Here is a 72,089-nt window from a genome sequence, read left to right on the forward strand (position 1 = left end):
CTGCAAGCTTATTTTCTGGAGATTTTTCTTTCTTTCTGAGATGCCTTCCTTGTCTCCTTGGTTGTTCATGGTGTTTAATCAACTATTTCTCTGCCTGGGCATTAATGGAAGTGTATTCTGCTTTCCCCTGCCCCCCGAAAGAAGGTTTACTATATAAAAGTCTCTCTTTAGTCTCCTGCAAAGAAGGTGCTTTTCTTTTGGCTTCTGGTAGGCGGTGTCTAAGCCTCTTGGATCCCTGTTTTACATAAAGCCTTAAAATGCCTTTTTAAAAATTTCTTTCACAGGTATTTAATCACACTCACTGCCCTCAGTTTCAGTCTCTGTTAGTGTCACCAACAGTTTTGGCACCATTTGCTAAGATTCCCCTGGGGCTCTGCGGTGATTGGTCTCGGAGAGAGTGGGTGGAGGGGCCCTCTGGGATGAGAGTTCAGGGCTGCAGCTCAGCTTTGGTTTCACAACCAGAGCCAGTAAAAATCTACTGTTGTTTCTCTGTGGTCCTGTCCCACTTCTCTGTCTTCTGCCCTGATGACTGGGCCTTTACACCTTGCATGGGTTGCTTACAGCAGTCCCAGGTAGGGCTGTTCAGGGAAGTTCCCACACCTTCACCTCTCCCCGTCCTCCTGCAAGGAGCTCCAGCAGCTGTGAGAGGCAGCTTCTTTATTACTCCCAGTTCACCCCCCCAAAAAAAACTCATGGTTCTGACCCATGGTAGCTTTTATGCGCAGATCCCACGCTCAGATGTGCTGGTATGCAGTTTGGGTGTTTTTTGTTGTGTTTTAGATGTTCAGCTCATTGTTGTTTCAAAGGGAGAGATCTGGGAACATCTCTCACTTCACCATGTTTCCACAAACTCTCAATAATTATTTTAAATGTAATCAAAAGATGACTGGATAAAGGAGTGATACATATATACAATGGGCTTTCACTCAGCCATAATAAAGGATGAAATTTTACCATTTGCTACAACATGGACAGGCCTTGAGGGCACTATGCTAAGTGAAATAAGTCAAGCAGAAAAAGACAATGACCATACAATCTTACTTACGTGTGAATAGACATTTTAAAAACCCACTGAATCGTACACTTTTAAATGGATGACTGTTATGATATGTGAATTATATCTCAACTTTTTTTTAAGCATGATGAAAAAAATCAATAGATACATAAATGCAGGGGGGAAAAAAGTGATAATATGGAGCATGGGTGTTATTTTGAGTGATTTACTTCCTCCCAGCAAACTAACATCTGTGGAGATAAACGAAGATTACTTAGATGGGAATACTACTTATAAGCAGTTTGTTAAATATAGCAAGAAAGTCATCCACTGCCATGCTCACATTTGGCAGAAAGGCAAAGGCATGTGGAGGGAAAGCTTTATGGTGGAAAAAGTGGAAGACCTGTCCTGATTGGATGTCATTGGCATGGGGAAGCTGGAGGCAGGCTGAAGAGGAAAGTTCCCCACCCCCGCCCCACCTGGGCTCCCGCCTCGTAGCTGACTGATGGGCAAGGACTGGAACAGGGTCACCCCAGGCAGCTGAAGGGGGTCTTGGGAATTCTTTTTCTGCTTGACCTTGGGGAGACATCTAATGAATAGGGGACCAACTGCCACTATGCCAGGCCAAGCTGGGCCAGTTCTAGCCCCAAGGTGGATCTGGAAATGTCACCAAAGGTGATCTGTAAGAGCACTCTTCACTGGTTAGAGAGCCTCTCTGATGGATTTAGGAATTTTTACACACCAAAACCCTTCCCTCCTTCATCATTTTCAACTGTGCACTCTTTGTGGAAAGATAAACTTTACTCAGGGTTTTTATTGCTGCTTCTGCTGTTACAACAATGAATAATCACAATAATAATAACAGCAATAATTACAATGATGATGAATAACAATGACAATAATTATAATTGTTTGCATTTGTTTACTTTTTATACATACAATTTATGGTATTCTATAAGTTGTATTTAACACTATGTAAATATTATGATGTATAAATATTATTATTATTATTATTATAATTATTGCATAAACCTTAGGACCCCACTCCACCCCACCCCACCTCATCCCATCCCACAAGACTAAGGAATCTCAGCTTTTGCTTCCCACTTGCCTGTTAATCCCATCACCTTGCACACAGTTTCCACCCCTCCACACCTGTTAATACACGTAGTTGACCTTTTGAGCAGATGTCAAAGTGATCTTCCTCCAAACATGCTAATAAGACAACCTGTCAACAGGGCATCCTGGCACCAAAGGTGAAGTCCACAACTCCTGACACAGACATCTGATGATGAGGCCTCTCAGAAACAGAGGCTATTATGTCCACTGCGATGCATCCCACTCAACAGAGAGCCCTAGCCTCAGGGAAGCCAAGGGGCAATGCATTCTCAAGTTCTACTGATTGACCACAACTACTTAGAAAAGAGGCCAAGACTGGCAGACTGCTGGTCCATCTGGACCTCAGAAGGAAGAGTGCAGTGTCTGGTCCCACCCTCCCCCACACAGTTGAGGGCCATGTATAAAAGGTGTGGGCCCCATACTGTCGACCCCTGGCACGCTGGGGAGAGGAGCCTGGGGCTGCCCCTACATGTGCTTCTCAGCTTCCCTCACCACTTTCCAACCCCATCTCACCCTGGAGCAAGTCTCCATCATGTGGGGAGGAGGCGGGGCATTGAGGTAAGATGCTGGAGGCCTGCCTTCCTCTCTCCTGCAGTGTGGCTCACTTTTCTGTCCAAAGTCCCAGGGGACAAGGCAGTCCATTTAGGAGTCCAGGAAACAGAAGTGAAAGGACACTAGACAGAAATTTTAAGCTGTATGAAGAAATAAAGATCTCGGTAAATACATGGACAATTATAAAAGCTAGCATTATTGTAACCGATTTATAACTCCACACTGTTTTTTACATATTTAAGAGACTAATACATTTAAAAAGCAATTATTAATTCAGAGAAGTGATGTAGAAAGGTGTAATTTTGTTACATCGGTAACCAAAAGGGGTGGAGACAGGGCTGTCAAGGAGAATAGTTCTAATATGTTATTGAAGTACTGATGGTCAATTCAAATTAGAGTCCTATAACTTTAGGATGTTAAATGTAGTCCCATGGTAACCACAAAGAAAATAGGTATATAATATACACAAAGGAAAATGAGAAGAGAATTAAAACATTTCGGTACAAAAAAAAATCAACTAAATACAAAAGCCAGGTGCTCCTGAGACACGTCCTAAAAACTGGCATGTCTTGAATGCTCCAAGTGGTTTCTGGAGGAAGGTGAAGTAAGAGGTGCCCTTGACTTCTGGGTCTGCAAACAGAGCACTGTGGTATTACATTGAGACTCCTGGAAGTCTCCATGTCATTACATGGTGTGGAATTGTCTCTGGGGTCCTGTGGCAGATGGGAATGGGGATTGGGTGGGTGAAAGTTAGGGTTATCCCATTTCAGGAATCCCTCTTGCCATAGATGGGAATCCCAGTGATAGCCCTTGGAGACTTTGGTAAGCATAGGTCTGCTTCTTCTGTCTTCTGGAGGAGAGTCATAGAAGGATTTGGCACATCTGAGGGGTCTGGAGCCCATGGGCATTTTCTTCAGGGCACAAAGTCCCCCTTCAGCATCAAGAATGAGTCCCCAGGGGAAAGGGCACTAGGTAGGAGTGTTACAATCATGTCCTGGTATGCCAGAGAATATGGCTGCCTGCAAATGGCCTAGCACTGTGTTCTTGGATGACACATACCCAAGAAGCCTGGCAAAGCCCCACCCACTTTCTGGGATTTTCTTAAGGAGTCTGAAAGTCTCAACCTCCTTGAGGGATCTTTTATCTTTGGGACTAATGAATGGAGCTCTCGATTGGCCCACAGCCAAGTGAGTTCTCGCGAAGTTCATAATCTCTCCCTGAAAGGCAACATTGCAAAAGGGATGCAATTCTCATACCTTTTCGCCTTACTTTGTACTGTTATAAATGTGAAAATAAGTGATATGTGTATGTGTGTGTGTTGTGTGTGACAGTAAAAGTTGTTCAAGAGGAAAGTGACATCTGCACAGAGGAGAAATGCGGATTTCACTTCCACAAGTGCTTTTGTTCTTTCCCTCCAGCTGTGGGCCTTCTCTGAAGCTCAGACTATGACTGGACTGTTGGGCCACAGTAGCCAAGGTAAAGATGATGCTGCAATCACATCAAAGAACATAGATATTATAGGTGGCCAGAACAATATTGGCCATTTTCACCTTTTAAATAAGAATCACCAGTGAACCATAAGAAGCCAGCATCACACAATGCAATACATATATATCTTACTGCTAAATTGTATACCTGAAACTTACTGGATTTCGTTAACCAATGTCACCATTAAAAAAAGAAAAAGTAGCAGCCAAGGTCACCCAGAGTTTTCTGCAGATTATTGCAAAAGGTCAGGAAGTGACTTATCAGTTTTAAGCAGTTGAGAAGGCCTTTGCCAGGAACCAAGGAAAGGGAAGTAGCAGGGTTAAGGTTGTTACATCATATTTGAGCTATGTGAGGAGCAATTAATAAAAACATTTCATAGAAGGTGAGGCAGCTGACTGAAAAATATTGAGTGTGAATAGAATTCAGGAAGGCTTCTACTGCCTAGGGTACAAAGATAGTTAAAGAAAACCCACAACAATCTCCTAAGTGTCCTTAACTAAAACAGCAGTGGCAATAATGGCTCTAAGGCAAGGAGAGTATCACCATGCCACAGGGTCTGGTTGCTGGCTATAATATTCTGGGGGTCAATGGTGGGGCCCATGTTTTAGTGTGTCTACCCCAAGGATGTCTCTTTTCATATACAGAAAGGAAAAAGGGAATCTGATAACTGGGATACCCCAGGTCAGTTCATTAAACTCTCCTTTAAGGCTTTAAAGGCTATGTTGTCCTGTTCCTCCCATAAAATTGGGTCAGCGTTGTTGTTTAGTAAACCACACAGAGGTTTGCCAAAAGAGAGAGATTTGGGATCCAATTTCGGTAATAATCAACTACCTGAGAAAAACTCACAGTTGACGCTTAGTTTTGAGTTTGGGGATACTTAGAATACCATGAAGCCTATTCGGATCTAGGCACATCTCTTGTTCTGATATCAAATGCCTTAATTATCAAGCCTGCACTTGGGCAAACTGCAACTTTTCTTTGGAGACTGACTGATTTGTTTGTTTATTGTGATTGACTGTTGTCTAGAGACATGGGATGGTCACTAACTGGCTGACTTTCAGAAGCTGGAGTCTGTCATTAACTTGCTAACTTTCAGAAGCATAGCTGCTGTTGCTGATTTTCGGAGCACGTGTACTGATCACCTCTAATGATACTTGCTTACAACTTCAGAATTTGGCAGAATTTGTCTTTTCCTCTCTTAACTATGGAAAACAAGTCTTTCAATTTGCAGTCCCCCTTTTTGGTCTTCCCTCAGCCCAAAACACAGGAAACTATAAATGATTGTTCAGATCTTTATTTGTGAAGGTAGGATTTTCATGTAGTGTTGTCATTTAAGTATTTAAAGTGCCAATTACTGAAGCAGAAAAATAGCTCTAACTGCTGAATTTTGGTTATTGGGGAAAACAATACAACTGATATTAAAGGTGGCCTGACAAAGTCAATACAGGGTGCAGGATAAAATCATTAAACACAGGACATGTCCTGTACATGCAGGATGCCTGGCAACCCTATTGAGTCAGTTTAGCTTTCTCACTCACCAACTTCAACTATTTGTTTGTGAGCTCCATGTCTCATTTATTCTAACACGTTATGACTCCTATTCTCCATGCACACTGTCCCTGCTTGACTTTTTTGGACTCTTATTTATCAATCACTGGAATTACTAGAACCCAGATTTCTAGGTGTTGGTCTGTACAGCTTCCCTCAACCCCTTAAATTCATCCACTGCACACTATTGCCAGAACAATTTCCTTTGCCTATAACCTTTGATTCCACTAGTTTCAGAAAAAATCCAAAAGTTTTAGTATAGCAAGTAGATCTTTTGTTATCTGGCCCTGCCTTCTGCTCAACTGTTAAAACCTGTTGTTCTCCTGCACTTTCTATACTTGTTTCCACGAGGTTGTCATATTACCCACCTATACCTTTACACATGCACTTTCCTCTTATTTGGAATGTTTATCTCACCCTCTGGAGAGTTCCTATTATTCCTTCGAAACCTCAATCAGGTATCACTGCCCCTGGACAGCATTCTTTGATGTCTCCAGGTTTCCTTGGTTAGGTTCAATCTCCTTTCTTCAGTGTACGAATCGCTATGTTCTTGCAACATACTGTCATAAATTAACCTATTTTCCTGTTAAAACAACCATATTTACATATTGTGACGTAATAATTTGCTTACTTGTCTGCTAGTCCCTCAATTCATGGCTTCTTGAAGGCCTGTGTTTTTCTTTTCCTAGTGTGCAGCATAGTACCTGACCCAAAGCTGGGATTGGGGAAAAAAAATTGTTTATAATTATTCCTTTTGTTTTCCTGAAGTTGTTTGACACCAGAGAATACCAAGTAAGAAAAACATACTTTTTATGTCATAAAATGATTGATGTACTTTGCAATATTTTGGCACAGGTGTCAAGATTCATCAAACTTCTTTTGACAGCTGCTTCCGTGGTGAATTTAAGTGTATATTTAATGGCTTTAAACTTGAAATAATTATTTATTTTTCCATTTAATATACCTAAGATGAAAGCTCACAGAACATAGCAGGTATACTTTTTAACAACTTCAGAGCAAAAAAAAAAAATTTTTTCCTGAAAAAATAATGAAGAATTGGGTAGAAAACTCCCAACTCACAGCAATTATTTGAAGAGCAAAGGAAGAGAACAGACTTTTATTTCTAGTTTAAATAAAATCCATGCACAAAGTTTGACATCAGGTCAGGAAAAGGACAAATCCCAGAAACCAAGAGGTAGTTTACAGTTCATTTTTATCTTTTATTTGGTCCTTTCCTTTAAAAATGTATAATTTCTTTGATCACGTCTTTTATATGTTATTAAAATGTTACTTAAAAACAGTATTACCAGCTTATAGGTTGGTTTTTGTTTTTGTTTTTGAGAAACCCAGTGCACACTCTGCTGGCCCAGATGTTTATGACAATCACATATCTGGTGTACACCACTAGAGAAAAGTAATTATTTTATTTTACAAATGCCCCAAGTCAATGTTTTCAATTGTGAATTCTTCATTTCAGATTATTTTAAAGTGTATGACAGATGTGAACACTTTCCACTTTCCTCATTATTTATTACATAGCCAAGATTTATCCTTGGAATTTAATGTCTGATGAGTAAATTATAGAAAAGTTTTCATATCCATTACATTTATTACATCACTCTCATGTATTCTGATAAGCTTTGGTTTAAGGCTTTCATACATGCAAATCTACTTTCTAGGGGTTCTCTTCTATATGAACTTTGTAATGATTAGTAAGAGATGATCTGTGATTAAAAAGTTTCCCACATGTATTACACTCATAAGGTTTCTCTCCAGTATGAATTCTCTGATGGGCAATACGTGATGAGCTTTGTCTAAACGTTTTCCCACATGTATTACATTTAAAGGGTTTCTCTCCTGTATGAATCCTCCGATGTTGAATAAGAGCTGAACTTTGGCCAAAAGATATCCCACACTCCTCACATCGATAAGGTTTCTCTCCTGTATGAATCCTCTGGTGATTACTAAGGGATGAGTTGCACCTGAAGGTCTTCCCACACTCACTGCATTTATAGGGTCTCTCTCCGGTGTGCATCCTCTGGTGCTGGATGAGAGCTGAACTCTGTCGGAAGGCTTTCCCACACACCTTACACTTACATGGTTTCTCTCCAGTGTGAATTCTCTCATGAATAATAAGTGTCGAGTGGGAGCTTAAGGCTTTACCACATTCATTACAATTATAAAACTTCTCTCCAGTATGAATTATTCGGTGTCTATTAAGTCGTGAAATAGAAGTGAAGCCTTTTCCACATTCATTACATCTATAGGGCTTTTCTCCAGTGTGAATTCTTTCATGTTGAATAAGAGAGGCGCTCTGACTGAAGGCTCTCCCACATTCCCCACATTTAAAAGGTTTCTCTCCTGTGTGAATTCTCTGATGATAACGAAGGGATGAGCTTGATTTAAAAGTGTTGCCACATTCATTACATAAATAGGACTTCTTTCTGAGATGAGTTCTCTGACATCCAGGAAGGGATGAGCTGCAACTAGATGCCTTCCTACCTGGATTATATTTATAGGGGTTTTCCTTTGCATGGATTTTTTGATGTATAAAAAGGCCTGACCTTCGACTGAAAGATTTACCACATTCTTTACATCTATAGGATTTCTCCACAGTATGGGTTCTTAGATGTTTATAAAGGGATGTACTAAGAGTAAAGGCTTTCCCACATTCTTTACATACATAGGGTTTCTCTCCAGTATGGGTTATTTGATGTTGAATAAGAGCTGAACTTTGGTTAAAGGCTTTTGAACATTCTTTACACTTAAATAATTTCTCTCCACTATGGTTTTTCTCATGTTTACGAAGGGATGAAGTGTTAATGAAAGTTTTCTCACACATACTACATTTATAGCGCTTCTCTGCTGTGTTAATTTTTGGTTGATTAAGTAAATTTAAATTCTGTTTGAAACCGTTTCCTTGCATTTCGCATTTTGGTGGTGTTTTTTCTCTGGGAACCACCTGTTGCCTAACAAGAACTGACTTTGGGCTGAAGTTTTGGCCAAATTCAGTATTTTTATATCTTCTTTCTACAGTAAGGATTTTTTTGTGGGTGACTGAAAGTATCTGAACACTTTCCTTTTTCTCCTGCTTTTTCTCTAATTCGTCTTCATATATGCAGGGTTTTTCTAATTTGAAGTCCCAGGGTCCATTTCTTTTGGAACGTGTCATTATCAGCTGCTGAAACGAAGAATCTTGTGTTTGCGTTGACTTTGTGGTTTTATGATTACTCTTCCATCCTGGCAGGGAAAAAAAAATGAAGATGTTGCATGTGACATAGTATTTGGCTACTGAGATAAAATGTATAGAATAAATAAATATTGGTGATATTTAAATAATGTTTTGGTATCTGACCCAAAAATAGTAAGAGGAAAATTTCAGGAGATCTAAGCAGTACAGAAAAATAATCGTTGAGAGTTGAAGTACTAGGGTGGAAAAAAGAATAAAGCAAAGAAAGTGAGCTTAAAGGTGACAGGAGAATTAGCTAATGAAGAAGGGGGAAAGGGGGAGCATGAACTGGGAAAGCAATCTGGGATCAGAGTCCGAAGTCCATGACAGATTCATGACATTTTTCTTCTTTGTGTAATTATTCCTAATCAAGAAAGTCCTCCTCCTTTTCCCTTATGACAAATTCCTTCGAAACTTTCATATTCAGATCAAAAATTAACTCTTTCTGAGTTCTTTCTTGAGTTTCCATAGTCCATTCCCCTCATTACAGCACTTACTATAGTGTTAAAACAATTCTATATTTTCTATATTTTCTTTTCTCCCATAAGTGTTCTTCACAAGCAGATTAACATGTCCTATTAACCTATAGTTCTCCCTGCTGGCATTCAAATTATATATGAAATGTTTTGTTGCTCTTTCTTAATTACTTATATATTCCTAATTTAAACAATGTCAAATATTCTCGATTACTTATATATTAATTTCATATACATACACACATGCACATGCACTATTCAAATACTTGTAAGAGAAGTTGCCTTACAGAGCGATATATTACATGGGTAATGGGAGGGTTTCAGAGCCAATTCAAACAGGAAGGTGTTACTGACTTAATCTACAGAGGAGTCAGAAAAAGGCATGAAGCCAAAAGTCACAAGCTAAGAAGGCAGCCTTGCTCATTCATCAAGCATGAGAGGCTATGCACGCAGGGTAGAAAAGATTCGAAAATCAACAGTAAGATAGGCATAAATATAAAAAGGTAAAAAAGGACTAACATGATGGAGTACTAAACAGAATTAAAGTGAATAACTATTAAAATTGGGTAAGAGTGTAATTCATTGAATATTAAATTTTGCCAGGGGAATGATGGTGCACATGGTTTGGCATTTTCTCCTGAGCTAGCGGTACCATTTAAAGGGCTCCTCTGCGTTTCACTGCATTTGAGATTCCTATCTGACATGCACTTTCTCACCTGTGTACATATTCCCTCTGCTGGGTGAACAAAATCTATTCTGCTTTTCTCTTTTCTTCTACTAGCATTCACTTCTCAGTTTCCTGCATGGACAACTTTCTCCTCTTTAAAACTGGTATTCCCTAGAGTTTAGAATTTTTTTTTCACTCTACACACCCTCCTATACGCACCCTAATTTTATATGCACTTATATCTTTACTATTTATTGTAAAGGAAAGAGGAGTTTTTTACTTTCTGCCCAACACCTTCCTAGCTCCTTCTCCATCTAAGGCTTAATAAATTAATGATCAAACTTTAATACATTATTTGGGCAAAAGTATGGGAGACATTCACAAAAATGGAGTATTTTCCCATGTATATCATCACTGGTTCTAAGTTCATTATATGTGCAGGCAAGAAAATAGTTAAGAGTCGGCATTTTGGATTCTAGCCTGTAATAAGGTAAAGTTAAAGACCCTGCTGAAGCCTGTATGTAAAGACTGCAGTTTTGTGACTTACACCTTTACTAGAGCCCTGTGTATTATACCTAGGATGTACTTTGTTTCTCACGTCTTACTGTTTCTACCATAGTCTAACTAGTTTCTCTGCCTCAAGTCCTGCTCTCTGACAATTCAGTCTCCACACTGCAGCCAGAGTTATCTTTCTAAAATCTACATCTTATCATGTTGTCAACTTCTTTAAGATCCCCAAATTATTGTCAATGATTCATATATAATGGCCAAAGTACTTAACATGGTGAGCAAGGTATTTCGTGATCTGACCTCTGTCCACCTCTGTCTGCATCTCCTTCCCCTGGTTTCTTGCCAGATCTGCCTAACTACATACAGTTTCTGAAGCATTCCATGTTATTTTCTTATTTCTTTATCTTTGCAAATGCTGTAGACATCCTTTCCATTAACATATACTTACTAAGTGCCTACTATGGGCCAACTAATATTGTGGAACACGTAGATAGTGTGATGACGGAGAGAGTTCTAACTTTTAAGGAGCTTATACTTTAGTATGTGTGTGTGAGTGCTGAGGGGAAGGGGAAAATAAAGCGATAAATAATAAGTAAATAAGTAAAAGCCATATGGATTATGTAAAGAAAGGGATTCCCAGGCAAAGGAAACAGCAAATAAATACAAAAGTGTGGTGACTTCAGAGGAACAGCAAAGAGGCTGTGTGGCTACAGTGCAGTGAGCAAGAAGAGGGAAGATGGTAAACAGGACTGGAACAATAGGTAGGGGCAAATTGCATAAGGCTCATACATCATAGTAAAGACTTTGGAATTTTACTCTAAGCCTGACAGGAAGCCTCGGGGAAACTGCATGCTCACTCAAGTTGGCTACTGTGCAGATCACAGACTGGCGGGACACAAGTGGAGGCAGGAAGAGGAGAAACCACCTAGGAGGCTGCTGTAGTTATGTAGGTGAGAAGGGGTGGAGGGAGCGATGACTGCATCAGGGTATACTATTAAGGAAGTACTCAAGGGACTGAATTTGCTGATGGACTGTGTGTAGGGTGCTGAGAAGGAATTAAAAAGTTAGGGATCACTCCTAGGTTTTTAGCCTGAAAATGATCATTGCTGGTACAAGTTACTGAGGAGGGGAAGACTAGGAAAAGGGCATATCTGAGGAGGGTATTCTATTTCAGATACGTTTGTTATGGCTGAGATGTCTTAATAGATACTAGAGGAGGATACCAAAATAGCCAGTTGTATATATTATTTTGGAGATCTAGGTCAGAGCTATGGTTAGGTAGGTGGGAGGCCTCTGTAGTTAAGTTTTATTTAAAGCCGAAGAACTAGGTACTACAACATTAAAGGTCAAGAAAAGGAAGAAAATTAGAAAAGTATGGTGTCCAGAAGACAAAGGAAACAAGTACTTCAGGGAGTGAGCAACCAACTTTGGCAAATAATTTGAGGACTAAAAACTTAATCCTAATTGTGCCAAGATGGAAACTGTCCAGGATTTAATAACTGTGCCTTTTGTGGAATAATAAAGAAGAAAGTCTAACTAGTCTCTCTGCCTCAAGTGTATTGTGGAATACACTGAAGAAGCAATGGGAGGTAAGAAAAATGGAAACATCAAGTGCAGAAATGCTTTTTGAAAATTTTCATTTAAAGAATAGAGAATTTGGACATGGGGGGGCGGTTATTTTGGATGGTAATGATTAGAGCCGCAAGGACCACACCAATACTGGGAAACTCATCTCAATTTTTCTTTAAAGTGCCAACACCTTGCTTCTAAATTTGTGTTTCCCACTGAAGCAGACCTGAGTCCTCCATTGTAGACATCCCAGTTGTCCCTTACGATCTGTTTAGGGTTTTCTGCAGGCCTACAGATCTGTCTCCTGACGTGAAGGTGAACTTCTGCTCCCTTCCAGAATCAAGCCCGGGCCTGAGGTTAAGACTTAGGTCAGAAGTTTAGAAGCCAAACTGATTTTGCTCATGACCACCTGACTAGTTCCTGTCATTAGGTCTACGTTCCCTTGGCTTTTGTGACACTCTGCGAATCTCTATTCAACCTTCTCTTCCTAGATGATCTCATCCACTCCCACACCTCCTATGTGAATAACTATCATGACTTTTCTCAAAAATAGAGATATTTCCAACTGCCTGCTAGACTTTCCATCTGAGTATCTTTCTTTTCAAATTCAACCTGTCCAAATCTGAACCCAGTGAATTCCTTTCAAACCTTTTTTCTGTTTCCCAGTTCAAAATTATAATCTTTTCAGGTACTTTGCCATATATTCTTAGTTTCATCTCAGAAATTTCTCTCCACTATATTCCAAGGCTAGCCAATCATCAAATTATTTATTTTTTATTTATTTTATTTATTTTCCTCTTCCCCGTCTCTACCCCCTGCCCTACCCAGTAACCACTATCATCAAATTCTTTTAAATCCCATCACTAAGATGTCTCTAACCACCACCATTAATACACCTATGTAATTTTCTTTAAACATAAATGGTGCCACATCATAATAACACTCCAGAACTTGCTTTAGTCCTTAATGGGCCTCGGAGTCAGCTCTGTCCATCAGTGTCCTCTTTCTGACCATCGTGCCCTGTGCCATAGTGGGGACATATCATAGCTTCTTCAGCTGTGGGTTTACTGAAGGACGCTTACCCTGTTTCTACTTCAGACCGATTTTTCTAAAATAGCAAGGATGATACAATTCTTCAGCTTAAAATCCTTTAACTATCTGCAATTCCCATCTCTAAGAACTGCATCAAAGCACTTTATAATGTGGCCCCTGACTAGTGGTCTAAAATCCTTTCCTTCCTCCCCTCCTTCTTCTCCCATGTACATACTCTGAGCTCCAGTAAAAATGAATTATCTGCAATTCCTTAAATACACCATGTTTGCTGAATGACTATATGAGAACGTAGCACTTCTCTGAAACAACAGAAAAAATAAGAGATCTTGAGAGACTCATTTGTGAAGTGATTACTAGAGAAAAAGAGGAAGCTCATGTCTAACGCTTTAGTGTCCCCTCCTCCACCATTTCTGGAGGATCGAGAACCCGGGAGAAATCTTCTCGACCAGCATCCCATGGCCGCGCCATCCACTCATTGACCAGATCTTTGCCTGTGGCGATTCCCGCACCTCAGTTCCCCACTCACCCAGCCAGGAGCCTCTGAGACATCCTTCCTCGACCTTCCAGGGCTCTTCGCCTTGCTGCAGCAGGGAGATCACTTTGGGTTTGGAAAGTGGGAGTCCTGCCCACAGAGGAAAGAAAAGAAAAAACAAGACTTGGTTTTGTTTGGACACAAACAGATCTGAAGGGAACACTTGGGGTGACACTAATAGCCCCTGCAGGGTACTCAAGTTGGGCCCCAGGATGTGAGGGTATCAGAGGAAAGGAAGGGATATGTAGGCTAATTAGTTGTATGTTAGGGAAATAAGACAAACACACAGCTTGATTAATAGGGCTTTCTACAGAGGATGGAACATGCAAGATGTACAGACTGAATTAAAATCTGTGAACAGGTATCTGTGGCAAGGATTCTGTTCCAAGTAGCCTGTTCAAAACAAGAACACACTATCTGACTCCCTTTCAAAGATGGACTGTGTGATGTCCACCTGGCTGGAAAGAGAACGGGGAAAGGCAAGTGGCAGGTCCACAGAGAGGGCTGAGGGGCGCTGCCCGCTGAGCGGTGAACAAGCAAATACAGAACAATTACAGAGGGAAATGATGCCTGAACTACAGGGGAGCTTCTAGTGTGCAACAGTGCAAACTGTCCCCCCCCCCATGGACGATTCCACGTCTATAAGGAGGAAAGGTTTTCATGTTTATTTATGCAGATCCAACTTGCACGATCATCAGGCAACACTCGACTCAAGTTTCTGAGGACCCAGGGCTTTTAGCCAGGGAAGCTGGTACTGAGTTATCCCCACTTCTGAATTCTGTACCTACGGGAAAGCTTCCTTACCCAGTGAGACCAGGTGACCATAGTTCTCCAGCATCACATCCTGGTACAAGCTCCTCTGAGAAGGACGCAGCTTTCTCCACTCGTCCCGCGTAAAGAGCACAGCCACATCCTCGAACGTCACTGACACCTGCAAAGACAAGCCATCCCAGCTCACCAGCACCAACCATCACAGAGCGAAGAAGGTGGCAGTGGGGAGGCAGACGGGCCACCATAAAATGCATCTTGAGAGGTTTTCACAATTCACTCCTCAGTTTGATTAATTTGCTAGAGTGGCAAATTGAACTCAGAAAAACATGTTACTTACTGGACTACCAATTTATTATAAAAAGATAGAACTCTGGAATGGCCAGATGAAGAGAGACACAGAGCAAGGCATGAGTAAGGGCTCAGGGCTTCTGAGTCCTCTCTGGATGAGCCATTCTCTTCGAATATCCACAGCTCATTTACCAACCCAGAAGATCTCAGCATCCTGCCGTTTTGTTTTTTATGGAGGCTTCGTTACAAAGGCATAATGGATTAAATCACCAGCCATTACACGGGCATGATTCATGAAATCATTGTGTAGGCATGGCTGGTTCAACCTCCAGACCCTCTAATCAGGGTTGGTTTCTCTGGCAACCGGCCCCTATTCTTAGGGGCTTTCAAAAAGTCACCTCATTAATATAAACTTGGATGTGATTGAAAGGGCTGGTTATGAATAACCGAACATACCTATTTCACCTTTATTGCTCTTAAGTTATTTCAGGTGAAAAAAAACCTAAATATTACTAAACACATGAGAAATTACAAGGATTTTTGAAGCAGTGTGCCAGGAACAGGGATGAAGACCAAATACATTTTTTATTATATTATATATCACAGTATCACAGCTGTTCAGTGTCAGAGATGGAATTCCAATTCAGGTGAATGTCCGAGGCTCCATTCTCAACCACTCTGCAAAACTGCCTGTCAATGCCTACTTCATAGGGTTAATAAATAAATGAGATCATCCATGTAATGGTGATAGACGGTGGTGATGTTTATACAACAACGTGAATGCTTAATGCCACAGAATTACACATTCAAAAAGGGTTAAAGTGGTAAATTTTATGCTATATATATTTCACCATGATAAAAGTTAAAATAGTAAAATATATAATACATACATGTGTATATTAATAAATGTGCATAAAAATGATTCTGTGGGATGCATACCAAAGGGGTGACTGACTATCTCCAGATGTTGGGGTAAGACTGATTATACTTTCTTCTTTATATATGTATTTTTCATTCTCTGAATTTTTAAGATGAGCAAAAAATACATGTATGATATGAAAGATAATTTATTGGCATATGGGGGAATACAAGAAATGATTTGCTTTCAAAAGAACTTACAATTCAACTAGTAGAGAAGAAAAATGCATAACAATTTGAATGATGAAAGAAAACGTGTAGCTGGACAGGACGGTACGCTGCCTCCTAGGTTGACCCTTATTTTAGAGATGAGGAACATAAGGTCCAGGGCACTCGAGACCCCAGGTCACATAATGTATTAGTGGCAGAAGCAAGACAATAATTAGAGTTTTCTTTTGACTCAGTCCTCAGTACATTCTCTCTCTGGTCACAAAGGTCCCGTCGGTGAGTTTTATACATGAGTCCCCGCAGCATTGATGGATGGGCAGCAAGCGAGGTGGGCAAGAACGCCTACAGGATCCACTCACACATGGGGACGGAGAATGTTCTCGACAAAAGAGCAACTCGGCTCGGCTCCTCGGCTCTGGCTCCATGGGAGTGGGATGGGCAAGCCTTAGACGAAAGCAGCCCAGGAATACCTGGGAGGGAGGCCCTGGCCACAGCCCCCTGAGATCAAACGCAGCACATCCCATGGGCCCAAAAGATGGCGGAAGAGCCCTGAGAACACCTGCTGGGTCTGCCTTGCATCCTGAAAGGTCAGAGAGCAACAGCAGGACAACTACAAGCTGAGCTTAGAGGCCACACACACTGGGGTTTGAATCCAGGTTACTTGACTTCTTTGAGCCTTAGTATCCTCACAGGTAAAATGGGGATAATAACTGCTGCACTGTCCCGAGAGTGAGAACAAAGGTAAAGCCCCTGGGACACTCCCCGGTAACACTATCTGTCACAGTTAGATAAAGATGAGACAAGCTCCCGGGTCCTAGGAACACTACCGCAGTTTCTCTCTATCCACTTTAACAGCATTATTACCAGAAAAACATCGTTCAGCTACCATGGCAACCACACATGGTGCCTGGCCCTGACCTAAACACCTTCCATGCACTAACTCACACAATTCTCTCACCTAACCTATGACGTAGTTGCTATTGTTATTCTCATTTTACGGATGAGGAAACTGATGCCCAGAGAGGTGGAGGGATTTGCCCAAGACCTATAAATGGCAATGGAGGATGTAGGTTCAAACCTGTCCATTTGGCTCCAAAGCCTCACTTCCTAAGCACTGTATACACCGCCTCTCCAGTACCGATGGCCCACGGAACCCTCCTTGCCACTTCCTGAGGAGTCTTGTCTCTGCCCTCGGAGTCAAGAGACTGTGTCCCCTCCAACATGGCTGCCCTTCGTTCACACATCAGCTCACCGGATAAGGTCCCTCCTCATTCTCACATATAAAGATGCACATGGCAGGTTAAGATCAGCTTTCAAGACAGTGGTAGAAGTAAGTAATGTGATCCACGGGGTTAAGAGGAAGAAGAAACTAAAAACTGTGGGTGGGAGAAGCCTGAAGAACGTTATCACAAGGATTCTCTGGGGCGGAGAGAAAAAAAAAAGCATTCTGGCTAAGAGTAGTGCAGGAGATGGGCTGAGCCAAGGAGGCAGGGCCGGAAAAGAACTCTGCCAAGAGTGATGTTTGTCTGTTCTGTCCTCAAATGATATGACACATGTGGCATTTCACCTGTCAAATTAGCAATCATGCAGTGAGTTGAGAGTAATGAATAAAAGAGTGTTAGGAAAATGAAGAGACACTTTGGACACCAGCTGCTGTGGTGGAGGCAGGCATGCATGACAGAGTCCACCACCCACTGGGGGGACGGTTCTTCAAAGGGAAAGGGACTTGGCTCCAAATCTTGGAGAAGACTGTCTTGGGAAGAGAACTTCAACTGGAGGAAAAACAACAAACAAACCATCTGTCCCTAAGGCCTGAGACACAATTAACTCACCTGAGACCTTGCTTCCCTCTGTTCAGTAGCCATGTCCTCTGGGCTCCTCTCCTTGAGGATGGTGCAATCACAGAAGGCAGATCTGAAAGAAAAGGGAGCCAGGAGAGAGCACCCCTTCTTCTTTCCACTCCTCAGAATCACCAGCTCCCAAATACTTCCATCAGCTGAGAATGACACTGTGCCCTCAGAGAGGGACATCAGGAGGAGCTATGAGCAGGCAGGACCAGAGAGAAGGGCTGGGCCACCCTGGTCCAGGCCCCAACTCTTCCCCTGGCACAGAGAAAAAGAACTTAGGCCTCCAGCAACAGCAGCAACAGCAGGGACTCACTGAGCCAGGCACTGCCCACACCGTTTAGTCCCACAGCACTGCTGGCATCGTCAGCACCCCCAGTCTATAGATCGGAAAACTGAGGGCAGAGTGGAAGCACCCACAACCAGTGAGGGTGGACCAGGTTCCCGCACGGTGCGCCCCAGTCATCCACTCTAACCCCACTGCGTGCACGCGACCACTTTTCTCCACCGCAAGCGTTTCTCACCATGTTCCTTCCCCTCCTGTCAAGGAATCAGATATTGGAGAAAATTGCTTCGGAAAGGCGAAACATCAACTCTCCTGTGGCGGGAAGGGGCTGCTGTCTGAGGGATGCCCGTCCTGGCTCTGCCATTGGAGAAGCCAGCAACTCCCTTCTTGAGGAAAACAGATCGTTACGCCTGCCACCTCGGAGGGCAGTGGCGACCGTAAGGGGAGGAAATACAATTCCTCACCTCCACTGACAGCCGGCAGGGGCCGGGCAGGTTGCGCGCTGGGAACGGTCGGGGGAAGCAGGAGGGTGGCTGGGGCCTGGGGCCATCGGGAACTAAATGCCCGACCTGCCTTGTTCGGCTGCACGTCTGCCGGACGGAGCGTGGGAGGCAGGCGGACAGAGCCGGAGGGCTGGGCTCTCGGCACGCCCGCGCCCACAAAGGCCCCGCTTGCGCCTCTCGGGCCTGTGTCCCGCATCCTCCCGAGGCCCGGGTCCTCCCTCCCGCATCCCGCCGAACATCCGACGCTCACCTCGCCCAGGCCTCGAGGGTTCTGGGGGCTGTGCCTCTGCCAACCGCGCTCCGCAGACGGAGGCTCCGGAACTGCCCGCGCCGGGCAGAAGCCTCGAGTCGGGGTTCCTCCTGGGTCAGACCTGGAAGCTGCTCACCCTGGCGGCAAATACCCCGCGCCCCACTCAGGTTCTGGGGTGGAGGTGGGGGTGCTAATACCTCTGGGAAATGTAGTCCGCGTGAGGACCCAAGGATTCTGGGAAGTGTAGTTCTCTGCGCTTGTGAGACGCGCGGCACTGGCGAGCCTGTCACGTGCCCAGAACCCAAATCTGGGTTCGGCGCCCCACTGTGTGAGCTACCAGGGCCCTGGTTTCTCGGTTCCTTGGGAAGGAAAGGGTAGTTCGCCGAGGGCTCTACATCTGCATAAATGATGATAAGGCAAGTAGACACCCGCCAGAACAAACCTATTTCCCCTGAAGTCATTCAACGAAAGTGTCTAGCAACCGCTATGTGCCAAGCTCTTGTAAACGGTTGGAAATATGTTTGTAAACAGAACAAAAATCGTTGATTGTTGCTCTCGAGAACTTTTTTGGGAGGTAGGGAGCAGACAATAGCAATGAATATAATTATATAACCTTTTAGAAGATAAGTGTTATGGAAAAACGCAAGAGAACAGGGTCTTAGGGATCTGAGACCCATTTGGGAGAGTCAGTAGAGTGGCCTCTGCAGTACTCACTGAGAAAATGAGAATAGGGTGCCAAGAGTCCGAGGCAGTGCGGGAGAAGGGCATTCCAGTCGCTGAGAAGCCAACGGATAATTTAAAGAAAAATACACTTGATGCTACCACACAGAAATAAGAGGTTAACATTTTGGTTAACGTCTTTTAACAGACCTTTGAACTCCATATTGATCTCTCGATCACTGCCGCTCTCGTTTTTAAAAAAGAATATTGCAAATAGCAATTGTAACCTATCTTCGTTTTTTCTCCCACGTAAGAATATGCCTTGAACATTTGAATTTGCCAGTAAATATCGTCCCTCAGCAGTGCTTTAATGGCTTCAGTGCATGTCATTGCATCCAATTAACTTTTTTGGGGTTAAATATATTTAAACTAAGCTTATTTATTTAAATGTATTTAACTAAATCCCTATTATTATATTATTTCCAGTTTTTCGTTCTATTAATATCCTTGTAGCTATATCTTTGAAGATTATTTTCTTAGTTTAAATTTCTTGAAGTTTAGAATTTCAAGTACATTGCCTAGTCACCTTCCTGGAAGATTTTACAATTTATATTTCCCTAAATAGTTTGTGACAATATGTGCCTAGCACTGATGCCCACTCTGGGTTTTATCTTTTTAATGCTTTTTAAAAAATGCTTTTGTTTTTTTAATAGAGCAATTTTTAATACCTAATTTTGAGTATTTGTGAAATTAAATATAATATCTTATATTTACTGAACCATTTAGATATTTTCTGTTAATTGCCTACGTAGGTACTTTGGCCATTTCCTATTCAAATTTTCAAAATTTTAGTATCATTTTGAAATACTACTTATGCATAATTTTTTAAAGAGAAAAGTGCTTTGTTGTTTACCCTCACTATGAAAATAAAGCATTCATTATTTTTTAAATTACACACAGTATATAGAATGAAGAAGCACAATAAATAAGTCCAGCAGAAACACTGGCTACATTTATTCATATGTGCTATTGCATATGCATACTCACATTTGTGTGTATGAAACAAAAAATAGAATCATATTTCTCATGCTTTTGAAAATGTGAAATGTACATACAGAAAACCAGTTAGAACATATATTTTCCAGTATAACACATGGATATGTTAACCTAAATTGTCAGCAGACAAAAATCAAGCAAAGAAAAAGAAAAGTGTTTATTTGGGATTAAAAAGAATTGCAATCTGTGCATACCGATTCAGGTAGTTCCTACTGGGGAACAAAACCAGAGGTTTTTAAAGACAAAAGGAGGTTTTTAAAGGCAAAATCATTCACAAAGAATTTTAATCGGTGCTGTTGGCAGAAAGCTAATCTCGGTTGAACATAATCTATTGGTAGGGCTATTGTTAAATAAAAGTATGTCTCTGTGATAAGTTGTAGTTGTTTTTGCAGAATTCTAGAGTATGTATGGTTTTGTCTAGTTCAAAAGTTTGTGTTCTGTCTGGTGAGGATGTGCATAAGATTCATTCCCTTGATAGCTTCCTGACTCCATTTTAAAACCCTTAACTTAAGTGACTCCATTTTATTTCACATTTCACAATAATAAAGAGAACATCCCAGTAAATGTAGATTAAGAAGTAGACCCCTGCAAACACTCGGTACCTCTTTCCTAAACACAGCTACTATCTTGACTTCTGAGAGAGACATTTTTCTGCTTTTCTTTATAGTTTTAACATATATTTACGCATCCTTATACAAAAATTTTATCTATTTTAAACTTTATGTAATATAATCATACAACTGTATTTTTTTGTGCTCTGTTCTCCAAACAGTTTGTCATATTCACACTGTTATTGCATGTAGTTTTAGCTACTATCCTGTAGATGGACATTTGCATTGTTGCTAAGTTTTAGCTGTTAAGAACCACGATAAAGCAAATTTAGTAACATTAATGATAGAATCTAGGTGATAGCATATGGGTGTTCGCTGTAAAATTCTTTCAACTTTGCTTTGTCTTTGAAAGTTTTCACAATAAAATTTTGGGGAAAACTCTGTATCTGGGGCTTGAGCCAAAACAGAGTGGCTCCATTTCCCCTGGACATAACACAACAAACAAGAATGGGAAGACCCTGAAATGTGGAAAAAAGAAAACTGTCCTAGAATTTCAGGGCTGAGGAATAGCATGGTGGTAAATTCTCTTGTTTTTCTTATTACCTCTCATATTTCTCAGCCAAGGTGTTACAAAAACTTCCAAGCCAAAATCACCAACAGACACAGACAAAAACAACAACAACAATAACAAACAAACAAACAAACAAGCAAACAAAAAATGCCCTAAGAGAACCTATTCCCTTAGTCAAAACCAGGAAAGGGGTAGCCTACCACAGAGAACTCTTACTCCAACCAAACATTAGTAACTAAGGGAAATACTCTAAACAAAGTAAATAATAACAGGAGTGGAACTGCAGAAAGAAAAAAAATTTTTTGAATTGGTAAAGATAGGGATAAATGAAATAGACTGTCCTAGTTATGAGTTTCTTAAATTATACACGATGGTCGAAGGAAAAATGATAACACCATTAGATATGGCACACAATGTGTATAGAAGAAATACCTGAGACCTGAGATAATTATATTTTAAAAATGGGAAGCCACTTTAAAACAAAGACTATAATAAGAGACAAAGAAGGACATTACATAATGATAATAGGATCAACCCAACAAGAAGGTACAACCCTACTAAACATCTGACTGATATAAGGGGAGAGGTTAACAGCAATACAACCATAGTAGGGAGTGTTAACACCCCATCAACACCAATGGACACATTATTCCAGACAGAAAAATCAACAAGGAAACAGCAGCCTTAAATGCACACTAGACAAGATGGATTTAATTGATATTTTTAGAGCATTTCACCACAAAGCAGCAGAATATACATTCTTTTCAAGTACATATAGAACATTTTCCAAGATAGACCCATGTTAGGCCACAACAAGTCTCAATAAATTTAAGAAGATGGAAATCACGTTGAACATCTCTGACCACCATGGCATGAAACTAGAAATCAATTACAAGGGGAAAAAAACTGAAAACATACAAATACATGGAGGCTAAATAGCATGCTACTAAACAATGAATGGGTTAAAATTAGATCAAGGAAGAAATCAAAAGATACCTTGAAACAAATGAAAATGAAACATCTATAGGACACAGCAAAAGCAGCCCTATGAGGAAAATTCATAACAATACAGGCCTATCTCAAGGAACAAGAAAAATCTCAAACAACAATCTATCTAACACTTAAAGGAGCTAGAAAAAGAATAGCAAGCGAAACCCGGAGTAGAAGGAAGGAAGTAATAAAGATTAGAGCAGAAATAAACAAAATAGAGTCTAAAAAACAATACAAAAGATTGATGAAACCAAAAGCTAGTTCTTTGAAAAAGTAAAAAAAAAATTGATAAACCTTTAATCAGACTCATCAAGAAAAAGAGAGGACCCAAATAAACAAAATCAGGAATGAAAAAGGAGAAGTGACAACTGACACCACAGAAATACAAAAGATTATACAAAAATATCACAAACAATTATATGCCAACAAATTGGACAATCTGGAAGAAATGGATAAATTCCTAGAAACACAACCATTCAAGATTGAATCGAGAAGAAACAAAATCTGAACCAACCAATTACCACTAATGAAATCAAATCAGTAATCAAAAAAAACTCCCAAAAAACAAAAGTTCTGGACCAGATGACATCGCAAATGAATTTTACCAAACATTCAAAGAATTAATACCTATCTTTCTCAAACTATTCCAAAAAATTCAAGAAGGCTCCCAAGATTATTTTATGAGGCCACCATTACCCTGATTCCAAAACCAGACAAAGACATTACAAAAAATTTATAGGCTCATTAATATCTTTAATGAACATAGATGCAAAAATCCTCAACAAAATATTAGCAAACCAAATTCAGCAATACAGTAAAAAGATTATACAACACGATCAAATGGGATGTATTCTTGGGATGCAAGATTGGTTCAATATCTGCAATTCAGTTAACATGATACACCATATGAATAAAATGAAGGATAAAAATCGCATAATCATATCAATAGACATAGAAAACATTTGATGAAATTCGACATGCATTTATGATAAAAACAAAACAAAACAAAAAAAACTCTCAGCAAAGTGGGAATGGAGGGACCATACGTCAACATAATAAAGGCCATAAGGACAAACCCACCACTAACATCATACTAATGGGGAAAAGCTAAAAGCATTTTCCTCAAGATCAGGAGCAAAGCAAGGAAGTCTATATTCGCTACTTTTATTCAACATAGTATCAAAAGTCCTAGCTACAGCAATCAGACAAGAAAAAGAAAGAAAAGGCATCTCAATTGCAAAGAAGTAAAATGGTTATTATTTGCAGATGCCATGATAGTAATTTAGAGAATCCTAAAGATTCCGTTAAAAAACTATGAGAACTGATAAATTAATTCAGAAAGGTAGCAGGATACAAAATTAATATTCAGAAATTAGTTGCATTTTTACACACCAATAATGAACTATATAATTTTCTGTTTACAGAAAATTATAAGACAGTGAAGAAAGAAATTGAAGAAAATACAAATAAATGGAAGCATATACCATGTTTATGTATGAAAGAATTAACATCATTCAAATGTCCATACTTCCCAAAGCAATCTATAGATACAGTGCAATCCCTATCAAAATATCAATGACATTTTTCAGAGAATCAGAACAAATAATCCTAAAATTTATATGGAACCACGAAAGACCCTGAATAACCGTGACAATCTCAAGAAAGAACACAGTTGGAAGTATCATTCTACCAGATAGCTAACTATACTACAAAGCTGTAGTAATCAAAACATCATGGTACTGACATAAAAACAGTCACATAGATCAAACAGAATAGAGATCCCAGAAATAAACCCAAAATTATACAGCCAATTAATGTATGACAAAAGAGGCAAGAATATACAACGGAGTAAAGATAATCTCTTTACCAAGTGTTGTGAGAACTGGACAGATACATGCGAAAAAATGAAACGATTTCTGTCTGATACCATACACAAGAATAAACTCAAAATGGATTAAAGACTTAAGTGTAAGACTCGAAACCATTATAACTCATAGAAGGAAATATAGGCAGTAAACTCTCTGACATTGCTTTTAGTAATTTTTTATAAAATTTCTTCTCAAGCAAGGAAAACAAACAAACAAAATAAACAAATGGGACTTCATCGAACTAAAAAGATTTTGCACAGCAAAAGAAACCATCAACAAACAAAAAGACAACCTACCGATTGGGAGAAGATATTTGCTAATTATACATCTGATAAAGGGTTAATTATTTAAATGTATAAAGAACTCCTAAAACTTAACACCAAAAAAACCCCAAAAAACAAAAAAAAACAAAACAAAAAACACAATCCAATTAAAAAATGGGTAGAAAACCTGAACAGACATTTCTTCAAAGAGGACATACAGATAGCCAGTAGAAAAATGACACTCGCTGTCACTAATCATCAGGGAAATGCAAATTAAAATCATAATGATATCACCTCATACCTGTCAGAATGGCTATCATCAATAAATCAACAAACAATGAGTGTTGGCAAGAATGTGGAGAAAAAAGAGCACTTGTTGTTGATGGGGTTGCAAATCGGTGTGGTCACTATGGAAAACAGTTTGGAGGTTCCTCAAAAAATTAAAAATAGAACTACCTCATGACCCAACAGTTCTACTCTGGGTATTTCTCTCAAGAAATCCAGAACACTAATTTGTAAAGCTATATGCACCCCTATGTTCATTGCAACATTATTTACAATAGTTAAGATATGGAAGGAACCTAAGTGCCCATCAATAGATGATTGGATAAAGAAGTGCTACATATATACGATGGAATATTACTTGGCCATAAAAAAGAATGAAATCATACCATTTGAGACAATGCAATGGCCCTAGAGGATATTATGCTAAATAATTAAGTCAGAGAAAGATATGCCATATGATCTCACCTATATGTGGAATCTAAAGAACAAAATGAACGAACAAAGAAAACAGAAACAAGTCACAAATACAGAGAACAAACTGATGGTTGCCAGGTGGGAGGGGGATCGGGGGACGGGGTGAAAAAGGTGAAGGGATTAAGAAGTACAGATTGGTAATTACAAAATAATCATGGGCTATAAAGTACAACATAGAGAATATAGACAATAATATTGTAATAACTATGTATGGTGCCAGATGAGTAGTAGACTTAATCGGGAGATCACTTCGTAAATTGTATAAATACTGTACACTTGAAACTAATATAAAATAATATCGAGTGTCAACTATAATCGAAAAATAAATAATAAAAATAATAAAGATAAAATATAATCATGATGAACCCGAACCAGTAGTTTTTGACTAGCAACATGACTGAAGTTTAGAACAAATAATAGATGGCCTATTTTGAAAATGGATTTGGCGATAGGCTGAGTACCTCTGTGTGGTTCACACATGAAAAGTTAGGCCTAATAAATAACTAGATTTATTAGGAGACTGTGTTCACTAAACCAGCTTCAATATTCATGTGACAAAAGGTCAATGCTCAGAACAAAGTCACCTGCTAAAGACCAATTGACATTGTGAGAGATCAAGTCCATATAAAGCTCTAAGCAAAGAGAGAGGACATATTACATGGAGAACAGTAACAATCTCTACAAGGACACAGTATGCAGAGAAGGGCAGGAAGGGGATCTTCAGCTCATGAGCTCTCCCAGAAGTCTCCCCAGCTGGTGTGGCCTTGGAGCAGATACTTGAAGTCCAAGTTTCGGGGAGATAGTCTATGAAACTTGAAAATACTTGCAAGGCCATATTATGGAGCAGTCCTTGCTCCCTCTGGGGAGAGTGTCTGGGGAAATGTGTTGGAAAGAGAGGTGAGCTTCTATTTCAACATTTTCTGAACTAAGTCAAACTTTTCTCCTTAAGTTATTTTAATTGGCTTGCAAAGAGCCGACCCCTAGTGGCTAATTAGTACTAGATGAAAGTTGCCTGTGGAGAAGAGTGGGCGGCATCTCCTGGGAGTCCCAGCTGCACAAAAGAGGCTCCTAACACAGGCTTGTTTTCTGCTAACATGGCCCGTGGAGAGTAAATCACCAGACATGACCCTGATTTCCTGGATGATTCCAGGGAGGACTCTGCCAGTCTGTCACTACACTTACTTCTAGGAGGAGAGAAGACTCGAGGCTCCACGTAATGCTGAGCTTTAACTAATGACCAGTTCACATTCTATGAGGCTTCACATGCAGGAAACCATGACAAAGGCTGATTCTACCTGAGTCCTAGGAGTAAACTCCTTTCCTTGTCTCTCCTCCAGCCCCATATGTAGCTGGCCCATGAGAAGTAGTGCAGGGAAACAGTGAAGATGTAGTAGGAGGTGGACCCCATAAGTAGGAGGGTTAAAGACACGAGGTTCCTATAGAATTAACCAGCACGTAAGCTCTCACACCACGGCCAATCCAAGCAAGACAGAAGTTTCTCCTCTTTCTGTTCACACCATTCTGCTGACCTTCTAGAGATTTCTTTTCTCCTTTGGGGGAGGACTTTCTGTATGGTGGATGATGACTTCTTTCCTGAGATGAATGGTGGGGACCATGTGGACAGAGAGTGATTTTTCCTTTGACTCTGCACTCTCTAGTATGTTCACTGACTTCCCTTTATCCTCATCCTCCTTCTCACACACAACTTTTGACTGAAACTTAAGGGAGAGAAGGACTGAGCAATAAATCTATGCCCCAAACCACATCTCTTTCCATTCAACCCTGCTGCCTCTTTGGGTCCTGGAATTCAGCGAGATCTTTCCATGTTCTGGAGTAACCTTGTCAGTCCTCCAGTTCTCTAATTTAAATTTTTACTGCTCCGATATTTTTGTCTAAGAATGTTCACTTCTTTGTTTCCCATTAGACTGGCCTACCACATCATCAATGATTTTTCAATATGTGACTGTTTGGGATGAACAAAAACTCTTAGGACCAATGTAGAGGATATGCCTATGCATTATCTATGGTTCTTTCTCAAAATGAGAAATGTAATAATGGAATGAGACATGTTTGTAGATATGTGTAATACAAGGAAGAATATGATGAGATCAAAATGAGTAACCTTAAACACCAACTTTAGTCCACATTATTTTATCTCAAACATTTGCACTAAACTACTTCTAAAATAAAATTCACAGTTTAGAAGGATACATTAAGTTTATCAAATGTAGTCAGGTTCCCACTGGCGCCAAAACGCATTTGGGAGTTCGTGTACTACAGTCCAAGGAGAGCTATGTTGTGTGCTTGATACATGTCTGTGGGATGTGATTAGTGAAGGAGTTAAGGGAAATGAACAATTATTAGAGTTGAAAAATCAGGGAAGTCATTCAGCGGAAAATGAGAGAAGGAAAGAGGATGAAATTTGGAGATAAGTCATGGAACAGATAAATGCGTGAGTCGATGACAAGTAAAGTTGTAAGTATAGCTTGAGGCCAAGTCAGGGTAGGCATTGTATTTAAAGGTAATACTTAGATTTATCCTGGCCTCTGCGTATAGGAAGAGGCTGGAGGCAGTCAGATCCAGCATGAGGCTGTGGTCAAGGTAACAACCTGTCAGTGTTGAGACCAAGTCAGAAAAAGACTCACCATGAGGACAATGAGTACTGGTTAGCCATGAGAGTAGAAGAGATTGAGAAGGAGAAGCAAGAGGCAAGAAAGTCAGTGAAGAGAGAGGAATTGAAGACTGACACTGGAGAATTAGGCGAGTGCTCTCTAGACACCAAGAAAGAGGAGATAGGGAATGGTCTTGTGGGCTCTTAGTCCACATGTGTAGAATACAAGAGGCGTGGACAGCTGCATGCTTGACCCCATAAAGTGGAACAAACTCTGGACTTGGAATCAGAAGTCCTGGGTTCCAATTCAAATCCTGTAATTAATTCATGTCTTTATGTCCCTAAGGTACTGTAGTAACTCTGGACACTTCAGCTTTAAGGGAACCTCTGCTTCTTCTAGCCCATCTAAGCTTGAAGGGATACCAAGAGTTCACTGAGGAACTCTAACGACTATATGAAGCTTCCTAATACTTATCCCCTCCCTAGTGCCCATCCCTGGTACCCATGCTGAGCAACAAAGCACCAAAAAGTAAGATTGGTGGTGGGCATAGAGAAGTGGTGTAGGCATAAGATTCTGAGCTGCAAGAGGTGAGGAAAGGACTTGGGCCTCTGACAGAGGAAAAATTACCTAACTCAGTAATGATGAAAGTCCATGAGAGTAGATAGGAATCTTCTATAACCAACAATTAATAGTTCTACAACCCAGGTTAAGCTGATCTTTCTGTCACTTAGTAAATTAAAGATAATGTTAGACTTTCCTAATATGAAGCTATAGAGGGCAGTTGACACTCGGGAGATCCAGATCTAAAGTCCTCTGAAATTCCCAGACTTTTGTGGTGGCCTTGTCTTATAGACTTGCTGGACCCATTCCCCAAAATATATCCAAATATGTCCTGTCCCAGTTTTTGTTGTCTGTAAAATTAATGTTTTTAAATTAGCCTTTTTATAGATAACAAATTGTTTTAGGACAATGTGTACTTGCCACCTTCATATTTAAAAACACGCTCATGATCCCGTATCATTAAATAGAAGAATAATTAACGCATGAATTTTGCACCTCTCTGTTGCTCAGTTTCTGTTTGTAAAATAAACATATATATATTTTCCCCCCCTAAGAGTGCTCTTAGCTCTAAATTTTTCTAATTCTAGGATCTCGTTAAAACTAGTCTCCTAATAATTAGTTTCCTTAAGGCTTCCTTCATGTCACGATTTCTCAAGCTGTAGATGAAAGGGTTGACCAGGGGAGTCACCACCGTGAAGATGATAGTGGCCACTGTGTCCTGGACTGAGTAGGAGGATGAAGGGCGCATGTAGACACCCAGGATTGCCCCATAGAAGAGGGAGACCACAGTAAGATGGGATCCGCATGTGGACAGGGCTTTCCTTATTCCATGGATGGATGGCAACTTCAGTACATTAGAGAAGATATAAACATAGGAAATGATTATACATAAAAATGGGGTCATAAATATCAATCCACCCACAGTGAATACCATCAGATCATTGATAAAGGTGTCAGAACAAGACAGCTTCAGAATAGGGTAAGGGTCACAGAAGAAGTGATGCACAGCATTGGTGGAACAAAACGTAACTTGAACCATGAGAAGAGTGTGAAGGAGAGCATGCAGGTTTGTAATGACCCAAGACACAACCACCAGAAGGACACAGAGTCTCGGCCTCATGATTACAGTGTAGTGCAGCGGGCAGCAGATGGCAGTGTAACGGTCATAGGCCATCACACTCAGGAGGAATCCATCCATGTTGATGAAAGTGATGAAGAAGTAGATCTGGGTCATACATTCTTCGTAAGAGATAGACTTGCTTCCCAATGTGTGATTCACCAGTGTCTTGGGGATTGTGACTGATGAAAAACAGATGTCGACGCAGGAGAGATTGGCCAAGAAGAAGTACATGGGTGTATGGAGATTCCTGTCACAGCTGATAGCCAAGATGATGAGAAAGTTCCCGATGATAGTGACCAAGTAGATCCACGAGAACAGCCCAAAAAGAGCCTCTTCCTGCTGTGACTCCCCAGACAGTCCCAGAAGAAGGAATTCTGTGACTTTTGTCTGGTTGTCTCTGTTCATTTCTATGGAGGAGAAAATGTCACTACAAGGTAAAATCATATGGCTACATTTGAGCAAGTCTTATATTTTGGAAAAGTTTTTCATTTCATTGACAAATAACTAAAATGGAGTCATCTTATTATTTTACAGGAAAAGTTTTGTTAATTTTAATAGTGTTGAATTACTAATCGCTATAGTTTGATTTATTCTACGCCTACTAACTACAATATACAGATACTTTTGTATGCAGCTTTTAAGTTGGTCTAATAATTGAGGTATTATATTTCACTTTACAGATGAAAAACTGAAGCTTAGGGTAGCTCAATGATATACCAAAATTCACAAAGCCAAAAAAGTTAGAATTTGAAAATGACAAGGACATGCTTTTTTCTTTATGCTTTGATTAGCTAACACTTATTAACAACTCAGCCATGTGGCAGACTGTGTACTAAGTACCATATTAAAAACTGAAAATTTTATCTGTAACATTTAATTTCCTAGAATTTTGAAAATTCGTGGTTTCGAAAGATCTACTTGATGATTTGTCCTCAACATTTTACCAGCTACTTAGCTGAGCTCACTATAGATCTCAACCGTTGAGTCAGCTAAACAAAGCATGTTGTTCATGCTTAGTGAAGATTCTTTGGGTTTGTGCTAGCTGAAAGAAGAAAGGCAGTCAGGTACAATACCTGGATTATTTAGGCTACTGGCTAAAAGGAATTTACTGATTAATAAAGAGCGAATTCATGTAGTGTATCCAACAGATAATACCAGGACTAAGAAATCATCACAGTCAAGGGAATCAGGTAAAAGCACTGGGAATGTAATGAAAAAAGGTATGGTATTTGAATAGTAAAAAAGAGGGGTTAAATTCCAGTGAGATCAAAGACCTCAGAAAAAAAAGAAAAAGAAAAAGCAGGCAACTGCTTTGTGATGTGGTTTGACTGACTAGGGCATAAAATATTGTAGGCGACACTTTTAAGATATTGGTTGTAGGACATACATAAAATAGGGATAGTGATGTGAGTATTGCTGTGAGAGTTAAATTAGTAAAATTAGGGGAAAGTACTGAGATATGAAGTAACTTTTTACCAGGATTATCTCCCAGAACAAAGGTGGTAAAGCAGTACTAGACTGAAGCTAGAAGATGCTCCGGAAAGAACATGGTTAATGTGGATTTTAGCAGTTGAGGGGTAAGGGAGATATGTCATCATGACAAAATAACAGAATGCCTTGGCCAGCAGATGTGAATGTTCTGGTCTTAAAGATGCAAGTTTCAATTGTCTTTGAATATCTATGAAGCCCAAATATTAAATGCAATAAGCTCCAAATATCCCGCATTGCCTTTTGGTAGAGTCTGCATTAAGAGAACCCAGAGCTTTGGGAGAGTCAGTCACAGAAACAAATTATTATTTCATGATTTCAACCCCAAAAGCTAAGACTCCCCAGGAAAGTTATATGTTTAATTTCTCCTATTCTGATTAGGTATTCACCACCCACCTATGAATTTTAATTCAATTTCCCTGGTGACTTCCTTATATCGAGAGAACGCTTTTATCAGTGCTTTTATCAGTCCCCTTGGCAATGACGTTATTTTCGTAACTTAAATATGATGATGCCTGACTATGTGCAGTAATGTCTGTGGTCTCATTAGTATGTGACTGTCTCTGAGATGTCTGGCATGCCTGTGTAATTGGGCATTGGTGTTCCTGGACATTAAAACTGAGGCCGCTTAGTGCCGGGACACCAGCCCAAGCCAACTCCCTCGGTGGGGCTCCCTGCGGCATGCATGTAGCCTCCTCTGAAACACGTGTATTGTGTGGCCACAGACCACGGTGGATGAGCATAGGGAAGCAACTGGCACAAAGGTAGAGAACAGGGGCAGAATAGGAGGCTCTGGAAAGTCTGACAGCAGAGTCTCTTAGTGGGGAGGGAGGGTGGCTCTTGGCTTGTGCTTCAGGCCAGGATTTTTAGGAACCCAAAGTCCCTGGTCCTAGCACCACCAACCTGAGTCATCTCCTTCCTTTCTTTCCTATAGCTTATTTTTCTCTTTCCATCTCAGAATAGTGGCTCTATTCTGTAATGGACACTGCAGCCCGACAGGGAAAAGGCCTGTGCATGGCAAACCAAGAGATGTTCCCCTTTGAACTTGGTTGGATGCAGAGAGATTTAGCATGTCTGTTTTTCCAAATGTAAATCTATGTGTGTGTCTGTGACTTTGTCATTGGAGGTAAGCATGCCCTCACCTGTTTCCCAGCCCTTCTTACCTGGCTTCTCTCTGCTGCTGTCAGATGCTCTCATGGAAGCCCCATCTCCAATGGCTCCTCGCTGGACCCAGGATGATGGAAAGACTCAGCCAGAGCCGAAGATGGAGGAAGCTTTTCTCACTGGAGGAGAACATCTAGAGTTAGTCACGGTGGCTCTCCTGGGTCTGGCTTGGTTGGTTGAGAGCAAATAAGCAGCCCTTCTGTCCCTGGAGATCGGGACTTTCATGGGGATCTGGGCAGCAATAGTTGCCAAGTTTGGGCATCCCGAGGGCTGATTCCCCACAGCTCCTTGTTAGAGGCTCCTATAATCACTTTATCCTATTCTTTCCCTAATCTATACTAGAAGTGCAAAAAAACTGGTGCTTTTGTGAATATTTGTTGCACAATTTTGGATGCTGAATTGTTCCTGAGTCTGTTCTCTATCTAGAAATCAAAACCAGGAGGGGAGAGGGGGGAATACTTTGGGATGATAAAATATGTAATACACACAAATATTTTACATATTGAAAAACTGTATAAAAATCGTAAGCCCCATCACAAAAAATAAAAACTCCTAGAGTTACAAGAATCCTACTAAATCGCACTCTTCCCAGAATACTTTATTATTCCTTTCTGAAAACTTAATCGTTCCAATAGGCAAAAATAATGATAATCAGACATTTGAATTACTAAATAAAGAGTGTAATCTAAAAAGTTTAAACAAATATATATATACACATGTACACACATACATACACATATTTATACCATATATACAGTACATATTTCCTTAAACCCAGCAAATATTTACTCAAATTGACCATTATTTTTATAATAATAAAACTTTTAAACATTCCCTGAAATATATATTTTAGAGACAACATTCAGTGATAATAAAATAATAAAATTAGAACCCAACTAATACATAAATACAATTGTTATATTTTTAAAATTGAGGTATATCTTATAAATTAATATGAAGTAATAATTATCTGTTTGATAATACAGTTCAATGAAATTTGACAAATGTGTATCACAATCAAGATATCAGACAGTTCAGTCATCCCCCGTAAAATTCCCTTGTGCTTCTTTGTGTTAACTCATACCCATACTCCAGCCCCTGGCAATTAAGATATATGTATATTGATAGCGTGTGTAAATTTTTATTATTGAGTAATATTTAGTTGTTTTGATGTACCAGCATTTGTTAATTCATTCATCAATTGAAGGACATTTGCACTGTTTCTAGTTTGATGGATTATGAATAAAGCCACCGTCTCCATTTCTATACAGGGTTTTGTGAGCATAACTTTTTATTTTACTTGGATAAATATCAAGAAGTGGTTTTACTGGGTCACATGGTAAGTGTTGTAGACTAAATGCTTTTGCCCCAAAATTTTAAAATCAGAAAGCCCTAATCAAAGTGTGGCTCTCTTTGGAAATGGGGCCTCTAAATAAGTGCTTACAGTTAAATGAGGTCATAAGAGTAGAGCCCTGGCCTGATAGGATTAGTGTCCTTAGAAGAAGAGATACCAGAGAACTCTCTCCCCCTCTCTGCACACATGCACCAAGAAAAGGCCACGTGAGGACATAGTGAGAAGGTGGTGATTAGCAAGTTAGAAAGAGAACTCTCATCAGAATCAGCTGAAGCCTCAAGCTTAGACTTTCTTCTAGCCGCCAGAACTGTGAGAAAATAAATTTCTGTTTTTTAAGCCACCCAGTCTGTGGTAGTTTGCTATGTTAGCACAAGCTGACTAATACAGTAGGTGTATGTTTACCTTTATAGGAAACTCTGGTTTCCAAAGCAAATGTTTTCAAAGTAGCTGCACCATTTTGCATTTTCACCAGCTATGCATGAGAGCTTCCATTGCTCTGTACATCCATGATATTTTCAGGAATTTTTTGATTTTATTTTTAGCCATTTTAATAGCAATGTAGTGTTATTTCATTGTGGCTTTAGTTGACATTTCTGAAGACTAATGAAGTGGAACATCTTTCTGTGTTCTTATTTGCCTACATACCTTCTTTGGAAAAGTGTCTATACAAATCTTTTACCTATTTTTAAAATTAGATTGTTTTCTGATTTTAAAATTTTGAGAATTCTTCAAATTTTGAGAAAAAGCTAAATATCAGCTTTTGCAATATTTTCTCCTAGTTTATGGCTTATCTTTTCATTTCATTAACAGCATTTCCAAAGAGCAAACATTTTTAATTCATTGATGTCCAATTTAGAATATTTTTAAATGTTAAAAATCATAGTTTTATTGTCATACCTGTAAAATCTTGCCTAACCCAAGATCACAAGGGTTTACTCCTTTGTTTTCTCTTAGAAATTTATAGTTTTAAATTTTATATTTCTAGCTATGATATCCATTTCAGTTCATTTTATATATTTTAAGAGTTAAATATCTAGTGTTTTTTTTCAGTACTCACTCAAACTGCCTTCACTGTTCTAAGATGTTCTGTTCAATAAAGAGCCATCTCAGAGCAAAAAAAAATGATGTAGATGATAGAGGCTCTATTCATCCCTCTGGCTACCAAATCAAAGTTGTGATGGAAACAAGGAGCAGCAGCAAGGAAAAATTGCCTGGGATCTAGATGAACAAGCCATACAACTAGGGAGAAATCCAAGAAATCACATTACAGTGGCAGAAGGTAGGGCAGGGCAAGGACATGAGGCCGCCTGGTCTTGAGTGGCTGAGTGAGACAGAGGCTGCGGCAGCAGCAGACGCCCCTTTAAAGGGCCGTGTCCGTGAGCAGATTTTTGTGGTGGTGGACCTGCTCACTCTGAGCACCAGTGCCCATTTGGTGGCATGCAGGGGTCACCAGGGACTTACAGGGAGACATTGTTGGAGTGAGGGCGGCAGAATCTGTTGTTCCCTATTGAGCTCTCCACCGTCCCAGTGTGCTGAACTCAGCGCAGCTGTGGCATCATCAAACTGGTTAACAGGTTACTCCACCTAGAGGATTCCCTGAAACCCTACCTCCCCCAACTCATGGCCCCACTCAAGCCACATCCAGGTATATTCTCAGCAACTCAGGTGTGCCTTGCTGAGCTGTGCCTAGACTCACACTGGAGGCAGCTGACCTTGGATTCTAGTGTGGCCTTTTGAGGCAACTATAAGCACAGCATCAGTGGATTGCTTGCTGAATCTTAACAGGTGGCCCCAAAGGAGTAGAGGCTTAGGCTAAATTTGGCCTGAAGCTGAACTCTTCTCAGGACTGTGCCACTGGACATCTACCTCACAAATCCACATTAATAAGACTGGGAGACTTAAGAACTTTGCTTAGTACATAGAAACAGACACGGAAAGGCAGCCAAAATGGGAAGACAAAGAAGCAGAAACCATATGACAGAAGAGAACAGAGATCTAGATATAATGGAGTCAAGCAAGCAACAGATACAGAGTTCAAACCACTGGTTATAAAGATGCTCAATGAACTTTTGGGAAGTGAAGAGAACTTCAACATAGAGATAAAAAAACATAAAAATGAAAATAGACATTATGAAAGGAACCAGTCTGAAATAAAGAACACATCTGAGACGAGAAGTATATTAAATGGAATAAACAAAGGTATAAACAAAGTGAACAAAGAAAAGAACAAATGCCTGATCTAGAGGATGGGAAAGCGAAGGACACTCAATCAGAATGGCAAGAGATAAGATGCCAAGACTATAAAAATAATTTAAGGAGTACATGGGACATTATCAAGGGTCCAAATATCCATCTGATCGGTGTAATGAAGAAAATCAAGATGTTGTACAGCTATTTGAAGAAATAATGATGGAAAACTTCCTTAACCTAGTTAAGGAAATAGACATAAAACCCCAGGAAGCTCAGAGAATTCCCAAAACCAGGGATCCAAAGAGACCCGCACCAAGACACATCATAATTAAAATGCCAAAGTTTAAATATAAACAAAGAATATCAAAAGCAACAAGAGAAAAACATATAGTTACTTATAAGGGAACACCCATAAGACTGGCAGCTGATTTCTCAAAAGAAACTATGCAGGACAGAAGAGCTTGGTAAAAAATATTCAACAGGATGAATTTTAAAGTTGAAGGACAGATAAAGATCTTCCCAGACAAAAATAAGCTACAGGAATTTATCACCACCAAGCCAATATTACAGGAAATGTTGGAGGGACTTCTTTAAGAAGAAAAATGCAAAAAGATTCACTTCAGATTAAAAGACACACACAGACTACAAGGAAAGTGGTGGAAAAAGATATGGCTTTGATGGACCTAGAAGGTATTTAAGTCAGACAGAGAAAGATAAACACTATATATAAACACTATATGATTTCACTCATATGTAGAATCTAAGTAATAAAAAGAACAAACTAATCGAAAACAGACTCACAAATATAGTGGACAATTTGGTGATGGACATAGGGGAGGGGGGTTTGGGGAGCTGGGAGAATGGGATGAAGGATTAAAGAAGTACAAATTAGTAGCTGATGGATGGTCACGGGGATGGAAACAAGGCACAGGGAATGCAGTTAGCATTAATATGTTGGCTAAGTGGAAGGTCGGGGGAAGGAGGGAGCAATTGAGGGGACTGTTTTACAAAATATATAGATGTCTAACCAATGTACTGTATACTTGAAACTAATTAAAATAAATAAATTTAAATATATATAATATTTTTTAAATATGGCTATCACGTTATTGAATTATTTGTTGAAAAGATTATCTTTTCCCCTTTGAAATGCTTTGATACTTTTGTCTAAAATCAGTTCAAATACATAAGTGGGTCTATTTCTGAACTCTGTTGTATCCATTGATCTAAACTATTGTAACATTATAACAAGTCTTGAAATCAGGTAGTTTGATTTTTTTCAACTTTGAAGAAAATTTGAATCCTTCAACTTTGTTCTTTCTCAAAATTGTTTTACTATTCTTGTTCATCTGTCTTTCCATGTAAATTTTAGTATCTGCTTGCCAATTTCTAAAAGAAAATCCTTCAAGTATTTTGATTTGGTATGTGATAAATCTATAGGCTATTTCGAAAGCAGTTGATTTTTTATCAAAACTCAGCCTTCCAATTCATGAACACTGTATACCTCTTCATTTATTTATATCTTCCTCAAATCCTTTAAAAAATACTTGGTAGTTTTCAGCATAAAAACTTGGTATACATTTTTATTTATACTTAAATATTTCATGATTTTTTATGCTATTGTATTTAAAAATTGTCAATTTTTAATTATGTATTGCTGGTATATTGAAATATTATTGATTTTGTGTGTTGACAAGTATTCTGTGACCTTGCTAAACTGAGTTCTAGGAGGTACGTGTGTATTCCTTGGAATATACTATATGGGCAGAAATGTCTTCTACAAATAGAGTTAACTTTGTTTTTTTCTTTTTAAGTCTGTATAGACTTTTTTTCTTGCTTCATTGTACAGGCTAGGACTTTTAATACAATGTTGAATAGCAGTGGTAAGAGTGTATATCTTCGCCTTGTTTCCAATCTTACAGGGTAAACATTTAGTCTTTCACCATTAAATATGCTGTTAGAGCTAGGTTTTATGCCCTTTATCAGACTGAGGAACTTCCTTTCTATTTGAAAAATATTGAGAATTTTTACAGCTAATTGTTTTTAAATTCATCACATGCTTTTTCTGCATCAATTAATATAATCATATCATTTTTAGTCTTCAGTCCACTTATATAGTGATTAGATTGGTCTGCAGTTCTTCTTTTTGTAATATACTTGTAAGATTTTGGTATCAAGGTTATACAGTTCAAATAAAACAAATGGGAAAGGTTCCCATCTTCCTCTATTTTCTGAAAATGTTTGTGTAGTATAAATATTATTTTTTATTTAAACATTTGATAAACTTCACCAGTATAGCCATCTGAACCTGGAGTTTTCTCCTCAGAAGAGTTTTTTAATTGAGATTTAAATTTCTTTAATAGAAAAAGGGCTATTAATAGTTTCTTTATCATGTCAGAAGCATGATGGAGTGAGAGATGTCCCAAGATCTCTCCTCTTGAAACAACAATAAGCTGAACACCTAAAACTCAACAAAAAACACTAAATCTGCACACCAGCACATCTGAGCATGGGATCCGCGCATAAGAGCTACCACAGGTCACAATCACGGGTGTCGGGCAGTGGCCTGGGGGAAATAAAGAAGCTGCCTCTTGCAGACCGAGCTCCCTGTAGGAGGATGGGGGAGGGGAGAAGGTGTGGCGATTTCCCTAAACAGCCCTGCTTGGGAGAGCTGTGAGCTCCACGCAGCTGGTGCCAGTACCCAGTCATCAGGGCAGAAAGTGGAGAAGCAAGAATGGCAGAAAAGTGGTGACAGCAGAGAAACACAGTTGATTTTTACCAACCAAGTTTGCAAAACAAGAAGCTGAGTCATAGCCTCCATCCCCCAACCTAAAGGGCCCCTCCCCCTCATATCCTCTGAGGACAAATACTGTGGATCCCCAGGAGAATCTCAGCAAATGCTACCAAAACTGTCACTAACACTGACAGTGACTGAGACTGAGGATAGTGAGCGTGATTAAACATCTATAAGGAAAAAAAGACATTATGAAGGCTTTATTAATGCAAGGATTCAAGAGGCTTAGATGCCACCTACTGGAAACCATATAAAAAATGCCTTCGTTGCAACAGGCTAAGAGATACCTTTATATAATAAATCTCCTTTCTTAAAAAAAGCAGAATACATTTCCATTAATGCCTGAGTGGAGAAATAGTCCATTAAATACCATGAACAACCAAGGTGGCAAGGCATCTCAAAAAGAAAGAGAAAAATCTCCAGAAAATAAGCTTATAGACATAGAAACGTGTGACTTAAATGACGGAGAATTCAGGATGGTACTTCTGAAAAAAACTCAATGAAATCCAAAACAAATCATGTCAACAATTTCGGGATTTGAAAAAAAAAAAACTAGATGAACAGAATGAGTTCTTTAGCAAGGAGATTGAAACCCTCAAAAAGAACCAAATAGAACTTCTGGAGATAAAGAACACACTGCAAGAGTTGAAAACTGAAATAGCAAGCTGGGAAATAGAGTCAACCAAATGGAGGAAAGGATCAGTGATATTGAAGACAGAAATCTAGAAATAAATCAGAAGGAAGAAGAGAGAAACTGAAGAATGAAAAATAATGAAAGAGAAATACAAAAACTAGCTGATGCCATCAGGAGAGGAAACATAAGAATAATGGGCATTAATTATTGTCGGGAGCCATTTTGAGACAGTATTAAACTCCCAGGAAAGCAAGATGTTTTGCAAAGTTGACACACTGTTTAATCTGCTGACACAGGAAAAAGTACACTTAGAGCTCAAGGAAAGTATCTGATGTTCTTTAGCTTCTGATGTTCTTTAGCCCTGAGAAAGAGAATGTTAAGATAACCACAGGCTTCCTAGGACAATGTCAGCTATTGTTTGCATACTTGTGACTGTTGCTTCTCACGCACTTGATAGGTTATAAATATGCTGTGCTAAATAAACAGGGCTGCAGCATTGACTGTATGCCCTCCCGAAGCGCTTTTCTGTCTTCTTTTTTTTTTCCTTAGGCTTCACCCACCTCTTTTAGGTGCTGTTCAACTTTAGCCAGCTGGCTCCGGCAAATTATCGAAGGCGATGAAAGGGAGCAGGGACTAGAAAGCATTTGCAGACAAATAATAGACTATAATTTTCCAAATCTAAGGAATAAGCTGGAGCTTGGAACTCAAGAAGTCAACAGAAAACCCAGTTATCTCAACCAAAAAAGGCCTTCACCAAGACACATTGTATTAAAATATAAAAAATCAATGACAAAGACAGAATTCTCAGGGCAGCCATAGAGAAGAAAATGATAACTTATAAAGGAAAATCCACTTGATTATCCTTGGACTTATCAGCACAGACCTTACAAGCCAGAAAGGAATGGAATCATATATTTAATCAATTAAGTGAAAGGAACTACCAGCCTAGAATAATGTATCCAGTTAAGGTCTTTTAAATATGAAGGAGAAATATAGATCTTTCCAGACATACAAACATTGAGGGAATTCTCCACTACGAGGCCTGCACTACAGGAAATACTGAAAGGGGTCAGCTCACCTAAAACAAAATGACCAAAAAAAAAAAAAAATACATAATGAGAAGTAAAGTGACTATCAGGCAAATAGAAGCAGAGGAGTGCAACCCTTACTAAGAACAGGACATTATAAGCTTAAATAATAAGAAGAGAATTGCTATAGCAATTCAGCATACACAGGGACAAATTGACTAAAAAGGGGAGGATGCAAACATCCAAATTTACAAAGGGGAATGGAGATAAAGCACACGAAGAAGAAAATGGACGACTGGATGTATATTACTATCCTTTACATATTCATAATGGTAACCACACACCAAGGATTCAGAACTGAAATACATAGCATAAAACAAGAAGAACAAGAGGAAAAACTCACAAAAGCCAACCAAGAAAACAGAAACACAAGGACAAGGAAGCAATGGAAACACCGAACTACCAGAAAGCAAAAGATAAAATGGCAATAAGAAGACCTCATATTTCAATAATCACCAATAAAAAGGCACAGAGTTGCAGAATGGATCAAAAAAACAAAACTCAAACATATGCTGCCTCCAGGAGACACATCTCGGCTCCAAAGACAAATATGGATTCAAAGTGAAAGGGTATTTCAAGTAAATGGCATTCAGAGAAAAGCGGGAGTAGCGGGACTAATATCGGATGAAATAGACTTCAAAATAAAAAAAAGTAAAGAAAGATACTGAGGGACACTTCATAATGATAAAGCGAATCATGCTTCCAATAATATCTATGCTCACAAACAGGAAGTCTTGAAATATGTAAAGCAATTACTAACAGAACTAAAGGGAGAAACAGACCAAAACACTATCATTTAGGGGACCTAAATACCCCACTGTCAAAGACAGACATATCATCGAAACAGAAAATCATAAGGAAATAATATCCTTAAATGACACATTAGTCCAACTGTACATAATTGACATTTAAAGAGCCTTCCATCCCAAAAGAGATGATTACACATTCTTCTTTAGTGCACACAGAACATTCTCAAGAATTGATCACATACTGGGACACAGAGATAGCCTCAACGAATATAAGAGAATTGAAATCATACCAACAATATTCTCTGATCATAGTGCTTTGAAACTGGAGGTCAACTGCAAAAAGAAAGCAAGAAGAACCACAAATACATGGAGATTAAACAACATACTAAGAAAGAATAACTGGGTCAGAGAAAAATAAAAAGAGAGATCAAGAGATACATAGAAACAAATGATAATGATCGTACAACATATTGAAACTTTTAGGACACGGCAAAAGTGGCCATAATAGGATATTTCATATCATTGCAGGCCTATCTCCAAAAACAAGAACGAGCCCAAATAAACAACCTAACACTTCATCTTAAAAACCTAGAGAAGGAAGAATGAATGCAGTCTCAAGTCAGCAGAAGGAAATAATCATCAAAATTAGAGCAGAAGTAAATGAAATTGAAAACAAACAAACAAAAATAAATGCAAGAAAGAGCTGGTTCTTTGAGAAGGTTAATAAATTGACAGACCCCTGGCTAGACTCACTAAAGAAAAAAGAGAAAGGACACAAATAAACAAAATCAGGGATGAAAGAGGGGAAATTATGACTGACATAGAAGAAAAACAAAGAATCATACAAGAATACATTGAAAAAGCATGTAACACCAAATTTAATAACCTAGACGAAATGGACCAGTACTTAGAAAAATGCAACCTTCCTAGACTGACCAAAAAGAACTGGATAATCTAAATAGATTATCAACAGTATGGAAATTGAAACAATCATCAAAAACCTACCAAAAAGTAAAACTCCAGGACCAGATGGCTTCACCAGTGAATTCTACCAAACATTCAAAGATGACTTAATACCTATTCTTCTCAAACTCTTCCATAAAATTGAAGAGGAGGCAATACTTCCCAACTCAATTTATGAGGCCAATATTACCCTGATCAAAGCACTCAACAAAATCAGTATATATACCAATATCTCTCATGAACACAGATACAAAAATCCTAAATTAGATACTAGCAAACTGAATATAGCAACATATTAAAAAGATTATATACCACCATCAAATGGGCTTCATCCCAGAGGCATAAGGATGGTTCAACATACACAAATCAATTAATGTGATATACCGCATAAACAAATTAAAAAATAAGAATTATATGATGATATCAATAGACGCAGAAAAAGCCTTCAACAAGATACAGCATCCATTTATGATCAAAGCACTCAACAAAATCAGTATGGAAGGAAAGTACCTTAACGTAATAAAGGCCATCTATGACAACCCTTCAGCCAACATTATACTTAATGGTGAAAAACTAAAAACCTTCTCTCTAAGATCAGGAACAAGGCAAGGCTGTTCACTATCCCCATTGTTATTCAATATAACATTGGAGGTCCTAGTGAGTGCAGTCAGAGAAGAGAAAGGTACAAAAGGCCTCCAATAGGAAACAAAGAAGTCAAACTGTCACTGTTTGCAAATGACATGATTCTCTATATAGAAAGCTCTAAAGACTCCACAAGAACACTACTAGAAACAATAAGCAAATACAGTAAAGATCTGGATACAAAATCAATGTTCAAAAATTCATAGTGTCCCTATACTCTAGTAATGAAGTGTCAGAAAGAGAAGTAGAAAAAATAATTCCTTCAGCAATTGCAACAAAAAGAATCAAATACCTAGGAATAAATTTTACAAAACATGTGAAGTATCTATATAATAAAAACTACAAGACCCTATTAAAAGAAATTGAAGAAGATACAAAGAAATGGAAAGATATTCCGTGTTCTTAGAGTGGAAGAATGAACATAGTTAAAAATGAGCTTATTACCTAAAGCATTATACAGATTTACTGCAATCCCCATCAAAATCTCATTGGCATTTTCTAAAGAAATAGAACAAAAAATCATCATATCTGTATAGAATCACAAAGGACCCCAAATTACCAAAGCCATCATGAGAAAAAAGAATGAGGCTGGAGGCATCACTCTGCCTGACTTCAAATTATACTAAAAAGTGACAATAATCAAAACGGCATGGTACTGGCAGGAAAACAGACACACGGACCAGTGGAACAGAATTGAGAGTCCAGAAATAAACCCATATTTATATGGGTGAAAAATTTTTGACAAAAAAGCCAAAAACATACAGTAGAGAAAGGAAAACTTCTTCAGTAAGTGGTGCTAGGAAAACTGGAAAGCCACCTGCAAAAGAATGAAACTAGACTGTTGTCTATCACCACACACCAAAATTAACTCAAAATGGATTAGGGATCTGAGTATAAGACCTGAAACAATAAAATGCATAGAAGAAAACATAAGAACTAAACTCAAGGACCTTGGGCTTAAAGAGGATTTTATGAATTCGACTTCAAAAGCAAGGGAAGTAAAAGCTAAAATAAATGAATGGGACTATATCAAGCTAAAAAGCTTCTGCTCAGCAAAAGACATCGTCAACAAGGTAAAGAGAGAACCATCTGAATGAGAAAATATATTTGCAAGCAATGCCTCCGATAAGGGCCTAATATCCAAAATATACAAAGAACTCATATGACTCAATAAGAACAAGAAAAGCAAATGATCCAATCAAAAAATAGGTAGAGGACCTGAATAGACACTTCTCGCTAGAGGACATACAAATGGCCAACAAATATATGAAAAGATGCTCAACATCACTAGCTATTAGGGAAACGCAAATCAAAACCACAAAGAAATGCCATCTCACATCTGTTAAAATAGCTATAATCATCAGGACAAGTAATAACAAATGCTGGAGAGGATGCAGAGAAAAAGGAACCCTCCTACACTGCTAGTGGGACTGCACATTGGTACAGCCACTATGTAAAACAATATGGAGGTTCCTCAAAAATCTAAGAATTAATCTACCACATGATCCATCAATCTCTCTACTGGGTATTTAACCCAAAGACTTGAAAACCCATAACCAAAAAGACATTTGCATACTGATATTTATAGCAGCATTATTCACAGTGTCCAGGACATAGATAAAACCGAAATGTCCTATGATAGATGATTGGCTAAAGAAGTTGTAATACATATATACAATGGAATATTACTCAGCCATTAGAAGAGATGAAATACTGCCATTTGTGACAACGTAGATGGGCCTCAAGATAATCATGCTAAGCGAAATAAGCCAGATAGAAAAAGTTGAAAATCACATAATATCACTTATATGTGGGATATAAACCTAAAAGCAACAAATAAACAGGACAAACAGAGACTCACGGACATGAACTATAGACCAGTGGTTACCAGAGGGGAGGAGGTGGAGGGAGGGGGGAGGTAGATGGGGTATAGGAGATCAAATACATGGTGACAGAAAGAAATCTAACTATGAGAGGTGAACACACAGTGTGACTATATATATATATATGCCTTATTGTTAAAGTGTACAGCTGAAACTATTGGATTTCTTTAACCAATGTCACCATAAAAAAATAAATTTTAAAAAATAAATAAAAAATAAAAAATCTGAAAGTGAAAAAATAAATAAATAAATTGTTTCTTTATATTTTATTGTATCTCTTTTTATAAGTAGTATTTGGGGGAGGTGGAGAGAATTTGTCCGTTTCACCTAAGTCACCAAATTTATTAGCATTGAGATTTTAATAATTTTATATATATTCCTTTGAAAATCTCTAGAATACATAGTTATATTACTTCTACCATTTGTATTACAAATGTTCTCTCTCAGTTTTTGGTAATTAATCTTGCTAGAGTTAAATTAATAATCTTGTAACAGATCCTACTTTTGACTTTTTTTTCTTAGTGTATATTTCCTTGATTTCTGATTTTAACTTTATTATCTTTTTTATCTTATTTACTTTGGATATATTTTGCTGTCATTTTTGGTTACTTTTTACAGTTGTAAACATAGATCATTGATTTCAAACCTTACTCTACTTTTTAAATGTAGATTCTAAAATTACACAATTTCCTCTAAACATCCCACAAATTATGATATAATTTACTTTCATTATCATTCAATTAAAAATATTGACTCATTTTCATTCCATTCTGTGAGACTTCTTCACCAATTGAGCTTTTTATAAAGTCTAAGGTGGAAGTAAACTAGTACCACAGGGGAATTTGGAGCTTCTGCAATGAAAAATAAGAACAAAAATGGTAAATATCTAAGTAAATAGAATAGAGTATTTTTCTCCTTTAAAGGTCTTTAAAACATGTATATAATTAAAAGCAAAAATTATAACAGTGACTGGTAATCATCAATATCAAAATGTTTGCTCTGCAAAAGATTGTTAAAAGAATTGAAAGAAAGCTACAGACTGGGAAAATCATATGCAAATCACATATCTCACAAAGGACTTCTCTCTAGAGTATACGTAAAATATTTAAAAATCAAAGGTAAAAAATATTTTAATCCAACAATAAATGGGCAAAATATTTGAACAGACATCCCATCAATGAAGATATATAGACAGTAAATAAGTACATGAAAAAATGCTCATTAGAAAACTTCAAACTTAGACCCCAGTGAAATACCTTTATGCGATGACAATGTTAAATGCTGGTGAGGATGCAGAGCAACTAGACTTCTTATAGATCGTGGGTAGGAATCCATAATTTTACATCCAATCTGGAAAACTTTTGGTTATTTTCTTATAAATTTAAATATAGAGTTATATATGAGCCAAGAAACTTCTGGGTATTTCCCTAGGGAAGTGGAAACACAAAGCCTGTGTGCTAATGTTTACAGTAGCTTTATCCATTCATTGGAATCCTACTCGGCAATAAAAAGAAACAAATTATTCATATGTACAAGGACATGCATTATGGTAAATGAGAAAAAGCCAGAGTGAAAAGGTTGTGTACATTATAATCCCATCTATATGACATTCGGAAAAATGTTTGCAGGGGGTTAGGAGTGGAGGGAGGGTTTGACTACGAAGGGACAGCATGGAGGAACTTTTTGAGGTAATTGAACTGGTTTTTATCCTGATAGCTGTGCTGGTTATACAAATCTATATAGATGTCTTAAAACTCATAGAATTCTATATCCAAAAGATGATCAATTTTACTGTAGGCAAATTAAAAAATAATAAAAGTAACAACATAAAAGTGAAAAAGAAAATCACCAAGTACCTAAGAGGAAATGGTCAGGACCATTTGGGTTTCAATGGACTTGGACAAGATAACTTCTCTGTGACTCGATGTCCTCATCTTGTAAAATACTAATGTTTCTGGTAACATCTTATGAGATTGTGTAAGAGTTAAGTAAAATAATACAAAGATAGTCTTTAACATATTGAATTCACTCAATAACTGTCAGTTCTATTTTGATTTACTATTATGTACAATAAGATAATTGGGGTGAGATCAGTGAAACTTATTTGGCACATGTAGCTCTCAGTTGGCATACAGCCTGCTTTCTGCTTTTCCTGATTTTGAAATCTCAAACTCAAACCACTCTACATGTGTCTTCTTCACTTTTGACATGGGAAATCACATAGAGCAGTTGACTCTAAAAAGTCTGTTTCTAAGTCACCATTGTGGTGGCTGATATCTCGTAACATTCCTAAACTCATCATTAAAAATTTTGGATCTAATTCACCTAGGCCTCAGTCTAGGTGAGGGGGTCATAGGATCAGCCCTTCCTGTAGGTACCAAATGAATGGTTTTAGGACTTATGAGAACCTGCATCATTTAAAAATATGATCATGATCCCTAATTAGAAAATAGTTGTGGGTAAGCACTTATCTTGACCTCAGTTTCTCTTCTGAAAAATGAAGAAATGTATGAGTTCCAATAGCCTTTTTAGCTCTAAAATTTTCTAATTCTAGGATCTTGTTAAAACTAGTCTCCTAATAATTAGTTTCCTTAAGGCTTCCTTCATGTCACGATTTCTCAAGCTGTAGATGAAGGGGTTGACCAGGGGAGTCACCACTGTGAAGATGATAGTGGCCACTTTGTCCTGGACTGAGTAGGAGGATGAAGGGCGCATGTAGACACCCAGGATTGCCCCATAGAAGAGGGAGACCACAGTAAGGTGGGATCCGCATGTGGACAGGGCTTTCCTTATTCCCTGAATAGATGGAAATTTTAACACATTAGAGAAAATAAAAACATATGAAACAGCGATACAGGTGAATGGTGTAATAGATGTAAGTCCACCCACAGTGAATACCATTAACTCATTGATAAAGGTGTCAGAACAAGACAGCTTCAGAATAGGGTAAGGGTCACAGAAGAAGTGATGCACGGCATTGGTGGAACAAAACGTAACTTGAACCATGAGAAGAGTGTGAAGGAGAGCATGCAGGTTTGTAATGACCCAAGACACAACCACCAGAAGGACACAGAGTCTCGGCCTCATGATCACAGTGTAGTGCAGCGGGCAGCAGATGGCAGTGTAACGGTCATAGGCCATCACACTCAGGAGGAATCCATCCATGTTGATGAAAGTGATGAAGAAGTAGATCTGGGTCATACATTCTTCGTAAGAGATAGACTTGCTTCCCAATATGTGATTCACCAGTGTCTTAGGGATTGTGACTGATGAAAAACAGATGTCGACACAGGAGAGATTGGCCAAGAAGAAGTACATGGGTGTATGGAGATTCCTGTCACAGCTGATAGCCAAGATGATGAGAAAGTTCCCGATGATAGTGACCAAATAGATCCACGAAAACAGCCCAAAAAGAGCCTCTTCCTGCTCTGACTCCCCAGACAGTCCCAGAAGAAGGAATTCTGTGACTTTTGTCTGGTTGCCCCTGTCCATGTCTGTAGGGAAGAAAATATGGTGAAAAGTAAAAGGAAAGATTTAATTGTAATTTTTTTAAAGATAGCAGATCCAAAGTTTATTTCTCAATTAATATTACTTCAAAAATAAAATTAGACAAGACTGGTAATAATATGTCATCATTTGAGTATATATTTTTTATGATACCGTTTCTATCATTGTTTGAGAATAAACTCATATTAGATAATTCCATGGAGTTAGTTTTACTGAAATAAATAGCTGATTAATTTCTATCATTTTAATTTATGTTTCATTACCTTTCATTACATCCAGTTTAATTTATTAATTTATAATTTACTAATAGCGAATATCTGGTATCTACAAAGTATTTTCACATACACTATTTCTTTTTATCCTATGAGTGGTGAATTGTATCATTCATAGATGTGGAGAGTAGGAAGAAGAATCGGAGATAAAGAAACCAAGACTCAGAGAGATTAAGTGATGACAAATTAGATTGACAGGGCCCATAACATTTACAGCCTTAAACAGCTAAAATTCTATTTTATTTGAATTCCTCCTCAGTGTTGCCTCCATATTTTTATTAGCTACCATTTATTGAAAATACAACAAAGTGTTAGGTGCTGTACTCCTGCTTTATATGCATTTTCTCATTTTATCCTTCTTAAAATCTGCAAATTTTAGAAATAACAAGTTTCATTCAGCAGAAGGGAAAAAATGAAGCGAGGAGATTTAGCTATTTGTTTACAACCATAAATTCTTTTACCTGAATAAATACTACTTTATACAACTTCCTCAAATTCATTCGGGTGTCCCTTACATTTTCTTAGGATTATACAATTTTAGGCTTTGAAGATCTGCCTGCTGGTTTGTTCAACCTTGCAGTGGCACATTGTCAAAGGTCCTTGCAATTGTTCACACCTGCTGGCGAGGGTGAGCTAAGTAAGCATGTTGCTGGGGTTGCTTTTGAGGATTCTGCAAAGAGGCTTCTTTTCTCCTTTGTGCTCATCAAAATAAGATCAGTTAGATGTGGTACTTGATATTATTTTTGAAGAGGAAGAAGTTCACAGAGAAAGTAAAATTATGGGGTATATCCAAGTGATAATCCCAGCATTAATAAATCAATATAGGCAGAAAGAATGAGATTAAACATTGTGGATGTGATAGCCATGGAAGAATTCACAGTACTGGGATAGTAAAAAGGAGAAAAGATAACATTTCTGGTAAGAACTAAGGCCTGGGGCAAACAGAAGGAGGAAGAAGAAGCGACTGACGGGAGGCTCGACTGGCTGGGGCAGAGGATGATACAAGCAATACTTTTAGAAGACTGGTTGTAGAATGTACATAATATGGCAACAGTAAAGTGTCCTAGAATTTTGAGAGTTAAATTAGTAAGACTATTGTATAATTCTGAAATCTGAAAACATTTTTCCTAAGTTACATCGCGAAAACTTAAAGGTGGAAAGGCAGTACCAGGCTGTAGCTAGAGCTATTGAAACAAGGTGCTAGGAAAAAGACGATTAATGTGAAGTGTTGAAGTTGGGGAGCAAGGGTTGCCTCAAGGAAAACCCCTGCAATATTTGTGCATTCGTTTTCATTGTGCCCCAAACAGCAGATGTAAATATTCTGGTCTTAGTGGCAGGCTGTTTCCTATAATCGAAATTATAATAAAAGGTGAAAGAGGTATAGCAGAATGGCGATGGGTTTTTTTCCTGTGAATAAAGCTAAAAACAGGCCAATAGGCTCTAAATAACCCACACTTTGTGTTGAGAGAGCTGCCAGCATTAAGGTTAGCTACTTCCTGTCAAGTGTTGACCGGGATAGTCCTACCAGTAGCGTACTCAACACTGTTCCCAGTCCCCAAGGCACTATGGAAAGAGGGCTGATAGGTGAATGAGCAGTAATTCTGAAGAAAGCCCTCTCATCACACCCCTTCATGAGAAGAAAATGAGCTTCGTAGTCCCCAAATCTGAGGGAGAAGAGAACTAAGAACTCGATCCAAAAAAAAAAAAAGAAAAGAAAAAGAAAATTGAGTTGCTTGCATGATGGGGAGACCATCATTTTCTGGTTTGGAAGAAGTCTGCTCAGCTAATAGACTTATTAATTTGCCCCTTTTTTCTCCAAGCAGGGGAGATGAAACAGATAAAGATAATAGAGCTGAGACTGGAATGGTAGAGAAGCTACTTGTGTGTTTGCTATTTGTCATCACGAAGGCATGGGAGTTTACACCACAACTGGCGCAAAGGTAGAGAATAGGGGCAGAATAGGAGGCTCTGGAAAGTCTGACAGCAGAGTCTCTTAGTGGGGAGGGAGGATGGCTCTTGGCTTGTGCTTCAGGCCAGGATTTTTAGGAACCCAAAGTCCCTGGTCCTAGCACCACCAACCTGAGTCATCTCCTTCCTTTCTTTCCTATAGCTTATTTTTCTCTTTCCATCTCAGAATAGTGGCTCTATTCTGTAATGGACACCGCAGCCCAACAGGGAAAAGGCCTGTGCATGGCAAACCAAGAGATGTTCCCCTTTGAACTTGGTTGGATGCAGAGAGATTTAGCATGTCTGTTTTTCCAAATGTAAATCTATGTGTGTGTCTGTGACTTTGTCATTGGAGGTAAGCATGCCCTCACCTGTTTCCCAGCCCTTCTTACCTGGCTTCTCTCTGCTGCTGTCAGATGCTCTCATGGAAGCCCCATCTCCAATGGCTCCTCGCTGGACCCAGGATGATGGAAAGACTCAGCCAGAGCCGAAGATGGAGGAAGCTTTTCTCACTGGAGGAGAACATCTAGAGTTAGTCACGGTGGCTCTCCTGGGTCTGGCTTGGTTGGTTGAGAGCAAATAAGCAGCCCTTCTGTCCCTGGAGATCGGGACTTTCATGGGGATCTGGGCAGCAATAGTTGCCAAGTTTGGGCATCCCGAGGGCTGATTCCCCACAGCTCCTTGTTAGAGGCTCCTATAGTCACTGTTATTTGTTCCTTTTCTCTCCTGATATAGATACATCAGAGGGGAACTCAACTCAGTGCTCAGAATCTTGCTTCCCACTGCCTCAAGTCCATCTCATGACCATGTCACAGACAGAATATACTTGATTGCCTGCTCTGTGCCCTGAATTGACCTGAAGAAAAATTGTTAAACCAATGAAACTGGCCCACAGGGATGCATAGCAGCTTCATTCTGTACACTTTGTTCAGAAACAAAGGCTTAAGTATAATCCTTAAGACTTCAGGACCCTGTACTCTTTCTTCTTTCAAATACAAGTTTTAATTTGTTAATTTATGCTAAGAAAGTTATAACTAAAAGCAGAACCTCAATTCTGTGTTTTAATTTCTGTAATAATTACCGTGTCTCTGACACAAGAACCTAGAGGCACCACCTAGAAATGTTGGCCTATGGACAGGGGGTAGGGCAATACTAGGTGTATGTGTATCTATGGACTGACTATTGGACCTTGGGTGTGTACTTATAAGTGTTTACTTGTGTGTCATATACAAAGCAAAATTGTTAAAAAGTGAGTTTCAAAAACCCACATTTTAAGAAAAGTAAAAAGAACACAAATATGAAATTGGGCAAGCATGTGTTAGGTAAAGGCAAAAATTAGAGAACAAGGGTAGCACTACTAATTACAGATAAACCAGTAGTTAAGCCAAACACGAGTGTGTCACAAAAGGGGAATAATTTATGATAATAAAGGAAAAATGCATAGAACTTAATAACTGTTATGAAACATTGAACAAAATAATATAGCAATAGTTTGCATAAGGCAAAGGCTCATAAAAAATTTTAAAGCTAATTATATCAATATCTTAGTGGTAGATGTTAATATATATACTTTCCAGAATTTGACAGATGAAGTAGTTAATATTATGTGGCAGAGATTTTGTTTAAACAATGCATAAATTTGATTTTAAATGTATATGCATATAAGACATATACTTTCACCATGTAAATAAAAAATACACATTTTACTTTTAAGCCCAGAGAATAATTATAAATATTACCCATTTTTTAGCTACAACAAAAACTTATATAGAGCCCCCAAACATTGATTTTGTAGGATACATTCTCTTAGTTTCTATCACAAAGACAAAAATTAGAAACCAAAAATCAAAAGGTAAAAAAAAAATCCAGTTGGTAAAATTTGAAACAGTCTTCTTCAAAATTCCTGTATTAAAAAAATAAAACCAAATGATTTATAAACTAAAGAAAAAAGTTAACATAAAAACCTATGGGAGGAGTGATATCTGCATCATGGTGGAATGAGAAGACCCTTTTGTTTCTCCTCTTAAAGTTACAGCAAGTTGGACAGTTAAAATTCAACAATCCCCTGCTCAATACACTAACACATCTGAGGTGAGAGGTCCATGCATCCAGGCATCTGAAGGTGGACGCATTGGAATGAGCAAGGGAGGCAAGTGGGGGAAGAATAGAGACAGGGGCTACAGACAGTCTGGCACCAGCCGAGGCCCCAGCTGATGCAGTAGTGGTGTAAGAGTTGGACTGCAGCCCTCACGCGGCAGCCCAGAGGGAAGGAGGATCAGCAGCAACATTCTGGTCTGAGTAGTTAAGCCAGCTCCCATTGCAGCTAAACTTGGTGACGGAAGCAGAGATGTGGCACAGCAGTGTGGCAGCTGCAGACTAGCAGCCATCATTGCTAGCAGGAAGAAAAAGCCATAGACTCACAAAAATTCCTCGTCTTGCCCCTCCTTGTCCTCAGCCTTGCCCATTCATTGGGTCGGTGTGTCTTCAGACCTTAGAACTTCATGGTGGTGGCGGCGGATCTAATAAAGGTGGGATGTTCTGGGTTTCAGCGTGTCCTAGAGGATCCCAGAGTCCTGGGGTATCAAGTAGTCTTTAAAGAGTCAGGATGTCCTAGGGATGTCAGAATATACTTCCTTGTCTATGTAAACTTAAGAAGCAGAGTGAAGGGAGTGTCAGGATGCCCTGACTGCTCAGGGATTCTGGGTGTGTCGGGGTTTCCTTGAATAATAAAAGTGTCAGGATGTTGTGGGAATCTCTGTCTCCTGCAGAGTCCTGGGGTGGGGAGGGGATCAGGATGCACTTGGGATTCATATGCTTTTGAGGGTCAGGGCTTTCTGAAGGTCTGGGCAACCTTGGAAGGTGATGGAGTCCTGGGGCTTCTGGGTGAATGAGGAGGTGACATTTGGGGGACAAAAGCAGAGAGTACTTGAGAACGCACATATCCTGGAGACTAGTCCCATAATTCAGGTTGTCCTGAGGGGAAGTCTAGTGTATTCTGAGAATCAAGGTATCTAAGAGGGGCCAGAATGCACTTATGCCTTTCAGGCTTTCAGTTTTCTGTAAACAGGCAGGCCCTTGGGTATCACCCTCAGGCTGAGATGCCAGGCAGGCCCTGTCCAAGTCCCCACTGGCACCCCTCCCCGTCAGGTGGGATTCTGAGGAGGGGTCTTAGGAGGAATGCATTCTCTCCTCCTTCCCCTGCCTGCTCCCAGGAGGGGATTTAACGGGACAAAAGAACTCAGTCCTCTGGGAACACGAGCTCTTGGCCCCAGTCCCTGGACCCTCCAGACAGAGTACCTTCCCTCATCCGGCTTGTGATCCTCCCCTGACATGGGGCTCTGGTGACCAGGCAGTGATTGGATGGGCCCACAGGGCGAGGAGGAGGTCACTCCTTCAAGACTCAGGGAGAAAGAGGTGCTGTGGGATTGCAAGCTGGGAAAGTAGGCAGCTGAGAGCAAAGGGAGAGAACAGCGTCCCAGAGTAATGTAAGGAGAGGAAAGTGGGACAAAAACAGAAACAGTGAGGGCAAGACAGAGAGAGGCGATACTCAAGTTAAAGAACGGAGAATTAGGGGAAATTTTTAGGAAAGACTGAAAAAGACAAAAATCTCTATATATCTACGCAGATTGACTCAGAGAGAGGGAGAAGGAATAAGACAACAGACAGAGGGGAACGACAAGAACAGAGAAAGACTGAGTCAGAACTAAAGGCTCAGGGACACAGGAGACTGGACTGTCTTGGGTGTTTGCTGTTGGACATGGAAGCAGAAGGGAGGACTGAGCAGGGTAAGCAAAAGAAGGGGCGAGTTTGCAGCAGCCTCTGGCCAGAGAACTACCCAGCCACTGGGACTCGGACTTCCACAGTGGGTAAGTGAATCTCTGGGGTGCTCCTGAGGAGGCAACAGGTGTGGGGGCTCCACGCCTGGGTTCCTGTGGGGCAATGGTTTACCACAAAGAAGGTGAAGATGAGAACGCAAAACCAGAACCCTAGAATGTTAAAACCATGGGACCCTTAGAAAGCCTAGAGAAATGCTTTCGTTTTATAGACTGGGGACTGAGGCCCTGGCAGGACAAGCTGCTGAACAGCACACATCCTGGGGGAGCAGATGCAAAGCTGAAATCATCTTCTCACTCCTGACCTCAGAGTTTGCCAAGGACGGAGCTGGAGGGCTCAAGGGTTTCGAATCCGAAGAGAATAGGGGACCAGTGGCTCAACGTATCTGTGTCCCCAGGTAGACAGTGAGCATTGGGTGGGGCCATACCCCTGTGTCCCCATGGGGATGAGGGCCTCCGCTCCAGACGTCTCCTTTTCTCAATGTGCACCTTCCAGGTGTTTCTTTTCGCTCCCTGTTCTCTCTTCCCCGGCTGGCTCTCAGACTAATTAGTGTGGGGGCTTAGTGAGCCTGTGGGAAGGACAGGCAAGCCTTTCCCACGAGCTCAGGTTCCTGCAGCCCTCGTGGCCGGGGCAGACTAGGGGAGAAGATGAATTGTACATGAGGGGAGGGTGTGTCTGAGCGAAAGAGGGGAAATGTTCCATCCCCTCCAGATGAGGGGTGTAGGAGGATGGGAGCTGTATACAGAAGGTTTCAGGTGAATGTGAGCTCTGAGAGCATGGACAAGTCTTAGAGACCTGGACAGTGTGTTAGGGTGTCAGAGCAAATACGAGATCCACGAGTGAGTCTTAGCAGGGTAGCATGTGTGCTCAGAGAGGTGGAAGGTGCATGATGGGGCGAGTTACATGGGGGTGCATCTGGGGGAGTGAAATAGGGGTGAGCATGCACTTGGAGAGGTGAGGCTGACAGAGCTGAGTAACCAGGATGTGAAGCAGGTCTGAGGGGTGTACCCGGTGTGGAGAGCACCGTCTGGGTTAGGAGATGCGAGCTGAAGCGGAGCTGAAGTGGGGGCTGAGCCAGTTTCGACAGGTTATGAAAGCTGAAAGATTTCTGGTCATATAGGGGTACTGAGAGAAGAATTTGGGGGACCAGCACCTGTGGTCCAATGATGGATGGGTGGGCCCACTTGGCAGCAATCTCTCCCCTTCCCTCTATCCTCAGACGTGGGCCCTCAGCCCTACAGGAACCTCCCTGGTGTAGGAGTGGGAAGACCAAGGCTTCCTCCTCAAGGTGGACCAAGGGGTCACCCACATACCCGGCGGCGCCACCGCACCACCTTCAGTCCAGCGCAGTTGGAACAGCTGGAGTCAGCCTTTGTGAGGAACCAGTACCCTGACATCTGGGCCCGAGAGGGCCTTGCCAGGGACACAGGTCTCGGTGAGGCCAGAATCCAGGTGATGCACCAGGATCACCCCTTCCTCTGGGAAGAAGTGCAGTTTGAGACTCAGGAGCCACTGGGGCACAAATTCTCATAGGCATTAAGGCTCCAGACCCACATTTACCTGAATATAGCCGCATCCATCAGTCAACATAACCTCACTTGCACCAGGAGTGTCACTTGAGCGTAACCCTAGCTCTAACGTAATCTAATTTGAATGCTAATACCTACCCACAACCTCAGTAGTGATGTGAATTCCACATAAACAGAAATTCAATCTTAACTGTTCACATACATATGTAACCTTGTCCCTAAACATGGCCTTGAAACTCAACCGGCCCTATGCTCCCTCAATTCTAATCATGGAGCTAATTAATCTTAAGTATAAACCCTACCCTAAATCCAACTCTGTCTATAACAAATAAACCTATCTGTAGTCTTAACCTCTAATAACCCTAGGCAGAATTTCCCATTCTCTGGGGAGGGAAAATGCCATTGTGTCATATTCATCTCTTGTTGGAAATTGACATTTCTTACCCAAAGTTATAGTAGGGCAAATTTAGACACAGGTTGGGGGGTATGGGTCTCATTTGTCAGGAGACCTGGCTCAGACGTGCATTCTGGAGAGCTTTGCTTCCTCCGATGATGTGGGAAAGACTTATACTTTGTTTCTGTATCTTTTGTCATTGGTGGGGAGGGGCCTCATGTGACAGTGCCACCTGTTTAAGAGAGGGGCCCTGACATGACTATTCTCCCCACTTCTCAGGTCTGGTTCCAGAACCGCAGAGCTAAGCAGAGGAAGCAAGAGCGGTCACTGCTCCAGCCACTGGCCCATCTGCCTCCTGCCACCTTCTCTGGCTTCTTGTCTGAGTCCCCTGCTTGCCCCTACTCCTACTCAACGCCATCTCCACCAGTGACCTGCTTTCCTCACCCCTATAATCATGCCCTTCCCTCTCAGCCCTCTACAGGTGGTTCCTTTGCTCGACCCCACCAGTCTGAAGACTGGTATCCTGCCTTGCATCCAAACCCTGCTGGTCATCTGCCCTGTCCCCCACCCCCACCTATGCTTCCCCTCAGCCTTGAGCCACCAAAGTCCTGGAACTAAAGTAAAAAAAATGCTGATGAGGTAATTCCCTAGCTTGTGGCCCTCATGAAACACAGAGAAAACTAGGTGGCTTCCTTTCCTTCTGATGGTAAAGTAGAAATATGGTGAAGGGCAGCTCAGAAGTTGGAGATTTTAAAACGGGAGATCACAATAAAGGCTCACTGAGGTAATTAACTGAGAGAATTTAGAGTGGAAGAGATATGTAAGCCTCAATGGAGGCAGCTAGAGGAAGGGTTGTATTGATGGGTATAATTGTTGCTGCTGCTGAATGGAAATGGTTGGAGATAGAACTTCTGGGGCTTCATTTATTGAGATTATGATCGAAAATCTTCATCCCAGCTGTTTCTAGCTGACTTCAAGAAGGCTTTTGATTTAAAGTCCCCTCTCCATTATTCACCCCACCCACCAAATCAATCATTAACTTTTGTTTATTCTGTCCTAGGAACATCTCTTGAATTTATATTTCTCTTTTCCATTCGACCAGATATTTTGCTTTCTCTGGCCCCATATTTTCTAATTCTCTTCATCGATTACTTTAGCTCTAGTCTTGCCCATTTCCGACAGACCTTTCAAATCTAATCGTCAGAGAATGGTTTTCCAATGTCTTATAAAAATAAATAAGACCTGATACACTTGGCTAATAAGCGTCTTTGACATTCTTTCAACCTAATTTTTAAGTTAACTGCATGTTTTAATGTATGTATTTTCCGATATAGAAATTTGATTTAGGGCAAACTTTTCCAAGAGCAAACCATGAGTCTCAAGGCTCATAAGAGGTTCTTCCCAGGAAAGAACCTACTGCGAAGGGCCTTAGTCTGAGCCCTCCCAACAGAAACAGAGTGTGGCCTTACTAGGTGGCACCATTTATATACCATATTGCTTATAATGTACTTACTTTACTCTTTACTTATTTATATGTAGGTCTGCCTCACTTATTTGCAGGTCCATTGAAGAATTCTGGGTAAACAAGCTTCCAGGGATGTATACACATGTCATTTGCAGTTTTTTCCATACATTATTTTAAAATTCTAGAATCAAAACCTCTGTTACACATTTTTGCTCCCATGTAATTATCTCCTTGGGCCAGACTGCCTTCCAGAAAGATCATACATACCAGTTTGTGTGCTTCCAAAAGTACCTGAGTGTCGATTTCAGCACAATCTTGTCAACCTTCATCATTTTTGACAATTTGTTAATTAAGAGCAATGTCTCCTTGTTGCTTACTTTTAAATTTTCATTTAATCAATTGCTAGTGAGAGTTAAAAGAATTTCATGTGCATTGGCAATTTACATATTTTCTTTTCTGCATTGCTTCTCTGAGTTATTTGTGTATTAGTATAGTCATCTTTTACTTATGCTTGAGAGTTCTTTGTGCATTAAGAATATAAATGCCTGTTCATCTATGTTGCAACTATTTCTCACCATTTGTTTTTTGTGTTTTAGCCTTTCTAAACAAGGAATTTCTGAGAGAATTTAGCCCTAATGATGTAGATACCTACTGTATGTAATGAATTAACTTCTCTTTTTAACATCTAGAATGGCACCAGTTACGTAGAATAGGTGGAATTGAGAAATAGTCACTCAATTAATTTTCTGTGTTCTGTGGTTTGAATGAGGAGCCTCAGGAAAAAAACCTCCTCTTGTTTTACTGGCTTTGCCCATGCTTACTTCCTTATTTGGATCCAAATATTATGCCTCGAATCATCTGAAATTTATTTTAGTATGTGCAGTAAAATAGTCATGTAATTTCCCCTCAATCAGATAGCTGGTTTTTGCAATATAATTTATTTAACAGTTTATTTTTAACTTGTACGATTATATTTTTATACACTAATTTCTCATGGGACAATTGTAGGCTCCTAATTCTTTTCTATCAATCAGCATCTCTATTTTGATACCAGTACCATAGTGTTTCAATTACCAAAAATTTATGAATTATTGATATTTTAAAAGTTTTTTCTTATCCAAACACAGATGTGTCCTGTCATTTTTTCCAGCCTCTCTTATATTAGTCAGGAAAGTTCTTTTTTATATAAAACAAATTATAATAGTAGTTTTATAAATTTCAAAAGTAATATATGTTCTTTGTAACAAGTCAACTCAAAAGAAAAAGATTTTATGTATATAAAACATATATGAATATATGTGTGTGTGCATATATATATATATACATTAACCTGGATTAATCACAAAAGCCTCATGTTGAGCAAAAATATTTTTAAAAAAAATACCTTCAATATATAATATCATTTATATAAAGTTTTACATATGCAAATAATTTAAAGTGACCAAAAATTTAAATGTGTATACTTTTGCATGTTACATATTAAAATGCATATATGTGAAGTAAAATTTGAGGACATGCAGCCTCAGGAGAGAGAAATCACAATGTGATCCAGGAGTTGTACACAGCAGTGTTTAATTCTTCTGAAATACATATGTCTTTGTTATATTAGTTCTAAGACTTTTTTGAATGTTTGAAATATTTCATAATTATTATTTAAGTCAGTGTTCTTATCCATCATTAACCATCCAACTGGACATCATAGGATAAACAACATTAATAGCATATATCTGTCCACAAGTATTTATACTCATAGAAAAATACACATACACTATTTTTTCCTTTCTTAAAATAAAAAATGAGATCCTATCATATATATGTATATACACACATATATTTCTTATATATAGTATATATTCCTTACATATTTCACATATATATTAAACAAAAAGTTGTAAGTTTTATGACTGAAAGGTTTTTTGGTTTTTTTTTTTAAAAAAGGGTTTATTAGGCTATTTGCTAATGACAAAAAAAGACCCATCTTGGGGCCTGGAGTCTAAACCACCAGCAGTCTAGGAAGGAAAAACAACATGTCTATTGTCCTGGAGCTTTGCAACCATTTTTATACATCAAGTAGCAATCGAAAGATGTAAGCCTTTCTGAAAGGATTTAATTAGCTGTAGATACAGGGGATGGGCCAGCTCTGGGATGGGCACAGCAGAGTCTGCAAGCCAGAAGTGTCCACCCTGTGGATTAGCTGTGGGCAGTAGGTTGGAAAGTTCATGTGTAAATAAGAAGCAGAGGCTCCTGGGGTTCCATGCAGCTGGACTAAATTCCAACAAATACATAAGAATGTGAACAGTCTTTCGTCAGAGCTGGTCCACGGCTATCTGCGGGCTAACTTTTATCTTTTTCTCTTACTCTCCACCTGCTGTAATTTTAATTTGAACATCACAATTTTTTTCTTGTCATATATGTATTTTTAATGTCTTTTTAGAATTAATAACCTATGAACATCTTTCAAATGGATCATATAGATTTTACTGTTTTCATTGCTATTAAGTGGCAGTTTTATGCTCCGCGCAACCATTCCTCTATCATTTAGGAGTCAGAGTTGGTATGGTATTTATTTTATTTAATTCATTATTAATGAGGCAAAGATAAAGATGTCAAAACCAGTTCAAAGGACAATTAGAGAACGGACACATTTCTAGATGAGGAATAGTGAAATGAATGTGTAAAGAGAGACAAAATTGGCTTCTTTAACTATTGGGAAGTGATGTCAATTGACCATCGGTGGACAGGATTTACTTACATGTCTATAGACAATTAGGTTGCATATCATTGCCATCAGTTATCTACAATTTACACAGTTGTAAATTAGCTCAAAGACAAAGAAAGCCTCAGAGCCTACCTATAATCAAAATAAAAAACTTGGAAAGGTGGGCCCTAAGCAGTGCATAGTTTTCCATTAAATGACATTTCCCCTTCAGGATCCATATGCTTTTGCTGCTGTCTTAAGGGTTATGTGCATTTAAGCTTATCAAAAAAATGTAGTTTAGAACGATGTCCTCTTTAAAAGAAAAAAAAAGAAAAAGACTAGAAAAACATCTCCCTGATATTTCTTTAACGGATTTCATTTAAAAAAAAAAAATCTATAACAAATCTGGAACTAATTTTTGTTTATTCTGAGAATCGGGACACTAAATTTCTTCTACATCAATAGCCAAATACTAAACGAACTATCTTTCTCGCATTGAATCAAATGCATCTTTAGCATATATCATAAATTAAATTCCCATAGATTTAAAAATCTAGTCTTGGTTCCCTGTTTGGGGACTGGTTCTCCCACCAACTTTTCAGGCTCTTGCGGGCGGCAGCTGCACGCACCCGGGGTCCCGCGCCCTCCGCACACCCGCATCTGACCTGGGCTGGTACCCGCAGCAGATGGACAGTCACGTTCTATGCACCCTTCGCTCCTGCCTTCTCTAGGCCTTCTCAGCCTCCTCTTTGCAGCCCTGGCCCTTGGGCCCACTGCGGGGAAGGGGCAGGAAGGGAGCGAAGGAAGGCAAGGAGTGTTTCTGGGCTACAGGCTCCTTCTCACCGCCCTCCTGAGAGGGTCCTGGTGCTTCCAGGGCCCAGGACTGAAATGGCAGGATTAGACCTTCCAGGTTAACACAGCGTCAATGGGTGGCACAGGTCTTCTTAGAAAGCTCAGGAGGCAGGGCAGGGCGCCCCTCGACTCTTCAGGTTCCCCTGTCCTTACTTCTCGAGAGTAGAGATACTCAAAGTTAAAATTAGAAGAGGGTTGGAATCTCTGTCCCAGTGGAAATTTAAAAAGAGAGAAAGAACTGTCCTTTAAGTAGCGACATCCCCTTTCCTCCCCTCCAACCAAAGGGAAAAATGCAGCCACGTGAGGGTAAAGAAGTCATGAATTTGTCTTCGCCTTGAGAGATCGAAATCCCAAGTCTTTCGGGAAGATCCTTTCCCAGGAGAATCCGAATCCGAGTTCAGAAACGGAAAAGATTTGGAGCCTGAAATGGGTGTGCGGGGCGTACAGCGCAGGAACTCGCGGAATGGAGCGATTTAGGACGCCCGGCCACTACTGAAGCCCCGGGGTCTGGACCGCCGAGTCGAGGAGCGCAGACGGAGGGCTGGGAGGCGCGGCGGCGGAGACCCTGTCCCCACTCTGCTGAGATCCGCTTCCGAGAGCACCTGCAGGCACTGTCCCCGCTGTTTGGGGGCCGAAGCGAGAGGACAGGGAGGAATGTGAGGGCCGACGCAGCCCCAGCTCAGGACAGGCACCCGCAGAAGCCCCTAGCCAAAGTCCTTGGTACCCTGTCGCTCTGGTCACAGACCTTGGAGTATACACTGGCCGCCGGCGCCGGTGACTCTGAGCATCTATCTGATCGTCGCCGGTTCCCCGGGGCACTCTCCTGGCTAACCTAAGTGTCCCCATTCCCGTCTCGCTATCCCAACCCAGGGGAGGGGGTGTCAGCAGGGGACGCCCGAGAGAAGCTTCCAGGCAGCTGCGCTTCCTCCGCGGTCCGCGGTGGGGCTCCGGGCGCCCCCAGCAGTCCCACCTCGGCGAAGTCTTTCATCGAGGAGCCTCCCGGCTGCTGCTTCCTCGGAGGCTGTGCTGGAGGTCCCAGGCACCCCTTCCTGCCCTCCTGGGACCCCTCTGGAAGTGAGAGGTCTGAGCGCGGGGGAGGTTTTGCGCCGGGGAGGGGACCGTGGTGGCGGCCGACAGGTCCCTGAGGGTCCGCCAGGGGCGCGACCCAATCTCTGCACAGTTAGGAAAGGAGGAAGCGGCTTAGTTTATCTGTATATTTCCTGGTCGAACACCCCTTGCTTCGTTAACCAAAACAAACCAGAATAAAACAAACAATTCTTCCGAAATCCTCCGTCCCTCAAGAATTCAGTGTCCAAAGATGCAGATTTCCCTCGGGCGCCGACTGCTAGCCCAGTACATTCCCTTCCTTAACCACCTCCACTCCCGGTGCCGCAGGTGACTGGTCGTCGTCCCTAAGAGGATCGATTTTCTATTTTGCAGGGTGACGCAGCACCCCTGGAGTCAAACGTCTAGTAAAAGAAGGTCTTTGCAATCGCAGCAGTATTCGGGAAAACCAAGCCTGGGGGCACCGGACGCCAGGGCCTGGGAGGTCTCAATCACTGCCTGCTTTCTCTGTGGGGGCTCGAGCCTAATCTCCACCGACACTTTGACAGAGGAGCCGGCAACTGCCGCGCTCCGAAAGTGGAAGGGGGGGCGGGGCAGTGGGGCTGTCGCATGCCTAAAACTCCAGTCTCCAACGCCCTGTCCACGGCAGCCCCTGGCCCTGTGGGCCGGAAGTCGCGTGTTTACCGTGTGCCAGCGTTCCCCCGACTCTTGGCAGGTGTATCTGTGGTGACGTGTGCCGGACGGAGTACCCGCCTTGGCTGGCTCAGGTGCCCAAGGCAAATCTTCAATTTACCGTGAGGGGATAATTAAGAAGTGGCTGCCCTGTCTGGAAGCTGACAGAACAGAGCCGGAGGTCCTCCAGGCACATCCATCCATCTGAGCCTGGTGACCTCAAGCGGGTGGAGAAGGGGTCTCCCTTCCTGCATCCGCATTCTCTTCTGTACCTATCCTTTCTCCCTCCTTTTTCCCAGGCTCACTCTGCCCCCTCCCTTTTCTCTCCCACGTTTATCGTCTAACTTTAGCTGGCCTTGGTTCAGTCCTGCTTAGTAACCAATACACCTGCGCCAGGAGGGAGTGTGGGTGGCTTTAAATGGCCTTTCCTCCCTCCTTTCCTCCTTCATATTCCCTTGTCTCTCTGAGAGATTAGGAGTCCCACCTTCCACTTCCCTTGACTACTGGGTATCTTGAGAAGAAGGCAGTGATGCTGTGAAAGGAGAAAAGTGCTTCAGGAGGGATGGGGCCTGGGGCATCTGGTCTAGCGGGGGAAGGAAGGCAGTGCCCTTACTCCTTGTCCGAAGGGTCCGGGAATGGTACTACTGGGCCTGGAGGGGGAACTTGGTCTGAGTCAGATAACCCCTTCTTATTCCTGGAGGCAGCTGCTTTTGGGTGAGGGGTTTACTTCCTGTGTTCAGATCTCAGAACCCCTTTCTTGCTTCTGGATCTGGGTGGTAGAGGAAGAAGGGAGGGACTGAAGGCCACCTGAGGTGTGTCTACCCCAAAACTTGCCTAGGTGGGGTGGGTCACATGAAAGGGATCCAGGCATCCACCTTGACTTTCCAACTCCATCCCAAATAGCTGGCCTTTCCAAGAGGCTGTGAGGGTTGATCACTGCTTGACATCCTCAGTGGTCATCATCACCACCAAGCCATCTCTCCTGAGAGAGGCACTGGACACTCCTTGCTGCTTAGTCCCCAGTGGGGCACAGTGAGGACCGGTCTTCAGATTGTAGCCCTACCCAACTCTTCTCCCCAAAATTTTATGGAGCTGCTTCCTGGACCACGTGACAGTGTGGGAAAGCTAAGTGTCAGGATTTCTAGCAGCTGCCAACTCCTTGTGTAGCCTGGGGACCACACCCTCTCTTCAGTCCTAGGTCCTCCCACCCCCAACCTTGGTAGACCAGTGTTACTAACATCAGGTCCTCGGTGCCAGGTGGAGGCTTGTCCTGCTCCAAAGTCAGGCCCAGTGAGCTAAGGGCCCCCAACATGGAACTCCAGATTGTACTTCTTCTTTGATTATTGGAGCGTCTGCCAGGGCGAAAGCCCCCTCCTTGCAGAATGGAGATGCTGGAAGTCCCAAGAGAGTCATTGGGGATAATAAGGGTCACGACCATCTGGTTTCAGAAGAAATTCTTCAAACTGCCTTGTAATTGGCAACCTGATTGACTCCAGTCTGATTTTGTTGCATAATGGAAGTTAATAAAGATTCATGTACAGGTTGGAATTCTATATATGCACATCTCACATTGTTAACCATGCTTTTCATTGGCCACTGTAAAATACGGTTAGATCAGAAATATAAGCTGCCCCTAATTGGTTCTATCTTTTCACACATTCTGGATCTTTCTATGGTCCTGTTTTTGATATTTGTTTGTCTTAATGTATATAGTTATCACCAACCTTTTCACTGTTATAACAAACTTTGGTAGATGATAATGTCTCCAAAAAAGAACTTGACCTTAGTCTTTACTGGAAATGGAAGGTTTGTTCCCTTGAAGTTTCTATCCTTTGATGTCCTAAAGTCCCTACCTCTTTATATACACAGCTTTTAAATCCTTCTGTAAGCTAATTTTCCACACACTTGGAGTTGTGGGAGAATAAGTATTTTGTATGATTGTAATTGGGCCTGTCAGCCATCCATCCATGTAAGCAGAAATCTCATTTCTGTCTTTCTTCTTTCTGAATAAGAATATAAGGGTGACGGCAGGTGGGGAGGGTGCCCAGGACTACCCTCAGAGTCAATGGAAGGATTCACAGAACTCAAAAAAGCCAGTATATTTATAGTTGCAGTGTATCACAGCAAAGGGATTCAGATTAATATCAACAATGGAAAAAGACACATTGGGCGTTGTCTGAGACATACCAGGTACAAGCTTCCAGTTGTCTTTTCTTAGTGTTGTTGGGTAGGTCATGCTTAATTCTCTCAGCAATGATGCGTGACAATATGCACTGCCAACCAGAGAAGCTCGCCCAAGCCATGATGTCCAGGGTTTTCAGTTGGATGTTGATCATATAGGCATGGCTTGCCACCTATATCACTAACCTTCAGTCTCCAGCCTGTCCAGAGATCAAGGTGATACCTCCTGGCTCAAGTCCCATTATAAGTCACATTGTTAACCTAGACTATCTGGTATCACCCAAGACCCCCAGGTAAACAGGGACACTTTTATCTCCAAGGCCTGTGGTTACCTCCCAGGAGCGGAGCAAGGGCCAAATCCTTCTTTGGAATTTAAAGGGTCTAGACAGTCCAGATTTGCTGAGTTAATTCTTTTCTGCATACAGGTGGGGGTGGGTGTTAAAAAGTTGATCTCAACTTTAATTGCTTATTGGTAAAACTTGTGGATTTTAGACATTCATTTTCCCACCTACTTCTCAGCAGTTACTGGATCTGTTCCCTTCTTTACTCTTCAACATTTTCTATTTAAAAATAAGAAAAGAGGGGATTAAAGTTTGTGGGTCATAATTAGATTCACATCACAAAGTGGTTCTGATTATTTTTGAGAGTGTGAATAAAGATATTCTGTAAACATAATAGATTTTTATTAAAGTGTGGTTAGCATACAATATGATATTAGTTTCAGGTGTTTACCATAGTGAATCAACATTAACATATATTACGATGTGATCGCCAGACTAAGTCTAGTAAGTAACCACCTGTCACCATGCAGAGTTATCATATATATTGACTATATTCCCCTTCACCTTTTTCATTCATCCCTGCAACCCCCTCCCCTCTGACAACCATCAATTTATTCTTTGTTTCTATGAGTCTGTTTTTATTTTGTTTGTTCATTTGTTTTGATTTTTCTTTAATTCCAGGCGTAAGTGAAATCATGCAATGTTTGTGTTTCTCTCTTATTTCTCTTAGCATAATACCCTCTAGGCGCACCCATGTTGTCCCAAATGGTAAGATTTTATTCTTTTTAGTGTGTATGTATACCATATCCTCTTTATCCAACTGTCTATCAATGAATACTTATGTTGCTTCTATATCTGGGCTATTGCAAATAATGCTGCAGTGAACATAGGAGTGCATATAAATGCCCAGAAGTGGGATTGCTATGGTAAGCTCTATTTTTAGTTTTGTAAGGGATCTCCATAGTGTGTTACCTAATGGCTGCACCAATTTGCAATCCCACCAACAGTGCACAAGTGTTCTTTTTTCTCCACTTCCTCACCAACATTTGTTGTTTGTTGATTTATTGATGATGGCTATTCTGACAGGTGTGGTTTCGATTTGCATTTCTCTGATGATTAGTGATATTGAACATCTTTTTACATGTCTGTTAGCTATCTGTATAGCGTCTTGGGAGCAATGTCTGTTCAGGCTCCCTGCCCATTTTTTAATTCGATTGCTTGTTTTATTGGTGTTAAGTTGTATGAGTTAATTATGCATTTTGGATACCAACCGCTTGTCATATGTATCATTTGCAAATACATTCTCCCATTCAGCAGATGGTTGTTTCATTTTGTTGATGGTTTTCTTTGTGTTTCAGAAGCTTTTTAGTTTGATGAAGTCCCAAGTTTTTTTTTTGTTGTCGTCGTTGTTTGTTTTTGTTTGTTTTGCTTTTTTTTCTTTGCTTTTGTTTCCCTTGCTCAAGTGGCCATATCCAGAAAGAGATTACTAAGACTGATGTCAAATAGTTTACTACCTATGTTTTCTTCTAGGAATTTTATGGTTTCAGGTCCTACATTAAAGTCATTAATCCATTTTGAGTTTACTTTTCTATATGGTATAAGAGAGTAGGCCAGTTTCATTATTATTGTCACCTTTTAAAATACCATTTATTTTTATTTTTATTTATTTTTTAATTTTTTTAGGTGAGGAAACCCTTGGTTGACCTCACAGATTGCAAGGACCTTGTCAGCTTATGATCTCTTATTTTTTAAGCCTACAACACCTGGTCATCCTAGGTGGTCTACCATCGAAGTACTAACCAGGCCCAACTCTGCTTAGCTTCTGAGACCAGATGGGATCAGGCTTGTTCATTCAGGGTAGCATAGCCGTAGACAAGTTTCATTATTTTTGCACATATCTGTCTGGTTTTCTCAACACCATTCATTGAAGAGACTGTCATTTTTGCATTATATATTTTTGCCTCCTTCGTCATAGATTAATTGACCATATATAAGTAAGGGGGTTTTTTTTGGCTTCCCGATTCTGGTCCATTGGCCTACGTATCTGTTTCATACCAATACCATACTGTTTTGATGATTATAGCTTTGTAGTATAGTTTGAAATCAGAGGGCATGATAGCTCCAACTTTGTTCTTCTTTCTCAGGATTGCTTTGGTTGTTTGTGGTCCTTTGTGATTCCATATAAATTTTAGGGAAATTTACTCTAGTTCTGAGGAGGATGCTCATGGTTTCTTGATAGAGTTTGCATTATACCTATAGATTGCTTTGGGGAGTATAAACATTTTAATGATATTAATTCTTCCAATCCATGAGCATGGTATAACCTTCCATTTATTTGTGTCCTCTTCGATTTCTTTCTTTAGTGTCTTACAGTTTTCATAGTACAGGTCAGGTCTTTTTACCTCCTTGGTTAAGTTTATTCCTAGGTATTTCTTTGTTTTGAAGCCATTTCAAATAGGATTATTTTCTTGATTTCTTCTTCTGATCATTTGTTTTTAGTGCATAGAAGCACAACAGATTTCTGTATATTAATTTTGTATTCCACTACTCTACTGAATTCATTTATTAGTTCTAACAGTTTTTTTTGTGTGTGTGGAATCTTTAGGGAGTTTAGAGAGAGACAAGTGATCACTGTCACCCTTAGCTTCCTGGAGTGGGTAAGTGAGAGGGCTCCTGAGAGGTAATGTGGCTAATAACTATCTACTATAAAGACATGAGAGGCCACCAGGCCTGCAAAGCTTTGGGGCTGCTTTATCCATTTCAGTGAACATTCACAGCAGGGCGCCTTGTTGAAGCCTACATGAAGAGCCATTAGGAAGCAGTAGATATGCACTCACACCTTCACCTGGAAGCAATCCATCAGTCAGTCCCGTGAAACATATTTCACCACATGTCAGTTTTTATTTGGTTGTAAAATTTACTTTACATTGATGTAACCACATACTATTTTATAAACAAACTCTTAGATGGTGACCACTCCTTCTATTTCAAGAAGAATGGAATAGATGCTTAGCTCTTAACTGTTGGCAATGGTGACACTCTGTGGCCTCAATTTAACTGCTTAAACAGAGAATAACTGTGTTAAATGATATTTGTATCCCATCTTACTCTACCGACTAAAACCTAGTCTCACCTCCCTTCTTTGACTTGTGAAAATATAGCATCAGTAATATTGAGCTCATATTTTCAGAAACAACTGTGTGCTTATGAAGGAGGTCTAAACAAGCTCAAAGAAGTCACTGGGGCAATAAAAACAGAATGTGAACTGTTGAATGATTCTTTCCTTTATTTCTTTATTCTAGAAGTAAATTCTTACTGAGTGTCTATTGTGTGCCAGGCACTGGAGCTTCAGTAACGGAAATCTCTGATTTCATAGAGCCAGCTTTCCGTAGTAGAGATAGAGAGGAGTGAGAGAACTAAGTGAACTGTGGGGCAAGCTTTATGTGGAGCAGGGCCGCCACTGAATTGCTCCACTAGAAATAAACAGCTGGGGACAGGGGTATGGAGAGTGTGGAATGTGAAGATGGGCGGGACCTGGGCTCTGCTTGACCAGAGAGGTGTCCAGCGCCCAGCTGTATGGGCCACTCACCTCTGCACTGTCCTAAGAGGGAGAGAGAACCCTATGCTTACCCAGGAATTCAGACACCGTGTGCTGCTGTGGTCATTGTAGAGCAGGGGTCCCCAACCCCTGGACCACAAACCGGTACCGGTCCATGGCCTCTTAGAAACCAGGCCTCACAGCAGAAGGTAAGTGGCAGGCCAGCAAGTGAAGCTTCACCTGTATTTGCAGCTGCTAGTGACACAGCACTAGCATCACCGCCTCAGCTCCACCTTAGATCATTAGGCATTAGATTCTTATAGGAGCATCAGTCTCTGGTGCCAAAAAGGGTGGGGACCTCTGCTATAGAAAGAAAGTGCCTGGGTTATGAGGCTTCATGCACGAGGCAGCAGGAAGGACAGCAGCCTCTGACTCTAGCCCCTCCCTCAGGAGGACATGGCTGATAGACAAAGGCCCACATTTACAGGAAATGTTTATACCTTTCTCAGCACAAGCATTTCCAGGAAAAGAATTAAAACAGACACAAGCACTTTCAGGAAAAGAAAAATAAGTGTCGTGACCTCTTGTGGCTAAGGGAGTGAGATAAGGGCAGAGAGACACTAGAGGTCAGAGGAGGCAGGTCCCCAATGACCCTTGGGAGGTCACTTAGCCAAAACACCCAGGGAAGCACTGAGGACAGTGAGCAGGGCTGTGAGCAAGTTTCCAAAGCTTCCAGTGAATGAGCGAAAAGCATTTCTCACCAGAGAGGAGAGGGACTCCAACTTTTCTGTCTCTCTGATTCTTTTATTTGTAGCAGCCCTATAGCTGACTGCCACAATAGCAACACTGGGGCATGGATGGCCCGGTGGGTCACGGAGTCACACTGATGAGCAAGTCAAACTACCAGGAGGGGATCTGGGGAAATATGGCAAGATAGCAAGGAGGGAGATGCAAAAAGGGAGGAAGGAGCCTGGATTCTAAAAGTTCTATGGGAAATCAAGGGTAAAATACCAAATTTTCTTTAAAAGAAGAGATGAGAAAATTTGCTATACCATATAACAAGGTTTATTTTAATGCTATAATTGGGTGCTGGCATAGGGATAGGCCAACCTACCCAGAGGATGGAACACAGAGCCCTGTATTGGACTCAGGCATGTGTGGCATTTCATTGAATGGGAGAAGTGCATGTCACTCTAGTAATAGCTGAGTGAACTGGAAAGACGTTACTGAATCCTTACTTACCTTGGTTCTGGTAACCAACTTTAGTGGATTAAACTTCTAAATTTCATACTGAAACTCTAGAAGAAAATCTAGTTGATCTTAGGGTAGAAAAAGATTTCTTAAACAGATACCAAGATGATAACTGTGTAAAAAAAGGCTGGCAAGTGGGACACCTTTGACTACATTAAAATGAAAAGCTTCTGTTCATGGGTGTAAGAAGCAGTCATTACATTATTTTTTCTACTGTAATGTGTGTTGAGATGTGTCTAAATACAAAGTGCTTTAACTAGCAAAAGTAGCTTTTAGTAAAGCAGGCCTAGGGCAAATGCACGAAGTTACTTCTATTTTCAGTTGTAAAAAGTTGCAGCAAATTGTTATTCTTCTGCTTCCAGCAGCTTCCATTGGCTCTAAGATGCAGTTAACCCTGTCAGGAGGTGAGTGTGGTCTGTACTCGCTCCCTCCCTGCCTTGGATTTGCTCCACAGTCCCAACGGGTCCTGCATCCAAGGCTCCAGGCCTGGCCTCCACATGGGGCTGAAGAGTGAGAATGGTCTGCCATCTTCTCAGATGTCCCAGCATCTTATCCAATAATACCACAGCATAACCTGTGGGTCGGTGACATGCTGGTCATAGGGATCGGGTCTGTGTGGGGTCTATGCAGCTGTCTGGGGTGGATTTAGGTCTCAGTCTTTTCCTCATTAGCCAAAGTAATGTCCACACACAGTGTATTAGAGTAGCGCCATGGTCCTTGCAGTCACAACTGTGGCCTCGGGCTGTCTTCCAGTTATTACTGTAGTCTCTATTTTCAGATCGACTTCTGAACTAGGCAATGGTCACTCCACCTTTCTGTACGCATGGAACTCTGCGCGCCTGGAAAGCACTTGCCTGTATGTTAGTCACCTTCCTTCCACGAGGGCTACACGGCCCATGGTGGTCTGGGCTGCTACTCCTGTGGCCCCAACTTTTTAGAGTGGGGACCAACTGGAAAAAGTTCACCATGCAAGCAAGAAGGAGGGTGCTTTCCTGCTTTTGCCTCATCTATACCGTCATCTAGGAGACAAGATAGAGGGGAGTCCACAAAGGCCCAGGGGCGGAAGCGGTTTTGTGTGAATCCGAGTAGTACCTCCCGACTCCATGTGGGGCTCTGGGCTCCTCTTGCAGCATCTAGTCTCCAAGGCTCTTTCCAAAATCCCACCACTCTGTCAAGATCTGTCCCTGGGTCTCCAGGACATCCCTATCTGGAGCAGGCTCTTTCCGAGTTATAATGAATCTATCCTAGAATGTCTTTCCCAGAGGATCCTGGCTGTTCTCCAGAGTTTCCCTGACCGTGTTCTCCTCCCAGGTGGAACTCACTTCAGGTACATTCCTGGGCTGCCTCTATGCCATCACCTCCTGAGAGTCTATGGCACTGCCCACTGGTAGGGTTACACAGGCTGAAATTAGGATGAGACAAGACATGGCCTAAAAGAAGAGCCATTTTTAGGGGAAAGAATCTGGACAGGCCCCTGCCCTCTGCTTCCCTTCTTCCTCTCCCTGCCCTTTTCATTTTGACCTGATTTCTGGTGTAGCAAGATACGGAGGGACATAGAGCCCCATATAACTGTCCCAAGAACCCCCAGTTACTGGAGAAGCCCCAGAATTCAGCTCTATTGCTGGTGACATGTTTCCTCTTGTGTAGTCCTGTGCGTATCCACCTCTGCCAATTCCAAGCTAGACTTTCACCCATGATGCTACCCACCCACCTGCCTTGCAAAGCAAAGAGCTTTAGCATCCTCATTGCAGAGACAATTGTCCAAGTCAAAGTTAGGCAATGTGGACCCAAGGCGAACCCCAGAGACAGACTGTGGTGGCAAGATAATTATAGTTTCCCTTCAGGCTTGAGAGCTCTGTGTGCTCCAAAGTCTCATGG

General features: G+C 40.5%; 4 protein-coding genes and 1 pseudogene across 10 annotated transcripts; 1 reads left to right on the plus strand and 4 right to left on the minus strand.

The window, feature by feature from the left end:
- Positions 1-6,487: 6,487 nt before the first annotated feature.
- ZNF354A (zinc finger protein 354A) lies at positions 6,488-18,949 on the minus strand. 7 transcript variants are annotated; one of them, XM_036224732.1, is made up of 6 exons: positions 18,766-18,949; positions 18,251-18,324; positions 17,715-17,796; positions 14,542-14,668; positions 13,732-13,827; positions 6,488-8,941 (listed from the first exon to the last, which is right to left on the minus strand). In XM_036224732.1, the coding sequence occupies exons 3-6, from the start codon at positions 17,745-17,747 to the stop codon at positions 7,377-7,379; spliced, it is 1,821 nt and encodes a 606-aa protein (XP_036080625.1). In that variant the 5' UTR covers positions 17,748-17,796; positions 18,251-18,324; positions 18,766-18,949; the 3' UTR covers positions 6,488-7,376. The 7 variants fall into 7 exon arrangements, with proteins under 7 accessions (XP_036080625.1, XP_016013883.1, XP_036080624.1 ...); XM_016158397.2 differs by lacking the exon at positions 18,251-18,324 and having other exon boundaries at positions 18,766-18,948; XM_036224731.1 differs by having other exon boundaries at positions 17,715-18,324; positions 18,766-18,948.
- A 10,290-nt stretch (positions 18,950-29,239) lies between these two features.
- LOC107517511 (olfactory receptor 1361-like) lies at positions 29,240-30,181 on the minus strand. The gene has a single exon (XM_016158279.2). The coding sequence runs from the start codon at positions 30,179-30,181 to the stop codon at positions 29,240-29,242; it is 942 nt and encodes a 313-aa protein (XP_016013765.2).
- A 17,094-nt stretch (positions 30,182-47,275) lies between these two features.
- LOC107517510 (olfactory receptor 1361-like) lies at positions 47,276-48,217 on the minus strand. The gene has a single exon (XM_016158278.2). It carries the CDS (start codon positions 48,215-48,217, stop codon positions 47,276-47,278), a length of 942 nt encoding a protein of 313 aa, XP_016013764.2.
- A 5,991-nt stretch (positions 48,218-54,208) lies between these two features.
- PROP1 (PROP paired-like homeobox 1) lies at positions 54,209-56,826 on the plus strand. Its single transcript, XM_016158285.2, has 3 exons — positions 54,209-54,317; positions 55,505-55,737; positions 56,488-56,826. Exons 1-3 carry the CDS (start codon positions 54,209-54,211, stop codon positions 56,824-56,826), a joined length of 681 nt encoding a protein of 226 aa, XP_016013771.1.
- Positions 56,827-67,173: 10,347 nt separating this feature from the next.
- On the minus strand, positions 67,174-67,296 carry LOC118606142 (annotated as a pseudogene).
- Positions 67,297-72,089: the final 4,793 nt, after the last annotated feature.

Source organism: Rousettus aegyptiacus, unplaced genomic scaffold, assembly GCF_014176215.1.
Source record: "Rousettus aegyptiacus isolate mRouAeg1 unplaced genomic scaffold, mRouAeg1.p scaffold_m13_p_7, whole genome shotgun sequence".
In the NCBI taxonomy this organism is placed as follows: Eukaryota; Metazoa; Chordata; class Mammalia; order Chiroptera; family Pteropodidae; genus Rousettus; species Rousettus aegyptiacus.

Coding starts and splice junctions, on each gene's coding strand:
- ZNF354A (XM_036224731.1), bottom strand. CDS start 17,912: ATGTCCCTCTCTGAGGGCACAGTGTCATTCTCAGCTGATGGAAGTATT. Junction 13,828..14,541: donor TGGTCACCTGGTCTCACTGG/GTAAGGAAGCTT, acceptor CTCTGTGGGCAG/GACTCCCACTTTCCAAACCC. Junction 8,942..13,731: donor TCTCAGAGGCTCCTGGCTGG/GTGAGTGGGGAA, acceptor TTTCCCTGCCAG/GATGGAAGAGTAATCATAAA.
- LOC107517511 (XM_016158279.2), bottom strand. CDS start 30,181: ATGAACAGAGACAACCAGACAAAAGTCACAGAATTCCTTCTTCTGGGA.
- LOC107517510 (XM_016158278.2), bottom strand. CDS start 48,217: ATGGACAGGGGCAACCAGACAAAAGTCACAGAATTCCTTCTTCTGGGA.
- PROP1 (XM_016158285.2), top strand. CDS start 54,209: ATGGAAGCAGAAGGGAGGACTGAGCAGGGTAAGCAAAAGAAGGGGCGA. Junction 54,318..55,504: donor GACTCGGACTTCCACAGTGG/GTAAGTGAATCT, acceptor CTCTATCCTCAG/ACGTGGGCCCTCAGCCCTAC. Junction 55,738..56,487: donor TCGGTGAGGCCAGAATCCAG/GTGATGCACCAG, acceptor CCCACTTCTCAG/GTCTGGTTCCAGAACCGCAG.